The sequence below is a fragment of the Babylonia areolata genome, chromosome 20 (genome assembly GCF_041734735.1).
Source record: "Babylonia areolata isolate BAREFJ2019XMU chromosome 20, ASM4173473v1, whole genome shotgun sequence".
In the NCBI taxonomy this organism is placed as follows: domain Eukaryota; kingdom Metazoa; phylum Mollusca; class Gastropoda; order Neogastropoda; family Buccinidae; genus Babylonia; species Babylonia areolata.
The window spans coordinates 18,055,929-18,128,017 of NC_134895.1; the positions used below are offsets into that span (position 1 = coordinate 18,055,929).

Sequence of the window (72,089 nt, forward strand, 5' to 3'; positions counted from 1 at the left end):
GAGGCCGCCTCTAATTTACAGCCACTACTTCCTGGCTAAAGGGGTGGCCGCCCAAGAGAGGATTTACTGTATATTATTGTATTAAAAATCATTGTATTAAAATAGTGTACTCACATCAATGCACCTTCCTCGATCAGTCACAGAATTGTGAATGTCACAGAATGTAGAGTGGTTTTCTCAAGTTCTTTCATTAGAGTGTCACTGTCAATTCTGGGCTCTTTAGCAGGTGGTTCATCAAGTGGTGCCACATCACTGACATTACTGCTGTTGGTACAAGGGCTGGCTTCAGAATCTGAATCGGAATGTTGTCTTTTTCGTTTATCTATTGCCACAATGACGTCTCTCTTCTTTGGTTGAGGTCGTCGACAATCTAGAGAGGGAGGAGGATTTGAGCAGGTGACGAGGGTAGGGACTGCAGTTGGAAGGAGTCTAGATTCCTGAATGTTCGTCGGGCAGTTGAAAGCCTTCTCCTCGAAGTGCACTGAGCACACCTGTTTCCTCTTGATGTTGGAGATGTTGACGTCAGCTCGTCGGATGTTGATGACCCATTTCTGGCATCTTAAAAAAAAAAAAGAAGTATTTTTATTTACTCACACCGTGACAGTGCACTCATACATAAAACCTCTCACCAACTCTTATGGAAAAATGTGGTGCACAAAAAAAGACAGATCCATACTGAAATACACACACACACACACACACACTCTCTCTCTCTCTCTCTCTCACACACACACACACACACATTATTTTGTTCCAGTGTTTTCCGCAGAGCAGCAGACTCTTTACTCCGGCTAGTATAAACAATGCCCAGAATCAGCCAGAATTGCTTGTTTTCTACGACTCAATTTCTGTCTGTACTTTAAGACACTTTGAAAGCCACCCCCCCCCCCCCCACCCCCCTTCTCCGCACCATCAGCGGTTTCCTCACAGGCGATACATTTCTCCCGAAGCAACGCAGATGTCTTATCACAGGAAAATATAAACATCAACGTAGGCTGAGTCTGCGAAGCTTGGCCTCCCATGGAGAATGCCCAAACTGAAAAGAAACAGATGTGAACTTACCGTTCTCTTTCCGTCTCTGGGTTGGGAAAATTAAACATCCACACAGTTCTGCCCGTCCTTTCATCGATGCTGGTTTTGCAGTTATTACTGCAGTTAATTACACAGAAGTACTTCGCACCACGTGTTGATACTGTTGAAATAGCCGCCATCGCAAATCGTGTACAGGGATAACAAAATGGCGGCCCGAGTATGTACGGAAACTAACGGAACATACCGAAGGCGCGTATGTCCGTTCTGCCTCTTTAGTATTCTGTGGTCTGGACTTCGATCTCAGTTCCCCGCCGGCCTAACCCCGACCAGCCCTCTCACATCCCTTCTGCCACTTCAGTCTACCATATATGTGTCAGTGTGTGCAGTGTGTGTGTGTGTGTGTGTGTGTGTGTGTGTGTGGTGTTTCAATTGTGTGTGTGCGTGTGACGGTGTGTGTGTGTGTGTGTGTGTGTGTGTGTGTGTGTGTGTGTGTGTGCAGTGTGCCTACACTGGAGTGAAAAGCGGAAACAAAATGAATACAACTGATGAACACTAATAAAAAAAAAGAATCTTCAATAACTCAGTGAACTACATCAGTTAACACATAACCATAGATATAAAGCCGGGGATACATAAACGAGTTAATCAACCAGTATATCAATAAATGTAACTGATTACAGACAGAATAACCATTAAGACAAAATGTCATCATTTATAACTGTACGTCACACGCTGAAATAAGTTGAAAATAAAACTTGACAACGAATACTAGTAAGTATACAGATAATAAACTATGATTAAAAAAAAAGAAGAAAAAAAGAACTGATCAACCAGCGCATAGAGAATCAAGACTAGTCGCAGAGCTAAATCATGTGTCATTGTTAAATTGTGACACGGCGCGGTCACACTGTGACACTTGAACTTGAAAGGTACGGTTGTCGCGGCACAGCCTCACACAGCCGTTGGCAGGAAGAGGCACCGGAAACGGTCAATGCGTGCCGGTGAACGGTCTGCCGGATATGGCGGACATATGGCCGCTGGGCCACGGAAGGTATAGTGTACGTCCACGGTTGCCCAGGCTGAGCCAGCACTGAGCAACTGAATAACACATTGGATGGGTTGAGTCCACTGAGACTCAGTGATGTAGGTGTATATATCTATACATCTATCTAATACATATCTATGGTGGGGTCATGCTGGATGTCCCCCGGCCCGGCTATGCAGACGCCTGTCCGCCCGGTCCTCACCTTAAAGTGAGCATGGAGTCACTGACACCCATCACACAGATACCCACCATCCACATACACAATGCAACAGTATTGTTCTTCCACTGTGATCACAACGAATACCTCCATCCACCTCCTGCAGGCTAGGAGCGTAGCCAGCATATGTCTTCGGGGAACGTGGCTGCAGAACTGTACCAAAACAGTTTCCGTGAGGGTCCGATCGACGGATGAAGGTTCGAATCCCACTCTCGCCCTTTTTTTCAAGTTTGATTGGAAAATCAAACTCCGAGCGTCTAGTCTTTAGGATGAGACGAAAAACCGAGGTCCCGTGTGCAGCACGCACATGCCGCACTGAAAAAGAACCCACGGCAACAAAAGGCCGTGGTTGTCCTCTGGCAAACTTCTGTAAAAAGAATCCACTATGATAGGTACACAGATAGGTATACATAGGCATACACTCAAGGCCTGACAAAGCACGTATGGTTATGCTGCTGGTCAGGCATCTCAGTACCTATAGCAGATAACTGCTGTTTTGGAGGAAGGTCCAGAATCAGCACCCTTTCGAAAGTTGTCTGCACAGTGTTGTTTTGGAGATGATGGCAGTATTAGTTTGAGTAGCAATCAGTGCCTCTCGCTCTTCTTTTCAAACTAAAGTTTGCGACTGCTTCCTCTCTCCATCAACGCAATTGGTGGTCTGATCATGGTTTTTGTTTTTGGTTCTTGACTCTGAGGTACTCTGTTACATTTTTTGCGACTTGAGATCCCAGTTGTAGTCCGCCTGTTTTAGTTGCACACTGAACCACAAAGTATGTCAGCTTGCTCAGGCTCGTGTTCCCTCAGTGGTACCTGCATATGTATATCCAGGGCAGTATATCCCACAAACTTAAATCTATTTTCAGGTCTGTGAGTTCATCCACCCTTTTTTTTTCTAATTCATTTACCTATTTATTTATTTATTTTAATATTTGGATGAGACGCGTTGCCTGATGCCACTCTGGACTATCAATCTACTTTCACCTTTTTGTCAGCAGGAGGTTCAGTGAGTCAGTACATTGGCATATTCAGTGTTTGTATGCCGCATACTAATACAGTATACAGTGGTAATGTATACAGTCATACCACTACCTAGTATAGCAGTTAAAATCTAGGATAGTGCTGGTCCCACAAGTGAAAAGATAAGGGACATATGTTGTTTTGTTTGCTTTTTGTTTTTGTTTTTAACCGCTCAACATTTCTGTTATCGTATCTGCATTTCTGCGTGCCAGTGCGTTCAACTTATACCCAGATCAGTTTCAGTTTCAATTTCAAGGAGGCAACTGAAAAGGTATCCCATCACTGAGTGAATAAGTCACTCAGTGACAGAGGTCGGGTTCTATTGAAAATAAATTGACAAAATTGTCAACTTCTTGTTGAGCAGTTTGACCGAAATCTTCAGTTGAATTTTTCAATATTTCAATTTGTTACACTAGAGCCAGTTTCAATACAATCATTCGCGTAAGGAGGTATGGGAGGCATGATATCTTGGGTCATAGTCAGGCAAGGTCAGGTTTGTGCGTTTATTTTTTCTACTGACCTCTTTACACAGAATTCAAAGGGGGACCGGAGGGGTGGACAACGTCAAGCCAGCACAAAGACCAATGTCGACTGTTGCTTCATATATTGTTTTCCACTGGAATTATTATCATCGTTGAAGCGATTAGTAGGCTAGTATAGGCTACTTAAAAACGGAGAGAATTGTCCACTACAAAGAAGAGTTCAGGCAAATCATTCTTCTCTCTCTCTCTCTCTCTCTCTTTTTTCTCAGTTGTTTTTGTTTGTTTGCACGGTTTTCCGTTTTCTTTAAGTTAAAATGAAATCTGTATGTTAGTTTCTGTGGATTTTTTTCAAGCTCCACTGATAGCGGGCCTCTGACTCGCACTATATTTAACTGATTCAATTATTAGACCAGTTTTGTATAATGTTTTAAGTTGATGAACTGTCTGTGATTTGCTTTCGTCTCACACATGATAGCACATCAACTTCTTTATTCGATTTTTTTAGTCAACATATTATGTGGAAGACTCAGTGAAACATGTATGTCGACCATGTCAATGGATGCGTCACACTGGAAAAGAAACTGAGTAATTAAATCAGCAATAGATTGTGGTCACTCCATGCAGTGGAAGGAAGAAATGGCGAAAGAGGCGTCACGGGTGCCATAAAGAACAATTATTGAAACCTATTATTTCAGTGGGAGTGGGTTGCGTGCAGTGATTGTGGGAATGCAGTTCGCTCCACTACTCTAAAAACAGATCAGTGAGGTCGCCCTCGCGGCGGGTCTCCAAACCTTGACGGGGAACTTGCATTGAAATAATTTGTTCCTGATGACTCTGGGTCCCGTCACTAGTGTGTGTGTGTGTGTGTGTGTGTGTGTGTGTGTGTTGGGTAGCAGGAGGGGAGACTGATTGAAGCTGTTCATGGAACTGAAGAGTCACACCTCACTCAAGGGCCAGAGGCAACTATTGGCAACCGACATTGAGCCGGGAGAGGAGTTGCAGGCCTGTGGGGTGAAAGTTGTGTACACTTGAAATACGGAAGGCAAGACATCTGACAAACCCATTGCCGGCCTGGCAAGTGGACGTCTTGTTTTCCAGGGATGGTCGTCCCAGTTCAGCTCCGCAGTAGGGTGGCTCACTGATCTAAAAAATGTATTTTTAGAGCACTGAGGGTGGCCCCACAAACCGACCACTGAGCTCACCACTGAGAGTGAGACCACTATCATCGAGAGCACAAAGGCTATCTGAGCAAACTGACGCAGAGGGACAGAGTGCCCTCCAGACCTCGATCCCCGTTTCCTCATCAGTGAAGTAATTTGAAACCGGAAGGATGGTTGGACCTGACACACATTTCCTGGCCCTCCCCGGCGGCCAGACGGTGCGGCGAGAGATAAGATGGCTTTCCTTACCACTGTGTGAATAGCATCTTGTATCCCCGTGTCCCAGTTACGGCTTGGCTCGCCAGCTGTACTGTGGGACCACGCTGTAATGTGGTTCATGATCACACAAACGCATAGTAAGTAGCCTGTGCTCACTCTTTTCAACGTGCCAACACTGACCCACCAGCGGAACCGCCAGCACGAGTTCAGCAAACGTGCATGGAAAAAGAGGTGCAGAGAGACAGTCTGTTGGACAAACCTGGCTTTGTCATACAATATTACATTGTATGTCCTTTTCTTTTCTCAGTTTTCTTCTTCTTCTTCTTTAAATTTTTTTTCTCACACTCTCGAAGTCACAACAGATGACCCTGAAAGAACTTGACGAAGTGCTTCAATCTACTTGTTTGATCAGTATATTACGGATAAAAAGATATCATTCAGTAATATCAAAATGTTTCCGGCTGGGACGATACTCAAAATTGTCACTTGCCGCCAAGAGGGTTGTGTCACTCCTGTGCATGGTGCGCGGGATACCAGTATCTTCGTCAATCAGTCTGTCCGCGTCTCCGACTTCCACTTATCGGTTCACTCAGACGGTGGTCACTTTTCTCTGACATTCCTTCCGGGGCTCTTGTGCGCCGTTCCCAGCAGATTTCGTACACAAGGGCAGAGTCGGCCTTTAGTTCTTCACTGAGCAACACAAACCTGGCTGGTACTAGTCATTGCCTTTTTCAGCCGAGTAGGCTACTCCACTGATAATTTAAGGCACTCCATTCCATACCTGTATACTAAGACTGTGGATCCACATTTATTTCTTCCAAGCCGGCGTCCACAGAGTCCGTGTTTGCAGGGCCTCAATGTGTACTCCGGCGGCTCCGGCAACTGAGTTGTGTGCCGCCATTGCAATGCGTGCATGCACTGTCGTGTGCCGTGTGTGTGTGTGTGTGTGTGTGTGTGTGTGTGTGTGTGTGTGACCGGTGTGTGTGTGTGTGTGTGTGTGTGTGTGTGTGTGTGTGTGTGTGACCGGTGTGTGTGTGTGTGTGTGTGTGTGTGTGGTCTTGTGTGCTTTATTTGTGCCTGACGGTTAGTGCAACTGTCAGTGTTTATTGTTAAGCTGGGCCCGGCGGGCGCCGCTTTCATTGACAGGTACGAAATTAACATGTCAATTGTGCTTTTATTATTATTACTGCCAGTGATGACACTGAAATCAATATGATCATCAGTATCATTACTAATATAATCCAGACCACCGCTAAAGTTCTGTAGCTCAGTGACGGAGGGAAAGAAGACCGAATCTTTTCCCGTTTGACCGTGGCGGAGGTACTGACACCCGGCCGGGGCACACACACACACACACTGACGGACACACACACACACACACACACACACACACACACACACACACACTTCGTCTAATACTGATCACTTACAGTGAAAAGACGTTAAACTAAAGAACGAACGAACAACACACTTCACACACACACACACACACACACACACACACACACACACACACAATGACGAAGGGGACACAAATAACTACTCAGTCACACCGACACACACACACACACACACACACACACACACACACACACACACATACACTGACACACACACACACACACACACGACACACACACTGACACACACACACACACACACACACACACACACACACCAGAACCCGGGCTGACTTTCACACCGTCACACACAGTGCCACACACACACTCACTCACACACACCGTGACACACACACACACACACACACACGCGCGCACACTGTCACATGACACACACACACCGGGCACTGACACACACACACGCTCAGTACGGTGACACACGCATTGGCACTCAGTGACACTGACACACACACACATACACACACACACACCACACACTGACACACACACACACACACACACACACACACACACACACACACACACACACACACACACACACAGTGGCACTCAGTGACCGTCTGAGACTGGCACGGTCGTACAGGCACCGGGAGACCGCAGACACGACACGCACGCACGCCATGAGCACGCACACACACACATACAATACCACACACACACACACACACACACACACTTACACTGACGTGGTACACATTCACACGGATAACTTGCGTGTGGCACGTTACACGGAACATGAAGTCCCTTTCTGAATCAGTCGGACGCATCATATTCACATCCTCATTCACTCTCCTTGTTGGAGTTTAACGACCTAGTGGCGTCTACACCCTAAAGGTCAAGTTTGTTCGGTTGGAGTTGTTTAAGTCCTCATTCACCCAACCACACATAGTTACATGCACGCCCACCCATAATGATACAAGCCGGACAACCAGCGAATGGCAGGTTTCACAAAATATGAAGTCCCGCATTGAGTCAAGTGCAAAGGAAAAAGACGTATGACCTAAATAAAGCCCTAACCTCAGGCTCAAGCCAGTCCCACGTTCAGACATGCATAGATATGTCTGAGCATAATTATACTTTAAAAAAGAAAAAAACAGAAGAAAAAAAGGAACCGACGTCTCCAAGCTAAACTCTGGGTTTTATATTTCTTTTTCTTTTTATTTATTTAGTATTTATTTTTTACTTTCATGATGATATGCTGGTGATATTTGTTACCAAACATTCAAGTCAAATTATTTTTCACTGAGAAATCTTGTTTTGTGGTCAATTAGGTCCAGTTCATGTAAAAGGGGAAAAAAACCCCCAGTGTTTTTCGGGATTGTGTTGGCCCTGTTGTGAGAGAGAGTGAGAGCACGAACCAATCAGAACACTTGTTTCTGCAATTTGCGCGAAAACTTCGTCCCACAGTCCTTTGCGGAAGACTGAGTAACCACACGATCTGGCAGGAGGGGAAGAAGAAAAGTGCATCGAAGTTCACAGGAGCACGTTGCAGGGAAGAAACAATCGCAAGAACTTCGACATGGAAGAAGACTGGTTGGAAACTGAAAGTGGGGTAAGTGTTTACGCAATCCTTGATTAGCGAATAGATCTGTGATATTTTATGAATATTATCAAGAGACCACCTGAAAAAATCAACATCATGGTGGGCACATCGGCTTCGTCGTTGATTCGGTGATAGCTCGTCATATGTCACTGGTGTTGAATATTCGAGAACGAATATATTGTTTGGAAGAAGGCCTTTTTACCATGGTCTTTACTTTAAAATATTGCTCAAAGATTGCATGGCGGGTTGAACACTAGAGATTAAAAGCATTCTGTTGGCAAGTCACTGCATTTGTGAAATTTCCGCAATGACGAATCGGGTCTGTCGTTAAATACCTTGTCATTCAGACTCTACCAGTAAACATTGAACAGGACCACATTAGATTGACTTGAGATTGTTTAAAATGCTTGTGGACATTAAAATGCACTTAGACACCAATTTCTCGTTTTACCTTTTGTGCTAATTTTCTTAAACTCGTAGTCGGAACACTCAGAAGAGAGAACAGAATCCGAGAATGATAATTATTGATAGTCATCTGGCAAGAACGACTGTCATCAGCGAGTCACGCAAGGGATAGTTCTAGTTCCTCTCCTGTTCTATACCGACTAACTTCATATCAAAACTCGAAAACTCGCCTGTTTACTGTTGACTGTATTGTCTATCAAACCATCAAGACAAGGAACTACTCAGGAAGACAATAACACCATGACAGGCCACTGTTCTGGAAGACAATAACACCTTGACAGTCTGGGAGCAAAACTGGGGCATGGAATTTCACCTCCAAAACTTATGTTCAAGCATGCACAAGTTCAGTTCAGTTCATGGGACTGTTTTATTTTAAGGCTCATGGCTTTTCTTTTGTCCCTGTCTAACAGTAACAAAATATTGATTGGAGTTGTTGCCAGTACACTTGTTCAAGAGTAGTAGTAATTTTTTTTATTTTTATCATTCATTATAAATGAATTTCAACTTCTTGATACTTTTTACCAGTTCTAGATTTTTAAAAGTGTTAACATTGTTAGCTCTCTTAACATGCAAAGGTTGTGCATTCCAGTAAGGTGCAATTCTGTTACTATAACAATTTTTTCAAATGTATGTTCTTGAATACTTCATAAATAGTTTGTCAGAGGCATTCCTTGTTGTCAGTGAAAGTTTTTTTGAAAAAGGCTTTGTGTCAGTGAAAAGTTTTTTGAAAAAGGTCTCTGTCTAATTTATCAATTTCATTGAGTATTTTATATGTTTGTATTCATTCCCCACTAATTCTGTGAAATTTCAAAGATCGCAGATTAAGTAATTTCAATCTTTCTGCTTATGTTTTATCCTTCAATCCAATAACAAACCTTGTTGCCCTTCTTTGAACTTTTCAAACTGCAGCAGATTGCTTTTTGTATAGCAGGTACCAAATAACATTTCCGTAGTTGAGGTGTGGTCTTAATAGTCTTAGATCACCTAACACAAGTGTCACTGTATCAAACAAAAGTGTCACAAGATCCCTAAAGTCCATCAGTTTTAATTACATACCGATAGGACGCTATTGGAGCATTTGACCAATCCAAAATACCTAGGTGTGGACATAACATCAGATTTAGGATGGAACCACCAATTAGACACTAAGCCACAAAGAAAGCTAGTGCCATGCTGGGCTGTCTAGAGAAATCTGAAAGTGTTGAAAAAGTAAGGCTGATGTAGTCCAAGGCTGTGTCAGTCTGGGACCTAGCCCTGGGCACTGCTACCTCAGCTGGATTGGTCTGGAAGGAGGGGTGCATACGGGGTAAACTTCCAAAGGGACAGGCTATCATCATGTATCTAGGAACACCAAGAGAAGCGTTATATGCAGAAACAATGCTGTAATCTTTAATGTTCAGTGTGAATCAGAATGAATGATCATGAGCAGTAAATGAAGTCAACTGAACTAAATATAGATTTCTGGGAAGAAACCAAACTGAAAATAATACTTTTTAATTTTTTTAATAGCATGTCTGAAAACTTGGGCTGCTTTTAGGTTTCATTCTCACAACAGGACATTAAAAGTGCCTAATCAGTAAACCATACTGCAATATATACTTCATAGATATATATAAATCATTATTGTGTCTTCTGTTAGGTACCAGCAGTTTAATTTTTAATTAAAAATGGAGAACTTAAGATTGTAATTAATACTTAGACATTTATAATACAAACAAATAGAAAAATGAATTTTGCAGATATCTAATTAGTTTCAGAGATATGGTATTTGAAGTTAGTTATTATATTCATTTGTCCGTTTACTGAAAAAGATGCCATTTTAAAGTCCTAAACATAGCAGAAAATGAATTATGTAGGTTTGAAATTTCCAGAATGCAATCTACAGTATCCAGAAAGGTGGTAGTTCTAACGTGACATCTTTTGCTCTTTTCTCTCGCCAAAGTTATGATCCTCCAAAAATGTCAAATTTTACAAACTGAACTTTACACAGGTGGTTCACATGAGTTTCCATGGTGAGGGATGTATCGAAGTAAAAACCAAGATTGGGGACAGAACTAAAAAAAATAAATTTCTATGCCAGAACAAACGATAGACATTGTATATCTGCTTGAGCTTTTTTTTAAAAAATTTTTAAATTTTTTTTATTAACAGTCAACATTAGTTCTGTTTTGTCATCATTCATTTTTGGTTTGTTTTGTTTCATCCACTTTGCTACATTTTCTATACCAATTTTAAATTTAGAAGCTAAACATGAAAATTCAGAGGGAATAGAATCGTACAGTTGAGAATCGTCAGCAAACAGATAGTGAGGTACAGACTGTTGGATGATCAAACTTAGACGTTGTGTGTACATTGTAAAGAGTACAGGTCCCAGGGCGGAACCTTGTGGTACCCCATATCAGAGCACAGACGGAATAGACTGGTTTCCATTTACAAGGACAGAGTGTGTGCAACCTGATAAGTAGGAATGAAACCATTTAAGAACAGTACCATTGAGTCCGAACACAGCACACAACCTTCTGATCATAATGTCATGGTCTATTTTGTCAAATGCTGCAGAATGGTGCAGCAGTGACAGAATGGATACCTTGCCTGCATCAGATGCTAGCAACAGGTCATTGACCACACATAATAAGGCCGTCTCCATGCTCTGTCCCTTTCTGTATGCTGACTGAAATGGCTCCAGGAGACTGGATCTCAAGTTGTTTCATAAGCTGGCCAAGCACAATATATTCTAAAACATTGGACAGAAATGGGAGGTTTGATACTGGTCTATAGTTTTTCAGGTTTTCGGGATCAAGACTAGATTTCTTCAAAAGGGGACACACTAAGACATGCTTGAAGGACTGTGGGACAACACCTGAGGTCAAGGATAGATTCATGATATTGGTTATAATAGGTAGTAATCCTAAACATTGGTAAAATATCGAATGTGGGATGGGATTGAGACTGCATGATTTCTTTGGCATCCTGAGGATGATATCTTTTACCTGTTCCTTGGTAACTGTCTGGAATGTAGTGAACTGTGTTCCATTAAAAGTATCCGATTCACTAAAATCAGTAGGAGAATCGAAGCTACTTCTAATCATCTGTTTTAGTAGTGAAATAATCTATAAATTTATCAGCTAGATTTTCAGAACGTAAGTTATTAACACTCAATCAAAATCACCGAAATGCACAAAATGGCATGTGACTGACAAAGAAATCTGAAAAATCACTTATTCTGGGTGTCTTTATTCTTTCAAAAAAAAAAAAAAAAAAAAGGGCAAATTTAACATTTTCAAGTTTCAGCAAATTTATGGCACATAACAAAGCATGCTTTTATATACTATTTTTTTGTTGTTGTTTTTTTTGTTTTTTTATACTATCCAAGATGTTTTGCCACTATTTGACCACACTGTGTTATAAGCCATTTCAAATCAGAAAGGAGATTCTTAAGCAGATGACATTTTGGTAATATCTAATATACATAGACAAAAAGAAAGTGGGAGGGGAGGAGTTACAGAAAGACGTCAGTAAAGTGGGGAACAGGCAGGGTCTGAAGTTCCTGGAGTAATGAATGTAACAGCAGTGACTTACACAGACAGAATTTTACAGACAGAATAATCAGCTCTAAAATATTTCAGATTCTGCAGGATGCCTATTATTGAATCCTTCAGTTTCATTCCCCATGTAAATACCAGCAGGCACTTTACAACAATGACATCACAATAAAAAGTGCATGGATTTCAGTGATCTTTGTAAGTGACTTAGTTGTCTTGCACAGTTTCTGAAACCTGTAAGTCAAAATAAAGAAATGTCTCTTTCCATTGAGTGTTTTGTTTGTATTGAGCGTGCGTGAATGAACAAAGATAAAATACAAATTGTGTTATGACTGCTTGCCGAGTGCTCTTGATTCAATTTCTCAGCATGGTTGATACAAGCATATAACTTGCAATGCATTGTACTCATGCCACTTATCACTGACAATATTTCGTAACAAAATATTCATAAGAGAATTCTGAAAACAATCCAAAGGCCATTTTAATTTGAGTTAAGGTGCAAAAAGAGCAAACTTCTTTATGAGAATGACAAGCACAAGTGTATGGATTGCTTTATTTCATGTCGAAATATAGACGGACATTTCTTCAAGTTCAATTTAAATGATTTGGTATTATCTGTGCTTTGTTTGCAGGGGTTTTAAGACAAAAAACAACATATAATGGTAATTAGTTGTGCTGATGCTTTTTAATGACGTGGGGGAGGGGGGGGGGGGGGCATTAAAAATAAAAGTGCACCTTGAGATGGTAGGGTTTTTTCCCTGTTGAATCTGCGTGTCAGTCGTATGTGTTTGTGCATATGCAACTGTGAGATGGAGACAGATTTTAAGTAATTTAGCACTATCATGTAATTTGCAGATAAGACACATGTATACATATGCACATGCAAATATGGTATATGAACATGTAACCTGCACACACCTGGTGCACATCAGATATAATCTGCATGCACACATTTTTTTTTTTTATCAAGTCATGACTCACACATACATACACATTGATAAGTTGAACATAATTATTCAGTTATTGTATATGATTTTTAATTACACATACTTAACCGTGACCCAACTAGTGCAGACTCCGGCAGAAAACGAAACTACGGCTGGTAACCTCCCGGAAGTAGGTAACCTCCCCTTTGTCCCGCTGGCTGGTGCCCTCTTTTTCCGGCAGCCATTATGACTCCTGTTCCTGTGCTCTCCATACGGCTAAGTTTTTTTGTATTTTCTGTCTGTCGATTCTCTGGCGTTCCACTAGTTGGGTCACGGTAAATATGTTATTTAAACGTAATTTTAGATAGAAAATTTCCTATCATTATTACTATTGGGGATCACCAACACTGTCAACTGTGTTCTCAGCTGTTATGTTGTGGGGGTTTTTTTGGTTTTTTTTTGGTGCTGTTGATTAATTAAAAGAAAAGAAAAGATTATACTGTGTTAGAAAGTTGTTTACTAACTGAATGTCTCCAATGCATGATGAAATTAGAGAAATAAACATGTACTACAGAAAAGTAAAAAGAAAAAAAACAAAACAACTCAACCTATTGTTCATCTGTTCAACCAGTTACTTTCGTTTTGTTGCCTTCACATAATAATCTCCCCTGAAAATCAGTTTGGAAAAGTATCTGTCAGATTTTTCACTTTAACATCAACGTCTTGTTGAAATAAAAAATAGAACACTTCAAAATTACGTTACTTTCATGAATACCAATGTTCACTTGAGTCTATAGATTCACATTTATTGATAATGGCAATTTTTTTTTTTTTTTTTTTTGCCACTCACAATTCATCACAGTGAAACGTGCCGTGTTGTTAATGAAACGACCAATCAGATTTTAAACAGCTACAGCGAGAAATATTCAACCAAAATCCGTTGTAGCTTGAAACGTAGTCACAAACTGATGCATCTATGCTGTAGTTACCAAACTTTCCAATCTGTTCTCAAATATCAGCAACAACTGGCGCTGCTGCTTTGAATGCTGTGGTGGTGTCCATTTTGTTTCAAGTCAACCAGCAATAAATGTGTGGGCTCTTTCAGATTGGTTGACCACTTCCGTCCTAGTGCTCTGTTTTAGTAGTGTTTGTCGGAAAATCAAAGTGTATGGTTTCGTTTACATTTATTGTTGAAGATTACTGTATTTTAAGCCTCTTTTCCATTATAATCAATATTAAAAAATAAAAAGTTTTGATAAAATTTCTCAAATATCTTTTATATCTTTAATCAGATCAAAATATCCTCAGTAGATTTGCTTTCGTCTTTCTCTGACCGACATTTTGATACTGAATATAGATCCCAACAATGATTAGGGAATGTGACTCGAACGTTGAAACACACAAGGGTATTCACTTGTCAGCCAGGCCAGAAATGGGGTCAAAGCACTGGGCAAATGGTCAACATGGTTCAAATTTTATCTTTGTTCATTCTCTAGGCACGCTCAGTACAAACAAAAATAACATCCATTGGAAAGAAGAAAGATTCATCTTTATTTTGACATAAAGGGAAATAATGAAACATTGCAAGAGACCTGAGTAAATAACTAACAAAGATCACTAAAATCCATACATTTTTCACTGGGATGTCAGGGAAGTTAAGTGCCTGTTGGTACCTACTTCTATGCAACACAAAACGCTGCCGCCACCACCACCACCAGTTTTGTAAAAACATTCACAAACTGTGAAAGTACTGAAATGACAAATCTTAAGTCTAGATTTTGCAGAGCAAAAATTACTCAAATTAGTCATGATAAAACTGACACTGATAAATAACATATTTTCATTTTGTTTGATTTATATTTCATTTTGTGTGCAGTCTACGGCATCACAATCTTCTCGGATTGGAGCAGGGTATGTTACTGCTTTCAGATTTTGTATGTCAGACTGATGTTATTATTATTAATGTTGTATTTTAACTAGATATCAGATCATTCAGACTATAGTGAAACCATACTAAAGTATTCACAAATGCCTTTCAGGCTTTCTGTATATAGTGATGTCTTTGCAGCCATTGCTTTTTTTTTTTTTGCTTTTTTTTTTAATGCAAGATGCTATAGTCAACGACAAATGTCAGTTCATCTAGGGCCTCTGGATTTGTCATCGACAAATGTCAGTTCATCTAGGGCCTCTGGATTTGGGTTGGTCTCTTTGGTGATTTTGTTCATGTATGGAATGAACATTGGTGACAATACAACCTTGTCTCACCCCAAATTTCATTTGGAAGCAGTTGGGAAGTCCATTTGAGGTTCATTCCATACTTCAGCTGTTGGTGTAGATTCCCCTAATGTTGTTAAAGAGTTGCCCCTTCATGCCGTATAGTTCCAGCCTCTCTGAGAGCTTGTTTTGATTCTGAAGGCTTTTTCTTGAAGACAGGCTGGATCTGCTTTTGGTACTTTCATGCTTTCTGACAGTTGTCGGAGGGCGAAGATAGCATCCATGTAGCAGCATCATTTTTCTGAAGCAAAACTGGTTCATTCAGAAGTGCATCCAGTATTGCTTTGGTGTGCTGCACCATGATTTTGGCAAAGATCTTGCTAGTGCGACTGAGAAGGGAGGCACCTCTGTACTTGTACAGTCTTTCTAGCTTCCCTTTTTCTTTCATGTAGGCACTGCAACCGCACTCTGCCAGTTGTCCAGGACAAGTTATACTCCATGCCTTCTGGATTATGGTGGGAGCTTATTTGATGCTAGTTTTTCTGTATGCGATGGTTTCCTCTGGAATGCTGTCCACTCCTGCAGCCTTTTTTTTCAGGCTTGACTTTAGCGCATTCCTGGTGTCCTCAAGAATGGTTGGGTATTTGGGGTTGGAACAGAGAGTGGGTGTACACTGGCTGGGTTGAGGAGCTCCCTGAAGTAGTTGTCCCATCTGTGTTTTAACTTTGTCACCTTTGAAGAACAACTTGAAATTGTAATCATGCGTTAAATGTTAATTTTATTACCATTTTGTAGAACTTGTGACAAAATCAGTGAAATAGTTCAAACTTTGAATATTATTGTAAGTACAGACTAAGTTTGTTTTTAAGTGTTTGTATTGGGGTTATTGTTTCCAAAACTCAGCCATAGAAACCAGTTTTCAAAATCACAGGTATTGAAAAAAAATTCATTTGTTATGTATGGAATTTCAACTTACAATTTAACATTATACTGACATTTGGGAATGTTAATATGCTTTGTTTGGTAAGCATCAAAACTAAAAATCTTGTAGAATAGTGTTAGAATAACTGGATAATTATTTAATTTCATTCTGGATTGGTTATAACCACTTACATAATTGCCACACCTGCAGATCATGATTTTAACCACTTACATAGTTGCCACACCTGCAGATAATGGTTTTAACCACTTACATAATTGCCACATCAGCAGATCAGGTGATATATTTATTCTCAGACTGAAAGTGAAAATAAGTCTCCACTGACAATTATTTTTGTTTGTCTTTTTCCAACATCTGAATATGTTCAGGAATTCTGAATATGATAAACATGATAAAATGTCTAGTTAGTTGTTTTCATTGGTGTGGATGCATTGTCACATTGCCATGTGTAAATTAGTTGTAGGTTAGATTGAAGTACTTTGTAGATCATACACTGAACATTTTTAGCAGACTGCAGTGAGGGGTGAAACAGAGGAACATGAATTATTGGTAACAGTATTATTTATATTACTTTTATCTTTGAATGAATCCTACAGAACATCTGGTGTTCACAAATGGTATGCACATATTTACAGGAGCATGCAGAAACTGCGTGGGTTTGGTCGTGGAAGACCTGTTGTCAATACACGTGGCGTGCAGTCAAATGGCCCTGGCATGAGCAACAACAGTTTTGGTGGAGATGCATTTAGTAAACCTTCTGGAGGATTTGGAAGCTCGGATGACTGGGGTGCAAGCGGATCTCAAAATGGATTTGGAAAACCATCAGGAGGATTTGGACAGCCAGCAGGAGGATTTGGAAAGCCATCTGGAGGATTTGGAAAATCATCAGGAGGAAGTGGCTCAGCAAATGATGAATGGGATGACACGCCAAAAGTGAGCGGATTTGGAGGAAAACCAGGAACTTTCAGTCTTTCTTTTGGAAAAGATAACAGCTTTGGTGGAGGCAGGAAAGGTATATTGACATTTCTCGAACATGTTTTGTTTGCTGAACACAAAATGACAAATGAATATCAGTCTGTTGCATGCTAAAAGTCAGAACCAATAAATTTGTTGATTAGTGACTTATGATCAAGACAATGCACATACACACACAGAGAAACTGATTAAGTAAACAAGTCTTACATATATTTCAAAAGAATTGACAGTGCGGTTGATGTTTGTGGAGGTGAATGCTGGCAGAAAAATAAACCTTGTGACATCTAAGCATTTACTCAAGTTTTGATGAACCAGTGAGAAACTTGTATAAATTAATGAAATAACAATGATTTGAATGACATTGTGGAATGAGTAATTAGCTCCAGTCTTAAATGGCGTTTGATTGGCTCGCAGACGGCAGGCTAATGGCAAGGCATCACCCAGTTGCTGTGAATTTTGGCCAAACAGAGCAAACCAATAGGCCTGGTTTGCATCAGTTTGACATGGTCAGCATAGTAAACCAAATGGAAAACCTGGGAATGTTATGCAAACTCCCAATGGTTGTTTTGCAGAACAGCACTTCCTCATCCCCCACTTAACCACCTTTCCCTAAATGTTCAGGAAATGAGAAATTGATAGGAATACTAATCTTCAGGACTGCATGATGGTTGCCTTGGGAGTTAAGAAGCTGTTATTTTGGGTTAATCTTGCCTGTTCTTTTTCCGTGTATTTTTATCAATAAAATTGACATGGTTCAATTACTGGATTATTTATTAGTAATGTAATTGTTTTTCTGTGTGTTTGATAGGTGGAGATAATGGATGCCGAAAGTGTGGCGAAGACGGGCACTTTGCAAGAGAATGTCCAAATGGTGGGGGTGGCAGTCGTGGCAGGGGGTGTCACAAGTGTGGTGAGGAAGGTCACTTTGCCAGGGAATGCCCCAATGGAGGGGGTGGTGGCGGAGGTGGGCGTGGCGGTAGTAGAGCCTGCCACAAATGTGGTGAGGAGGGTCATTTTGCTAGGGAATGCCCCAACTCTGACGCAGATGGAGGGAGTAGCAATGGTTTTGGTGGAAATAACCGCGGCGGTGGGTTTGGATCTCGCGGGTTTGGATCTCGTGGGTTTGGTGACTCTGGAGATGGAAAAGACAGTGAAAGTGGTGGCTTTGGCAGACGCACAAATTCGTTTTGGGACAGAGGTGATGGTACTTCCTCAAACGGTGGTAGCTTTGGAGGTACAGCATGTCGGAGGTGTGGAGAAGAAGGACACTTTGCTCGAGAATGCCCGAATGGTGGAGGAGGTTAGTGTTTTGCTTGTGTCACTGTTTAATACTTCATTCAGTGTATTCTAATGGCATATGTGTTAAACTTTTTGAACGAAGTGAGTTGGGTTGTCTGTATATATATTGATGTCTTGAAAAAACAACAACTGTGCATGAAATATTGAACAGAATTTAATTCTTAGAATTTCATTTTCTTTTTATTTATGTTACACATTTTGAACAGTGTAGTAAAAGTTTGCAAGTCCAGTCTGTATGCCAGTAACTTCTTACTATAATAATTAATATAATAATATTTTATTTTTATATAGAGCTATAATACAAGCATAAGCAAGCTCTAAGCGCTTTACAACCCAGTACCTAAAGTGAAACAAGAAAGCATATAAAAAGTAGTAGAAACATAAAACAATCATTAATATAAAAAACAATGCATAAAACTCACAAAGTAGCATACTATCAATACTAAAACTGTTACACTCTAACACTGACACTAACACCCACGCAGACACACACATGATTAAACGGCTGAGATGACTGCAATTTTCACTTGAAATACATGTAAAAAGGGACATAATTATAATTTGTTAAAATTCTAAAATAAAATTTTGGATAGAACAGGTAAAAGGGGTAAAAATCAGGTCATTCTCCCTTTCGAACCACACCACCACCATTCATCTACCCACTCCCATTCTCTCTACTCACCTATCACACACACTCACATTGCCATGGGCCTGGGACATACAGCACTATTTGAGTTATGACAAGTATTTCTTAAAGAGATAAGCTTTAAGATTTACTTTAAAGGTAGATGAGTTGTTTGAGAGCAGTAGGCAGAGAATTCCATGTTGTTGGGCCTAAGACGGAGTTAAGGAAGTATCGGGGAACAGATAGCTGGGAGGAATCAAGAGATCTCAATGTTCTGTTTGGTAAGTACGGGTTGACAAGCTCGGAAAGATATGAGGGTGTGGTATCAATTCAGGCACTGAAAGCATAGGCAGGCAACCTCATATTCAATTCTGACTTGAACAGGCAACCAATGAAGTGTCCGCAGGAGAGCAGTAGCACTCTCTCTCCTCGACTTTTTAAGGACGAGTCGAGCTGCACTATTCTATATTTTCTGGAGCTTGTAGAGTTTATCATTGGGATTACTGGGTTTTTCTGTGTGATTGTGTTTTTGTCTCATAGAATGATAGATCAGTGAAAGTTGGTTTTGCGTCATATTTATTTTGTTAACCCATTTTTGATGTTTGGGCATAAAGATCTAGATTAAAAAAAAAAAAAAAAAAGAATTAAGATTTGAAATTAGCTGGCATGTGCCATTGATTGTATTGGATAAAAATTGTGATATAAATGTGTTAACAGGTGGCAGGGGTGGAGGATGTCATAAATGTGGAGAACAGGGACATTTTGCACGTGAATGTCCTAAGGCAGCTGCTGATGGTGGGTTTACATTTCATTTACTGTCATTTTATTTGGTTTGATAAATTGATTTATTGTAAATGTATGTAACTTTTATTATGTTGCGTCTCGCCACTTTGACCCTTTTGTGCATGCACCTATCAATATTGGCTTGTTTTTGACTGAGAAGAGAGTTAACTCCGTAATTTTAGTATGGTTATATATTTAAAATTGAATTTAAATTAGAGAAAAGCAAACTGTCAAATAGAAATATTATATATTACGTTCTATTCTGATTTTTCTATATAGCACAAGTTCGAAGGAGCTCCTGTTGACCATATTCTTACACACACACACAAACCAAAAGTATGATTTTACTCTTATGCTTCTTTTTGTATGTTTGCTTTTCTCAAACACATTTTCACAAAAATAACAATATGAATGGCAGTGTCCTGTATTGATGCACCAATGTCAGAACCAAACATTTACAAGTAATGTATGATATTAAGCAAATTATATGTAGCCAAAAGTAAAAAATGAAAAGAGGAAATGCAAGAGTAAGACAGTTCAAAATTTGCATCTTAGTTTAAAAAAAAGAAAAAAGAAGAAACAGAAAAAAAAGGAGAAAAAAATCGGCCTATGGTTCTCAGTGGTTGTGCATCACTTTGACGGTATTGGCTGCACATTCACTGTCTTGTACAGTGTATCCCTTGAATAGGATGCCAAAACTCGAGGCCAGTCATTTTTAGAAAGCTGGTTCACTTCAAAACTTAATATTTTCTGCATTGCGATTGCATGTATCAACACTTTTTTTTTTCAGACAGAAGTAGAAATGATAGAAAAAAATGAAAATCGCATTCCCATGAAATGTGAGCTTAGGCTCAACATGGTGGCCCCTACAGTTGCCTCACCAGTGGGCACTAGTCACAGCAGTTTTTATATGGCACTAGCGGGCATTCCATACTAAAGAGGGTTAAAAGAAAAAAATTTTCAGTGTTGACATTTTGTACAAAAATGTTAACATTGAGTTTTTGGTTTTGAGGAAGTATTGGCCAAAATAAAATGGAGCAACAGCTTTGAAAAGTAATGTGGAATAAATGATTAGTTGATGATTTCTGTGTTTTGATGCAAAATAGTGTGATGGAGATAATGTCATTGCAGTGTCAAGTAGACATGTTGCGAAGTACAAGATGCACTTCACTCAGAATGCTAGCATAACAGCTGTATATGCATCTATATATATGTATATATCTCTTTGTGTTTTAAAAAAAGAAACCACTTTTTCTGTCTTTACACAGGAGAAAAGCCTCGGGAGATTTATGTGCCACCATCAGTTGATGACGATGCATTATTCAAGGAAGGGATTCATCAGGGAATCAACTTTGACAAATATGACAACATTGAAGTGGAAGTCACTGGCAACAACACTGTGAGGCCCATCAAGGCCTTTGAAGATGCTGGTTTGCTGCCAACGTTTTTGAAGAATGTGCAGCGTGCAGGCTACACCAGACCAACCCCAATCCAGAAATACGCGATTCCTTCTATTATGGCTGGCAGGGACCTCATGGGCTGTGCTCAAACTGGATCTGGAAAAACGGTAGATAGCATTTGTTTGATGGCAGTGAATATACAATGTCTTTCTGTGTTTTCCTATGTTTGAATTAGGTTATGATTAATATTTTACTTCTATGAGCATAGACAGATTTGCAACCTCTTTTTTCAGTGCGTTTCAGTGTATGTTCTTCATTCTACAAAAAAATTTGTAGAAAAGAATGTTTCTTCTTCATACAACATAATGGTTAATATTTGGGACATTAAATGAATTGGTTGAATTTACCTAGATATGTTTAGATATCATCAGACTGCGTCATAAGATGTTCATAAGCTCTGGTTTTTGTGGGTTAAAAAATTTTCTTTTTTATTGCGATAGGGATGATTGTGTATATTTTCCCCTTAAAGGCTTAATTGAATGTTATTACAGTGCCATTTCCATTACAGTTTATCAGACAAGGTTTACGTGAACCTGCTCGATTATAACAAGTTCTTATAATTAGTGAACAGATAGTGCTGTTGCTTAAATATTCAATTAAACTGCCGATTTTCAGCAAAATAACTATCCCACATTTATTACGGGGGAAAGAAGTCCTCAAATCTTTTACACCATGCAGAAGACAGAAGTGAAGAATGATTTCATTTCTTTCTTAAGAGTTTTTTAAAATATATTTTGATCACAGGTCTTTGCTTATAATTAACAATTTGAAAAATGATTGATTAGTGTCCTAAGGGAAAAATGAGGGATTCATGGCCTCCTTGTTGCAGGCTGCCTTCATCCTGCCGGTGTTGACCTGTATGATCAATGAGGGCCTCACCTGCAGCCCTATGAGTGAATTGAAAGAGCCACAGACCATTGTTGTCGCCCCCACACGTGAATTGGTATGCCAGATCTACACGGAGGCACGGAAGTTTGCTCTGCACACTGATCTGCGCCCTGTGGTTGTGTACGGAGGTGTGTCAGTTGCTCATCAGGCAAGGCAGATAGAGATGGGAGCCAACCTGGTCGTGGGCACTCCTGGGCGTTTGCTGGACTTCATTGAGAAGGGAAAGGTGAGCTCTAGCAGTGGTTAGTCATGAAGGAAATTGGTGTTTGAGAAAGTGTATGAGAAAGTGTAATTTCCATTGTTTCTTATCAGTCATTTTTACTTTAGTATTTTTCCTCTTGACTTTTTCATGGTGTGGTATCACTTCTTGGTTCTTCGTCATTCTGAAAGGGGTTATAATGCAGTCCATTTGTCTTCGTGTTTATTTTGTATGTGTTTAATTCTGAAGATCGGTGCACATTGTATGTGTCAGTGTGTTTTTGTTTCCTTCTTGACTGATGTCTTGATTTTAAAACATGCTTGTAACCACATGTGTGTGTGTATACTTAGACATTTTATTAGAATATTGTAATTAAAGTATCAAGTATTGTTTGTGTTGTTCAAGTCAATGAAAAATGGAAGATTCCAGACATTTGTATACCATATTCATCTTGCAAAAAATTAGTGACCAGGAATAGTTGCCTGGTCATTGTGAGGAAGAATTACATTTTTGTGGATTTTTTAAATCACTTTAAATACATTCACTATTCTTTATCAGTACAAACAACATTCTGTCTATTGTCAACAGATAGGTCTGGGGAAAGTAAGGTATCTGATCCTGGACGAGGCTGACCGCATGCTGGACATGGGTTTTGAGCCCAGCATTCGGAGACTGGTGGACACCATGGGCATGCCTCCGAAGTCAGACAGACAGACCCTCATGTTCAGCGCCACATTCAAGCCTGACATCCAGAAGCTAGCGGCTGATTTCATGAACGACTACCTGTTCATCACAGTGGGCATCGTGGGTGGAGCTTGCACAGACGTGGAACAGACCTTCCTGGAGGTGGATCGCTTGCAGAAGAGAGAGTACCTGTGTGACATACTCAACACATCGGGTGAGTGTGTGGCTTTCTCAGCAGGGAGAATACATGTGTGATGTACTGAACACGTCTGGTAAGTATTTGTCTCCATGTGCTCAGTTGTATGTGGAGGATGGTATTGGGGAGGGTGGTCACTCCAACCCACTTCCCCAACCCTCCCAAATCCAAACTTAAATCTCGGTAGTCCTTGATAGCAACTCCTCCCCATTTATCATTGAACACGAAGGGAAGCTGCCCCATTGCTCTTTATCAGATAAATTTTAGTATTGACTTGGCTGTTTTTTGTCAACGAGTGAGAGAATGGATTACTTTATAAACAAGCAAACAGTAAGATTGTTAAACATTAACATGGTGATAAAGAGGAAAATGTTTAAAATAACAAGGTCATTAATGATGTAAGAAGTGCTTTCATTTGTGTTATAAAGTACTGTGTACTTTGTTGGCCTCTTGCACATTTTGAGTGTGGTATTTTTGTGGTTTGAGCTGCAGTTTTTCTCCTGGTATTGTGATTGCATTCAGCCGTAAATTATTTGACACACGTTTCTCTCCAGGCACCAACAGAGTGCTGGTGTTCGTGGGTCAGAAGAGAAATGCTGATTTCTTGGCATCCTATTTGTCTCAGTCTGGTTACCCAACCACAACCATACATGGGTAAGTACCTGAAATTAGTTTCTAGATTGACTGATCAACTTAGTAACTTAAAAGAAAAGTTAAGGAGGGGGTAAACATTCATGCTATTGGTTTGTATGGATAGCGCTTTAGAATAAGAAACTTTTGAAACTCCTATAAAAAAGAAAAGAAAAAAAAGAACATACCAGAGCCTTTTTTTTTCTAAATTTTTTCTTCATTTCAGCAGGTTGAATTTTTTTAGTATTTCATAGTATTCAGACACCAAATGCAGAACAGTTTCAGTAAGAATGTCCAACAGTTTTAATAGCTCTGGAAGCACAAGAGTTTGTGGTATCAGAATATTTATATACTGTCAGACATTTCCCATTGAAATAGAAAATGCAAATATCCATGTAACAAATATATACTATAATAGCAGGCACACCAAAACTGTCATGTGAAGATGGTTTCTATGGACCTCCTCCTGTCCCATTTGAAGATGGGGTATGGCTGCCTACATGACATAGGGGGATAAATTCAAACATGTAAAATCCAATTTGCAGATTTATACGCGAGTGTTGGGAGTTTCAGTCCACAAGCACAGAAGAGTGGAAAACGAAAAGAAAAGCAGTGTCTGCATATTGTGTGCATATAGGGATGCTCCAGCCTGCCTCGGTGTGAAAGAAGAAAATATCAGATGGATGACAAAATACTTTTGATTTATTGCAACTGCAAAGGTCATGACATTCGTGTCAGTTTATCCAGGAAAATTTTCTTTCTGTTGTCAAATGATTTGCTTTCATGTTCTCTCCTTTTCTGTTTCTTCTACTCTAATCTGTGCTCTTTTATGCTGCTCTTGACCTGTCTGTTTTCCCCCCTTCATTTGAATTAGTAATGCTTCCATGAATGTTTGGCAGTGATCGACTTCAGCGTGAGAGGGAAGAAGCTCTACGGGACTTCAAGAGAGGCAAATCTCCAGTGTTGATTGCTACCAACGTGGCTGCTCGTGGACTGGACATCCCTGATGTGACGCACGTTGTCAACTATGATCTGCCTAACGACATAGACGAGTATGTGCACCGCATTGGTCGGACAGGAAGGTGTGGAAATTTGGGCAAAGCCACCAGCTTCTACAGCAATGATACGGACTATGCTCTGGCTGGCAATCTGGTCAAGATTCTTTCAGAGGTTAGTGCTTGATTTGTTTGTCTTGGAAATAGATGAATTTTGTAAAGAGGTAAAAGGTTGAGATAGATGAATTGTGTCAAGAGGTAAAGGTGGAGATAGATGAATTGTGTCAAGAGGTAAAGGTGGGAAGAAGAAAACTAGATACAGCACAAATACAACTGTAAATTATGTGGTACAGCACAAATACAACTGTAAATTATGTTATATTTATGAGGTAGCATTGAGCATGTAGACACAGCTGTTGAATAACTCCAGAAGAATGCCAGAAGGGGAAAGAGGGGTGCAGCAATCAAAACAAGTCATCACTGTCCCAAAGGGAAGGAAGCAGTGAGCTTGAATTAAGAGCTTGAAAAGACGAATTTTACTATTTTGGGTATTATTGTTTTTGTGGTTAGGGTTTTTGAGCAAATGAGGTTTGGGAATTTGTCCCAATGTATTTCCTTCTCAGCTTATGAAGCTTTTCATTGCAGGCAAGACAAGAGGTCCCAGACTGGTTGGCTGAGTACGCTGCTTCTGGTGGGGCTGGTGGTGGTGACAGATTCAGTGGTCGCTTTGCCAGCAAAGACATTCGCCGCAAAAGGGTACAGTCGCTGAGGATTTTTATTTCTAAGTTTATCTACAGGGGTTTAACAAGATAATCATTGTTTGTTGATGATTCTGGGCAAAAATGATTGGAAACCGTCTGTACAAATCTCTCTTGCTGGAAACTTCATGATGTATGGATTCTTAAAAGCTTAGATTTGCATCTCAATGGAAAAACAAACAGGAAAAAAGAAGAAAAAAAAGTAAGTTCAGTTATACATATAAACTTTTATTGATGTGCTGATCTTTACAAGCATAGATTTCTATCTCCATGAAAACAGAAAAAAGGTAAGTTAGATTGTACATATGCAAAAAGAAAAACTAATTTCATGCTAATTTCATGTGAAGATTGTCTTAGAAATGTTTTTGTCTGCCCATCATACTTCTAGGCCAGATGGAATTAGAGAAAAATTAACTATATTTTTTATATTCTTTAAATATTTTAACATTTTGGTTGGATTTTTGGTGGGGGACTTAACCAAGACATGAAAGTGGAAAAGATATTGTTTGATTTTGAACTCTTCTGAATACTGAAAACAGGAAGACCTGAATACCCTTTGGGGTAATTATAGAATTGTTTTGACCTTTTCTGATGAATTTCTGTTTCAGGTAAATAGTTTGTATTAAAAGTTACCATTTTTCTTCTTTTCTTTCCAGTTTGACAATGGAGGCGATTTCCACAGCAGTGCTAATCAGGACTATGGTGGCCATGGAGCCGACTATGGTGGCAGCTACAACACTGCAGGCAATGATGATGATGAACAGTGGGACTAGAATGGAACTTCCAGCAAATATTGTGTGCCCCAGTGATGTATGATAGCCGGTAAAATGGACATGATGCAGGCTGCAAGTGAGAATACTGTCCATGTGCATCATGGCACAGATGATCTTTTTGTCTCAAGTTGAACCCCCCACCCCCACCCTTCTCTGCCCCTTTCGTAATTTTTAGGGCCAAGGAGGTTTGTAGTTTTCATTATTCCAGTTTTTAAACAAATGTTTTAATTCTACCTAAAGCTTAGCTCTAAGAGAGTATAATCAGCCCCCAGATTTGTTTGTATCATGCATGTTTGCAGCTTTCAGCTACACTAAGAAGCCTGTTGGAATGGCTGGACTGTGGGTTTACAAAACGAACATTAGCATATCTTTCTTAAAGCACACACACTATTGTACATGCTCACTCATTCACACACACACAGAGGATGTTTAGGTTGCCAGGCCCAAAGATTAAAGGTGACATTACTTGATTTGTGATTTTGATGCTCTCTCCAAAATGATGAGCATATTAAATTGGCTTTCATGGATGGGGCTTTAAAAAAAAAATTAGTTTCCAGAAATTTTGTGTATTTTTACTTAACTATGCCTCTACATTGTTCCTACTATTTTGGAGCAGGCTTTTTGATGTTTTCGTAAGTGAAGCTGCTGACACAGTTGCTTGGGGCTACAAGGGTGGTGTTGTCATTGCACAAATCGGATCACAAGATGAATAGGCATTTCTGATGTCCTTTGGTAGTGCAGTTACTGTCTGCAAGCGGACATGAATGTCCAGAATCTGAAACCAGCATGATTTGGTGCTTCCGAAAATGGTTGCTACATTGAGATTCTGACCCAAGTGGATATATCCATTTTGTGATGTTTTCAGCCAATGTACTGGACTGTGAAAGGTGACAGATTTGTCCAGTAACATCCTCAGTGCTGATGACCAAGTGTCAGTGATGTTTTCTGATGATAGTGATGGCTCGATGTGTCAGCGTTGTGAAGAAACAAGTCAGCACACCCTTACCATTGTGTGAAGTGCATAACTGACAGGACAGTTATGGAGGAAAAATGAGTGGACTCGAATATGTCAAACTTTTTGTTGTTTGTTTGGGGTTACCAGTAAACAGTGAAACTTGTATGTCCCACTCCTTTATAATTGTTTTTTTTCCAAAACCATATTGCAGAATGTGTCATAAAGGTATATTTACCTGCAAAATAGCTTAAGTGGTTATCCATCCAGATTCAAAGGATGATCACCTAAGCCCTGTCCACTATACTTGTATACATATATGGCATATGACAAAAGGTTAACCATCTTTACATTTCATCCTGTCCTTTAACTTGCCAAGTTGCCATAGGATTATGAGTTTCACTGTTTACGGTTTCTCACATTTTTACATAATACTATCCAGGCTGTGACAGAAGAAAATGAAGGAAGAGAAATGTGTAAAGTGGAGTTGAATGGATGTGATGGTAAACTTTACAAGCACTGAAAGTTTGCTGTGGTAAACTTAACCAGTACTGAATGGTACGTCCAAAGTTCTTTGCTATGGAATTGCCTTGGGTCAGGCAAAGGACTGAATTTTCTGATCAGATGCAACTGAATGGAAAACTGAATTATTTTGAAGCATAGTAGATGGATTTTTTTGTGGCAAAACTGAATTACCACAGAACGACAGCTGTCCAGACAAATCTTGGGCAGGCTGTGGCTTATTTAAAGATTTTTGTGTGTGTGTGTGTGTGTGTTAAGAAGTGCTTAGCAAAATGCACATTCCACACGTACTTAAAAATGGAATTATGCACCATGCTCAGAATTATTCTGAAGATAATGGCCAATGGTTTTTGATATTGATATGCTGCTGAAATTGCCAAAGAACCCTTTTAAGATATTCATATACTGCTGAAGTTGCAAAGGAACCATTTTATTAACTGAAAACACTTGTCTATGAGGTTTTATGTCTTGTCATACTTGACAGAATGTATAACAGAAAAGTAAAAGGTGATTGGTGTCTCATTTGACCCCAGTATAAAGGCGGCCTAGAGCAAAGACTGGCCTCGTGTAAAACAAGAAGTCACAGCTGGAATTTTCTCTTATATATTTGTATATATACAAACCTACATATAATAGCATATTACTAGTACTGCTCATGACAAAGTAACAGATGTGCTGAAATTTGAACGTTGAAATATCTGAATTTAACTCTGGTTTTAAATTTCAAAAGGTTAAGTCTTTCATTTTTTCCCACTTAAATCTCAGGAACTGAAAAGGTGCGATTTATACACCACCGATGTGTTTCCTGAAGGCCCATATTGGCAAAGGATATTAATCAGATGCTCCGTACGTTTGTGTTGGTGGGAGTCTTGGTGTTGTATTCCAAGAGGCTTTTGTACTTTGGGTCCAAACTTCTCGACGTCCATTTTTGTTGATCGGTGCTCCACATTCATTACACATTGATCATCCTTCACTTTTCATCAAGAGCAATGCCTGTGATAACAGATTATGTTTTCAAGCTGTTTAGCTATATTGTTGAGTTTTACATGGAAAAATAAACATTTTTGACGAAAAAAAAGCCTTTGGGTGAGGGACGTCCCTAAAGAGAGAAGTGAGGAATGTTGGTGATGATGACAGCACTTTACCATCTCTACCAGATGCGCAAACACTCACACATTTCTGACATAGAATGTTTGAACACAGACATGCCAACTGCTACACTTGAGCAGTTTTACCTGCTGTTGATTGCATTTTGTTACAATGTTTTTACGTGTTCAGTGCTGGAAAATTTTGTGTTAAAAGAAAAATTACTCTCCCTTTGCCAGGGAATTCTGATGATGCAGGGGTAATAAAAAAACCATAAAAATATAAAAAGAAAAAAGTACTCTCCCTTTGCCAGGGAATTTCAGTGATGCAGGGGTGATTTTTTTTTTTTTTTTTTTTTTTTTAATCATGTACAAAGTACAGGAGACACAGAAAGTAAGTGTTTTTGTGAAGGAAAATGATTATCAACTCTGAATCTGGGCCTCATTCACTATTATTTTTATTGTTGATTGCTATTCCAGCATTTCAAAGCGAAGAAAATAATTTTTGTACATCAAATTTGATTACCATCTCCACAAGATGTCCTACAAGAAGAAAAACAAAATACAGCTGAAAATGGTCAGATTATACCTGTTGAAGAAAATAAAATGGGTTATGTTTATGATTACAATTTCATCTCTTGTAGACCTGTAACTCCCATCACTGACAAATGTGCGTTCAGTCAGGATAAAAAGTCAATCGTGTTGACAAAAACTGAGCAGTCGGCTTTTAGAAAAAACGTTCATACCTAGAGCATCCCACTTCAGAGGGGTAAGTGCTTTGATAATACTCCGTCTTGGTTGCCAGTGAGCTGATTGTCTGCTGTGCATCTGGTTTGCTTTCTCTACTAAGTCTTGTCAACTGATCAGTGACAAAAAATATGAAATAAAGCATGCGATTCCTGCCCATTGTCTGTCAACCCTTGGTTTCATGAAAATATAGAATTATTTTGGCTGTTACACATTCAGACCAGGTGAACACTGTAAAAAGTTCACCGACATTCAAGGCCACACACCCTTACATGCCCTCTGTGTGGCACCACTAGAATGGAAAGATCTTTTATGTTTTTTCGAACGCCTTCAGGATTTCTAAGTTTGATTGACTTTGACCCCCCTAGTCTGGTCCTGATCCCTCCCAGCTCCTCAAAGAAACATGAACTTCATGAACATAAATTTGAGTGATGGGGAAAACAAAATTAAATCAATTTTCTTCTTACAATTGTAAACAGTGATAGAGATTTTCAAGCAAAGAAGGCTAAAAGCTAAAATTTTAAAACTCGTGTACACACAAAATGAAATGGATTCCTTTTACACATGTAAACAGAATTTAAAGCAGACAAGGCCAAAAGTAAAAAACACATTTAATCCAAAACGGAGAATGTTTTATTGATAGAGATATATGTATATAAATAAAAGACTTCAAACACTATAGTACATTTTTGAGAGAGAGATATATATAAATAAACACTGCACCACAACACAGCCAATATCTAATGTTCTATATACTATCTGTATACTGCATTACACTGTCACTATATGATATACATATATATATATATAAATATAAAAAATAAAATCACAGTGCCAATAACAATTCTTGAAAGTGTTTGCGTTTTACACAAAGGAGAGAAGACAGGCTGGAGCAGACTCTTCTGGTTTGCTTACTTCACCTGATCATTACATTCAGCATAGTTTAAAAGTTGTTGCCTTGATCTTTTAGCTTGGTGCGGTTCAAGATTAAATATACCAATACCCCATACTGCAACAGAGGTGTGTATGAAACAATTTCTGACATCAGGCTGAAGCATCAGTGAGGGTTTTTTAAATCAACATTTTGAGCAAAACACTGCAAGTAAAATGTGATGCTACTGTACAAATATGCATATAAATGCAGGTTGAAAACTCACTGCCAGCCATTTGATTGAAAGAGACCTTACAGTAAGTTTTCTTGACCACTAAATTATGTTAAAAAATCTTTGAAGGATCAAGATTGTTAAGAAAATGCATTTTTTTTTCCAAGTCCTATCTTTTTTCCAAGGTCATCAGATGAAGGCAAAAGAAAATAAATATTTCCACATGAGTATCAGTTTAAGTTAGTTAAGCACTACAAGTTGTATATGTAAAGATGTGAATATGTACATTGTTAAGCACTGATCTGTTGACGGAAAGAATACATATGTTGTGGTGTTTCTTCAGCGGGCAGTCCATGGCAAGGTAGAGTTATGTTTCTCTCTGCTACTGGCACGTTCTTGCCACGTATTCGCTCCCTGATGCAAACAAAAACCATTCAGTTTGCTGAAGTCATACAACTCTTTCACATGTACAGTACATATGTCTTTGCCACATACAAAGTGCTGTAATGGAAACAAAAATTTAAGAGTTGTGACTCTTACATACACACAAAGAGTAAGTCCATGCCACATATTTGTTCTGTAAAGAGGAATGCTAACAACAAATATACTAACAGTCATATTGCTCTTTCACATACAGTATGTATGCCCTTGCAATACAGTGGTTCTAAAAGGCAAACAAAATACACATCTACTAATTCATATTAATGCTCTTCCACATACATTATCACTGGAACAATTCTACTATCAATCCTGAAACAGACGAATTGTTTTCCTTGAAAATTATTCCATTTTAGAATGCCCTTTTTGTGGGGCTATGATCTGGTGTTTGTATAGGTATTACCAATCTAGGCCATCCAATGAACATAAATTTTAAAGGTCAATTTACATTCAATCCTGCAGAAATCTGTACTATGTTGTTCGTCCTTCGGAGTTGAATATAACCACAACTTCAGTGTCAGATGGAAGATCTGTGACTGTGGGTCTGGAGGTGACTTGAGGTCAATGCAGACTCAGAAAGCTCATCCACATGTGGGTAGGTGCTGCAGTGGAAGTGGAGGTAGTTTGTGCCTTGCGTGAGGCGTACTCCCCTTGAGCATCCTGACTGTGTCCTGTGCAAGGCTGGGCGGTCAAGAACTCCTGGCCACTGAAACTGATGTTAAAGTCGCCTAGGACACTCGAGGCTGTGTCCAAAATGTCTCCTTCCCTCAACTGTCAGATATACTGACAACATGGCCAGCCCATCTGGCCCAGGCTTTCCATAGGAGGGTGCAGATAGTGGGTACCAACCTGCACCAGGACCCCAGCGCCTGGGACCCTGTCCTGCCATCACATGTGGAGAAGTCTGCAGAAGCATCCCAGGTCAAAACAGCTGAAGTGCTCAGCGTGTCCATCACAGTCCTGGTCTCAATGGCACAGAGGATGGTGAGTACCACTGCTTTGCAGACCTCCAGCCTTGTGACAAGGCTGAGTCCTCTCGGCTCCCATGCATTCCAGTGGAGTCTCACAAAGGCAGCACTGACCTTGTCAACCTCTCTGCCAATCTCTGCATCAATGCCCACTGCCCACAACAAAGCACTGCTCAAACAAGCAAAACTGAACTGCATGTACCTCCTGTCCCCCTACTTCAATGCGTGACTCCCAGTAGTGTCGTCTGGGTGTGGGCTGGTTCATAACTTTGGTCTTTTTGCTGTTGATTGTGAGACCAAAGTTGTCATAGGCTTGTGAGAAGCAGTCCGTTTTCTAGCTGCATCATCTGTTCTGTGCTTGCATTTAGGGCACAATCAGCAGCAAATAAAAAGTCCCTGATGATGGTCTCTTTTTACCTTTGTAATGGTTTTCAGGTTCAGGAGGTTGAAAAGCCCCCTCTCAGTCCTGAATCTGATGTGGATACCATTGGAAAGCATCATTCAGCATAGCAGAAAAGACCATCCTGAAGACTGCAGTATAGGGGCAAGATACCCATTTCTGTACAATACATATCATTTCCTTCTGAAAGGCTGTTTTTGTATTATATGCAAACATGAGACAAGAGAGACAACGTCATCAAGACTAGCATGTAGTGCTGTAATTTTTGGTTTGTAAGGTGCTCCTTTATATTAAGTGCACCCCTGAATTTTTTTTCTCCTCAATAATACTATAAGCGGTTACTCAAAAAAGCGAAACCAATGAGCCAGGACGAATCACATCCAGCTTTTGTGATTTTTTAGATGCTCCCCTCTGGTCATTGGTACAAAAGTATAAGGATGAAAACCAATCGCTTCGCCAACAGCTTTTCCCCCAAAGCAGTCAATGCCCTGTCTCTCGAACAAATCCAGTATGATTAAAGAGATTTGTACAATCAACAATGACTTACCTGAAGATCTACCGTAGTCATCAGCCCCATCCACATGTGATATGCAGCTTATGTTTAAGTGTGTGTGTGTGTGTGTGTGTGTGTGTGAGTGTGCACAAGTTCTTATATTGATATGCACATGTATGTGTCCTAAATTCTACTGTATCTGTGTATTGATATGCACATATATGTGTCCTAAATTCTACTGTATCTGTGTTTGTGTATGATTTATGTTTGTACCTTTTATATACTATCCCCCCAATATTCCTTGTGACCCCGGTACACTTGGTAATAAAGACATTCTATTCTATTCTATATATCTATGGTTATGAAAAGTCCCAAGGTGCATGCATGTATAAAGCACAGTCAAATGATTGTCCTAGCAAAAGTCTAAAGTAACTTTGGAGCATGCATGTCATGGCTGAATAAAGTAATGGTTTATCAAATCCATAATGTTTCCAAGTTATTGGATTCATTGTTATTTTCTCGAATGAAGCCCAAGAAATATAAACACCGATTCCACATGAAAAGTTAACAAGCCTCTTCTGATCTGCTGGCATTCAAGGTGAAGGTTGTGGCACTACTTTCTGGTTGTGCTGAAGGCCAAAGTATGTCACATGTGCTTTGTTGTTTGCACATACCTGGAAAATACCTGTCTTTTGGAAACTTTCAACATTAGCGCTCAGCTGAACTGCATTATCAACTATCTTCAATCATAGTATTGTAGAATGTTCACGATTTGTTTTTGTCATTATGCTCAATGGTCACGAGTATCTCTGCTCACTAATACATGAAAGAATCAACTGTAGGCTCTGTGAATGACTGACTGTTCAAGTACAGGAAAGCTTTTGCTTGGCATTACTGGATCACTTTTCAAATAATCTCTGACAACGCCAAATCATCCAATTTTTTTCTTCATTAGTTTTGTTTTTCAAATATCTGCTATTCTATGATATTTGCAAGAAAATCCCCATTAACTGTGTTACTCATTTTATCCACCAGTTAGGCGCACTTGTGTGTAAGTTTTTTTTGTGTGAATACAGAGCCCCAAACTCAACTTGTCCAACATTTTTTAAACCCTTATTCCAGCAGAATTGAATAAAAACTCTTGATCAAATATATAACTTGCCATACAACCCATATGATAATGCTGCATAGATTTAAGTTAGAGGCCCCTTATTCCAACTAGACTAACAAGTTCAGCAAACGAAAGAATCCCCAATACTGCTTTAAACAAGTATCGCTATGGGAATCACAACATCTGATGACAGAGGATCACAGATGCACACAAACCACGAGAAAAGTGAAAAGACTGGTTCTCACTTTATATATTTCTGTGTGGGGTAGGCACTCCACACACCCTTGGATAAGAAGATGTTCTCATGGCAATTACGATGCTGCGCGTTTTCAAACTTTGTGATATCATAGCGACCAACACCTACTGGATTCTGTTACAAAGAAAACAGACAATACATGGTCAGATAAGAAAAATAACATCATAAACATTTAAAGACAAAAATGGCCAGGCTTTCAAAACTTGTATGATGCATTATTTCATCGAACAGCAACAGCAAAAAGTTGGCAAAAGCAGAAACCGGTTTCAACATTTACAAGATGATCACATGTGGTTGTAGTGATAACCAGTTTTCTCATTGAGGAAGGGGGCAGAATGGTTAAGACAATCATCTGCCATTACAGAGTCCATGAGGGTCTGGGTTTGCATTCGTCTGAACGCAGAGATGCCTCCTTGCTAAACTGAAACTTTCTCTGAGTGTTTGCATTTGATGGGCACACTTCAGCAAGTGCATATATGAATACAATAAGTGCATATATGAATACAGTGCATATATAAATACATGCCTGTATATGTATGCATATATATATATATATATATATATATATATATTTGTGTGTGCCTGCATGTCTGAATGTGAGAAGAATTTTTTTTCCAGGATCAGTTAAATCTCGATTAATTGTAACTTGTCAGAAAAAAAAAAAAATCAGTGACATTTTCACAAATGAAACAAACAAGAGACAGAACCACAGAGACAAATTAGTGGCAGCTTGTGAAAACTAACTGTCTGCAGACTACAAACAAAACAACTGCAAAGAAAGAAACAACCCACATGTGGAAATGAAGCCACTTACAAAATTGCCAGTGAAATTTTTCAGAGCTCTTCTGTCCACTCTTTCGGCTGTGGAGAGAAAGGCAGGTTGCTTGTAGTTCCGCACTTTGGGCCAGTCTCCAGGGCAAGATGGGCTGTGGGCACCTGGCCCAGGGAAATACTGGAACCAATTATTTCATACATGTAGCTCATCAATAAGACCCAGGGATAAATGGAGCAGAACAGTGAAAAGATTTACCTGGGGGAAGGTAGCTAAGGCAGCACCAGACAGGAAATAGTGGAGGTCTCGGGTGGTGGCCTTATGTGCCAGAAGGGCACGAAGAGGATTAAGTACAGATAATCGATTTGTCATAAAAAAAAATCTGTTATCTTTTACCAGAAGAGTGTTAAACTAGTCAAAGAGGCAGACACCCATCTTACCCACAACCAATGTACCTTAGCATCAATGAGACCAAAGGGACAGACACACCCTGAGTAATCTTGTTAACATGTCCAACACAAATTCATAATTAGTGTGAAAATAGGTCCCATGTATGGCTGCTGCTCCTTTATCTGTTACCTTTTTTTAATTACACATACTTAACCGTGACCCAACTAGTGCAGACTCCGGCAGGGGTCTGACATTTCTGTCCTGTGCAAACTACTATCCACCTATGCGGAGAAAACGAAAGCAACTACGGCTGATAACCTCCCGGAAGTAGGTAACTGACCCTGTCCATTTCTTCAATTTTCTGGGACAAATACGGGCCTTCAAGAATGGTAGGCATGCCTGATATATGTACACAAATACACATACATGTGCTCACAAGTGCATTCACACACAGACACACCCAGAAGATCCAAGAGTAGAATTATGAGCTGATATCAGAACAGAGCTCCAACCTGTTCCTTCGGACACTGTGCCACAACAGTGTTGTAATTGCGTTCAGGAGGAGGACGAGGGTACTGAGCCACCTTGCCAAATCTGCCCTTGAACTTTTTGTGGCTCTGTTTCCACTCATCAAGTGAAGACTTCATTTCATAATGCCCTGGTCCCAGTTTATTATATTTCTGCACAAAGAAATATTTTCATCAACTGTCATGTGTTTGATCGAGCGGTGTGTATTTGTCAGTGTGTGTGTTCATGCTTATGTACATGTTCACCAAATGCTAAGATATACTTTCATTTATACTTGTCTAGCCTGAGTATTAATACATCACGATGTGCATGTTCAACAATGCATGCATTTGATTGTGCATGTGGAAGGCATAACAACCTCCGGGTCAGTGTTTGTTAACGATGGTTGTGGTGGCTGAGCCTGGGACTGAGAAGATAGGTAGAAGCAATTACAATAATCTGGAAAAAGGTATTGGTTCTCAAGTCACTTTGGAAAGAGGGATCACTAGGATATAAAATATCCATACATGTAAAAAGTGCAAAAATCAATATCATAATGACAAGCATTTTGCTTTGATTAAATCAACAAACAATGTAAGTAATCTTCTTTCAGCAGAAACACAAAATAATGCAATAAAGGACATGTACAAGCAAGACACAGATCATAAAGAGATTACTCAGAAACACCAGTGAATGCATAAGGCAAACATGCAAGAACATATGCAAACAGCTGTTACAGAGACACACTGACTGGCTCGGCGAAGTGACCAGTGCTGATGGGCTTGGAACGGTCTGCCGTGAACAGGTCATAGGGACCACGGAGACTGACCACCTTGCTCAGAAACTTGTCGATGGAGTCCACAAAGCTGTAGGTACAGGGTGCCAGACTACTTCCCTGTTTTAACGAACAAAATTTTACTCACACAAACACATATACCTGGTACATGTATGTGTGCTCACATGCACACCTACACACACACGCATGCCCACATTTCTGTACACAAAATTTTGCTGACATGTGCTTGTACAACACATGCAGGCACATATTTGTGTACACAAGATTTCGTTGAAACCTCCACAGTAAAGTTCATGTGTTCAAATGCAATCTTGAGTTTTTATAAATGGTGGGCTATGCGTCTATATGTATGTGTCTAAACACACTCAGACACACACCCATATATACAAATGGATAATCTATTAGAAAAGGCTAAACTTAGGAGATTCACTAAAAACTAATTGTACAATTTGTGTGCATTAAGTTCAGTGAGGATATAATACTTTTCTGGTTGCTGTACTCATGAAATTGCAGACCCAGTTCTTGATTTGCTAATCCTCCTGGGGAAGATATAAAACTATAAATGTAAATTACCTAAATGCCCCCCAAATATTCACTCATTTCAAAATTATATTATCTCAAGATACAAAATCCAAGAACATAACGGAATGGTCACATGTGAAACATACAGTTTCAAGGTAAAATGGTTACCATACTTATCTTGGATTGAAAAAAAACACCAAAAAAACCATATAAAACAAGTTCATTAGCAGCAAAAGATACTCAAATTGTAAAGTATAAATCTTCAAACTCAAGATGATTTTGTGTAAATTAATAATTCAAATGGTTTATTGTTGGGTAAAGAAAGTATATAATTTCATGTTATGATATCTGGAAATTATTCATTTTGGGTGGAATGAATATTTTCTCTTGTATTTGAAGATATATTCAACTTATTCACTTACTGAAGTACTTATTCTCACTATATTTGGATGTCATCATGTGTTTCTCTGTCTATATATCCCTCTCATGTTTTCTTTATTATATACCTTATTGCTTTTCCTATACATGTATTTACGTCAATTATATATGTGTAATAAATATTGGAAATTTTTTTTAAAAAGTTAAAAAAAAATCTGTTTGAAAAGGCAAAAACCTATTGTTTAAACATACAAAGACACACATACAAAAAGATAGTATTTTTGAAAAGGCAAAATGTACATGTAATGTGTGTAATTGTACAACGACACACTTGCTTGTCCTTGAACTGAAAATCTACTTATGTTTGTCATCAATGGAAAACCTATTTGAAAAGGAAAAAAGGTACCGTGTGTTAACAAAGGAGGACACACATTCATGTGTACAACCAGATAATCCATTTGAATAGGCAACAAAATTAATACATGAAATATGTGTAAACAACTAAGACATATATTACATACACAAAAGGATAACCTATTTCAAAATGCAAAGATGGGAAAGTGGCCAAACTATTAGAGCTCTGTATTCCTACTAGAGTTCAATCCCTGCTTTCGGTGCACCTGGTGGGTTAAGAGCGGAGATTTTTGCAATCTCCCAGGTCAACAGATGTGCAAGCCTGCTAATGCCTGAACCTCTTTTGTGTGTATATGATAGGGCAATAAATTGGCCTTTCATATGCAGCAGGAATCTCTTACCCACTGTGTTGAACTGAGTGGAAGGGCTAGGTTATCTCCCTTCGACCACCTGGCTTATACCTCTGAGCTAATGGGGTCCCAAGTTGACTATGTCTTGGAATGTCTAGAACTAATTATTGAGGGGTTGTAAGCGTCCTTTGTTAATTTTCCCGCCATTATAAGTGTAGGAATATATTTCTTTATTCTTGTATACCAACCTAACTTGGCCTAGTTGGTATGAATTTTTAAAATGTTTTGCTTTAGGTTAGAGTTCCAGAAAATTTTATGTTTATTATTTTGTGAATAATAGTATTGTTGGGACTGAATCTGAGGGTACTATAGTGTGTTGAGGAAGGATAAAAATAGTACCTTGGACATCTTAGAACTCTGGGTCACTTTGGTTCCTATCACTGGAGAGACAACATCACAGAGCAAGCAGGTGCTTTGTGGAAGGGGAGAGACTGGGTGACTTAGGTTCACCGGCAGAATGTGTGTGTGAGGCTGACACTGTGATAGGCAGCGGCACAAGCGCCTGTGGGAACATCTTAGTCCTGAGTTGTTTTTTTGTGTGTGTTTTCTTTTGCTACGTTTTGGTATAAAACTGAATAAAGAATTGAATGGAGAATTGGATGTGAGTGTGGTACGAGTCTACATGGGTGCATGACACAACAACCCTTCACCACCTCATCCCCCTACATGTATATGCATGCAGAAGGTCAAATACACATGTTCAAGATCCCTATAATTCATGTCAGCATTTGGTGGGTTATAAAAACAGCAACATCACCAGCATGCATACCCCCAAAATGGAGCACGGCTGCCTACACGGTGGGAAAAATACAGTCATACAAATAAAAGCTGACTTGTACATACAAGTGAACACTGGAGTTGCAGCCTACGAATGCACAAAAGGAAGAAAAGGCAAAAAGTACAAATAATGTGCATACTCATATTAAGACATACATGCATGTACGCAAATGGGTCATTCATCTGGAAAGGAACCCATTCATTTGGGACATCCTCAAAGAATAAAACCCCACAGCCTGCATCTGCATGTAGTCCTCGTCATTAAAATAAGGACTAAAGTACACTTACTCTTAAATCTAATAAAAATATAATACTGATGTAATGACAGCATCCTTGATGACAAGAAACTAACATACAACAAATAGATTACTAAACAACCAGCTGCTGTGGCGAAGTGGTTAGCGTCATTGACTGATGATTGTGAGGACACAGGTCTGAGCCCCATCAGAGGTAGGGTTTTTAGGCCTGTGGCTGGCTCTTACCCAGAGCCGTGTGTGATAGGAGCTCAAATGTGAAGACTTCAACCACACAGTTGAGGGTCATACACATCACAGATGCATTTTTTGGGTGTGTTGCTCAAATTTCCTGACCAACTCTGCAGGTGCCTGAATCTCTCAGCTTGGTTAATGTTGGGCTAAATATCATGAGAGCAGAGCCTTGTCAAGTGATGCTAAACCTAAATGGACCCCATAGTAGCATCTTCATCACCCTATCATCATTTATCAAAATACAAAAAACAAAATTCCCATGTTCTGAGGCACAAAAAAAAAAAGAAGAAAAAAACAACTTCGAGACACTGACGGGAGCGTACTGCAAGCGTGAGCCAGAACCAGTATCTAGCATGCCCTTTGTGCTGGTTGACTTTCGGTTCTTTTCCTCCATGGCACTTGCTGGAATGCCATTCTTACCATATGTGCCAGGTCCTGGGGTTATACTCTGGAAGCACACAAATTCTTGTTTCAGCACATGTATGTGCACAAACACAAACACACAAATAATAAGGGAGGAAAAGAGAGAGAAAGGATAAGGATTAATTAACTGAAGAGACTATAGAAGTCTTGTGAGAGATTTTGTATTAAAATCGTATTACTCGTATTAGTACATTCATACCAGATTTCTCTACAAGTGACTACATGATAGGTGAAGGAAGCTTGGATAGAAGGATTAGGTGCACAACACAGTAAAAGACTACAGATGAATGGACAGTGCAAGTGTCAATTAATGGTATAAAGGAACAAGTGGCGGAATAGAGGTGGTGGTTGGGGCTTTCAGAATTGAGGCACCTCATTCTACAGACTACACGGTGCTTCATATTATAAGGTTCATCACCCGCATTAAAAAAAAAGATTTTAAAAATCTAAATTTAACAAATAATAAGGCACAGTACATCGAAGGTGAATGAAAAAATGTGAAGCAAACAGCAAAAAAGAATCAAAAGCGAAAAAGATCAACATTCAAACAATCAAAACAAACTTGGTTCCTAGAAACAAGATCCAGAGAGATCAGATGGACATCATCCATGACTGGGCTCTCGGTATGCATGCAAGCTTCACACACACACACAATTTCATGTGACACTAAAATACTAACATATCAAAAAAAGAAAAGATTACATCTACTGACTTTGTTTATGTGAGAAAATAGGTAAGAAAAATAAAGAGACAAAAGAAGAGAGAGATATCATGTTCATATTGAACAAAATTTTTAAAATATAAAAAAACAGAAAAATGAAAAATAATATCCCCTCTCCTTAACACTCACATATTTGGTTTTGCCAAAGCGATCTGCCCGTTGGTCACAAATACCCAGGGTGCTCCCTGGCTTCTCACTCAGAAGCTGGAGGGAATCCTTGAAGTTGTATGACCCTGGGCCTACTTTTCCTTTCTGAAACAGTCATTGTTGTAACCATTCATACCACATGATTAACAGATGGCATGGTGGACATTAATACAGGCTTAATTTCAGGTCTACCGCAAACCATATGAATTTTGGTTGCAACATCATCATGCAGAACATCCCAAAGTCTCGTATGATAACACACATTGATTAACGATGATACATAACAGTCATACGATTCTAATCCTAGAACTTTAGTTAACTTTAAACTTAATCTACTACAATTGTGTGTACACAATGACAGCTGTTGCCATCTTTTGTTTGTTCAATGTGTATTGTGCATTACACATTCTGTCACCAAGGCAGATTCTGAGTGTGACAAGAAAGATGTGGGCATGGAATAAAAATGCTTTCAATACACTTTATACAGCATATAAATATGAAAACTGTAACAATAAAGATATCTTGGAACTTTTGATTGAATGCAGCTGACTTTGGGGAATTTTGTATGTATAAAGTTTAAGCTCAACACACACACACACACACACACAAGGCAGAAATCTTTGTTGAAATGTTTGCGCAAAATAGTAAAAACGAAGGTTTATCACAGGAGTGTAAGACACACACAGACACAGAAGAAAACAGTCCATTATACAGTGATCCGACTCCGCAAAATGACTTGTGGTTTAATTCTCCTATTACATATGAAGAGCTACAAACCGCAATAGCTTCCCTTAGCAATAAAAAAAAGTTCCGTTGGCTTCGATGCAATATCAAATGAGATGATAAAAAACATTCCAGAAAAATGTATCATTTTCCTTCACAAAATATATCAGAAATGCTGGATATCTGGAAGTGTACCACAGATATGGAAAAGATCGATAGTGGTACAGTTCTAAAAGCAGGAAAACCTAAACGTAATAAAAATAGCTATAGGCCTATTGCTTTGACCTCGCATGTCAGTAAACGAATGGAAAAAATAGTCCTGCCGAGAATAATAACTTACTGTGAAAAATACAATATCATTCCAGTGAATCAGGCAGGCTTTAGAAAAGGACGATCAACAGTTGAAGACCTAGTAAAAATTACAACTCAAATAAAATGTCAGTTTGCCCGCAGAAAAAGTGTCTTGGCAACGTTTTTTGATGTTAAAAAAGCCTACGATCAAGTTTGGCACAAACGTCTGCTATATAAACTGAAATCAGTTGGAATGTCTGGTAATCTCTATGAGTATATAAAAAGCTTTTTATCTAATAGAACTATCCAAGCGAGGGTGGGAACACATTATTCTTTACCACATAAACTTGACATGGGAATTCCTCAGGGCTCAGTTATAGCCCCTATGCTTTTTAATATTCTTATTCGGGATCTCCCAAAGGTATTGTCAAATCATGCAGTTATAGTACAGTATGCTGATGACATCTGTATGTGGATGGGTGTCACTCTAAAAAAGTCAACCCCACAAAGAGCACAGAATTACATATGGCGTTTGTATCAATCTGATCTTGACAACCTTGGTAACTATATGTTTGAAAATGGTCTAGCCTTGTTGACAGAAAAAACATGTATGATGTTGTTTAATTCAGGTGGTAACCCATCTAGCATGCCAGTTTTTAAATTACTTGGTGATGTCATTGATTATAAACAGGTGGTGAAGTTTTTAGGTGTTTATCTTACTTCAAAACTGACATGGAACATTCATTTTGATTACATCTTAACAAAGGCAAGGAAAAGTATCAATCTAATGAAAATTCTAAGCCACTTACCTTGGGGAATGGATACAAAAACATTGATCCATCTTTCCATGGCTCTTGTAAGATCTAAGTTAACGTATGCACAAGAAATACTTTTCAGTGCACCTAAATATCTATTACAAAAGATTCAAAGTGTAGACTGTAAGGCTATCAAAATTGCCCTCGGAGTGCCTTTTCATGCATCCAACCAGGAAACATACAAAACAGCCAGAACTCTTCCTTTAAATGAGCATCGTGAGTTAGCAACAGCAAAATTTGCTGTAAGACACACTTCTATGACAGAAAATTTCATTGCTGATGAACTGACAGTAAGATCTGACACTGATTTTCCAAAATGAGCTAAAGCTATTTCATCACAAGAAACAGTTGCAACTTACGTTTCAAATCTGTTAAAAGAATCTGGTGTTAACATGAACAAGTTAGCTATAAAACCATCTTATACGCCTATTCCTTTTTGGGAAATGTTAAAAGCAGATTTTGATACCAACTATTCTGAAACAAAAAAGGAAGAAAACATAAATATCACGACGAGTACTGCCAGAATACACATAGCAGAAAAATACCAGAATCATCTCCATATATTTACAGATGGATCTGTTCTTGATGACAAAAATGCTGGCGCAGCTTTTACTATTCCCGCTTTTAAAGTTGAAAATCTTACTTTATTGGAAAGAATTTTTCCATTTTTACAGCTGAACTTGTTGCTATTATACAAGCATTGAGCTACTTGGTAAGCCATCAAATAGTTTTCTTGAAAATAGCATTCTTTCTTAATTCCAAATCAGTACTTTATGCTCTAGAATCATTTAGCCTTGAAACAAGACCTGACTTAGTTATTGAGGCAAATCATTTGGTACATTGTTTGAGGATTAAAGGTACTGATGTCAGTTTCTGTTGGGTGCCTTCTCATGTGGGCATTTATGGCAATGAAACTGCTGATAAAGCAGCTAAAAGAGGAGCACAAGATTCAGAAACATCGACAAAAATACTTGTCCGACTTTCCGTGAAAGAAACATACACTATGTTAGAAAAAACAGCATGGGGTTGATTTCATAAACGATGGAAGACAGAGTCTTCAAAACAGAAAGGGACATTATTCCCCGAATAAAAAAAGAAAATTAAAGAAAAAATACCAAATTCTTCAGCTTGCTATACAAGATAAATAACCTCTACTTTCTTCCGTATAAAACTTGACACGCTGAAGACAAAATATAGTAAAAATGTTATATGCATTTGTGGTAAGCAGTTTGGCTTGCATCATAGTTTGTTTCAATGTCAGCAGTTACTTATCTTCTTGCCCAAGTATTTCACAGAGAGTAACTATTCTGCAGATGATTTTTGGGAAGTTATTTCTAACGAGGTTCATTTAGTAGAACTTTCAAAGGCATTAGTTCATAGCCCTATTTCTACATTCCTTTAATGTACTTCATAATCATGTTAATGGTGTTAGTTATTATCATCATTATTGAATTGTTACTGTTAAAGCTAATTTCATGTTAGTTATGCATTTCTTAGTAGTTATCTACCTTTTCTGTTTTATTCTGACTTCTCTATCCCCTCTCACTACCTTCCCCCCCCCCCCCCCCCCCCCCCCCCCCCCCCCACTTTTTTTTGGGTCTAATATCACTAATAGTAATAGTGAAAAGACGCTAAACTAAAGAACGAACACACACACACACACACACACTTTAACACATTGATGCACATGCAAACATTTGCACACACACACACATACACACACACACACATGATGCTTCAATCAGAGAAAGCCAAGAAAGACACTACACAGAGAGAACAAGCAGCCCCACAGATGAGCTATCTAAGTAGTTCTCACCAGTGCCTGTCTCTGTTCATACAGCTCCCTGTTCAGCAGGTGAGGCATTAAAGCTATTGTCTCCACTTCTTGCTGTCGGGCCCAGCCTGGCCCAGCAGCTCTCCTCTCTACTGCCCAGCGGTCAAATCCCTTGCGGTCAGGGTGGTACATGCCTGGCCCCCGTCGACATGTCTGTACACACACAAACGTTTCCACGCCATGGAAGATTCGAGCCATCACCAAACAGAACCAACAGTTTTGTTTAAATCTTACATTTGTAAACATCACTGGAGTGAAAGAAAACAAGTTCAGGTGAAAAAATAGCTTTGCTGAAGCATTATGTTCATTTATGTATCTGTTGGAAAAAAATAATGAAAGAACACAAGTTTGGGTGAACATCTTTTCTGTCAATATGAAAATGGTTTTGCAGTGGTGCTCAAATGAAAGAGTCGTGGTTGGAGAAAGGGACCAAGAGAGTATAACTAAATCATCACTAAGATTGCACATAGGGCAGGAAGGGGCAAGGAATTGTAACTGTTGAAGATCCTACAGCTAACAGCAGTGGTAATTTTCTCTGAACACCAGTCTACTTACATTCACTATGCAGAGTAAACTGATCAATAATTATAACTTTTCACCAAATAGTATCAATACAATATGAAACAGTGAAGCCCCCTCACCCTGCCCCTTCAGTTGTAAATCATTGGCAAATGAGGACTGACACCCCCACCTTGCGGCCCTGCTTCTTTTCAGGGTCTCAGTGTTTGGAGGACTGAATTGCCATATACCTAGGATATATCTGAAGCAATGCAAAGAGTTCTGATCCTGTTGTCTGGTGTAGGGTGACCATGTCTTGCATGGGCACTGAGCATACATTCTTGACATACCTTTAGTTTTATATTTTCTTCTTCTACGCTTTCACATGATGGTGGAATTTATGGCATTTATCTTGGCATCAAAAGACATTTTGCTGGACAGAACAGGGTATTGTATCTGAAGCTGTACATAATCCATGAGTAGAGCTGACAGTGGAAAGTGTCTCAACCATGACATCTGTCTACTTTGCATAGATAATCAGGACACCACAGGTCTTGGTAATTCTCTCCATCAAGATTGGAGATGAGGAGCCTGAAGATGTTAGCCACTATACTCAGGAGAGATGCCATGTTAGAAACTGCAATAGCTGTGATCATCTTTGTTTATTAGCAAGGTTTCCATTTGGCATATCTTGAGGGACCGCAACTTCTCTCTAACAAATACAGAAGAGGTTATGCTGATGGAGTAATAGAGGCGCTTTATTACCCTGATGATTTCTGGAGGTACAGAATCATGTCCACTCAGTAAGTTAACTTATTGATGTATGGTCTAGTTTTAAAATGAGTTCAATCCCTCATGCCACAGCATACTGACCTTCACATCTGTCCAGTTTCGGTCATAGGAAACCTCTGTGAATGTCCCTGGGTTCTTGCTTTTGGGGTGTACCCCAGACACATCAAACCTGAACAATACCCAAACCTCAGTCATCCCACAACAGTGATATCTGTAAGGAAATGGATCTCATATGTTTATATTAATGTATAATGTATGTGTACACACACACACACACACACACACACAACACACACACGTGTGCATGTGTGTGCCTGTGTGTGTGTGTGAAAGAGCACATACACGCATGTGTGACTTTCATGTACACACACATTTGACAAAAATGAATATTTCCCAAAATCTCAATGTTTGAAAGTGTACTTCACAACATCTCTTATCTTCCTTTCCACTCCTCACATGCACCACACATACATAATCCATTCCATCTACCATGGTATTTACACTCATATGTCTGCATACAATGATGATTTTGGAGAACATGCAAAGCATGGGAGTGAAACCACAGGTCTTGCAAAGGCACACACTGTAGGTGTGAAAATGTACGACTAGGACGGTCCAAGTTATAAATCCAAGGAGGATTTGTTAAAAAGAAATGTATGGAAGGAAGTTATTCTAAATATATAACTCATCATCACTATCCACGTAACCTTTCCTCCATGTATTGCTGCTACATTGCTGATTCTTTGTCTCTTTTGAGGAGCAAATGTTACTGTAAGGTCCGCTGCCCATGGGGCATCAGCATCGGCAGCTAATCATTTTTTGAAGCCTCCCAATATTGTAGCACGAACGCCTGAAACCTGCAGCGAGGTGTGGAGCTCGCACAAGGACAACAAACCTCCCCAAGCATCAGGCATCACACTCCATATTTGGAAAGTCACATGCTGTCAGTGTCACCCTGATGATACTGAAGAGGAAATTATGGTTGACTGTAGCCATGAAAATAGCCCCCACTTTTCTGAGGAAGAAAATAAAAACTTTTGTTTCTGTTTTCGCTTTGTCCTTCTGGTGTTTTGTTTTGTTTTGTTTACATTTTAAATGGGGCAACAGATAAGATATGCTTTTGTTGTTTTATATACTGTTTATTTCTTAATTTTCTTCTGACATTTTTTTCAAACACACCACCTCGTTTCCTAGTACTAACTCATCACACCCCTTATCCAGTTCATCTGTTTATTAGTTATCATTCAGTCACTTTTCCACACATAATATTGATATTCATTGCAAAATCATCGGATCCTCACTGAAATAAACTGTCCATGATCCGGAAATACTGCTTAGTGGGGAAGACTTACAACCTATTATTGATTACAACTGTGCAGATTTTTTTCCCACTATGTTGATCCAAATTTGATATTGGCCGACAGTGAGATAATGACATTGTTAAAGTTTAGCATGGACAGACATACACAACTTAACACCTGGTAATTATTATATTGACTCACATTGTTTAGACATGTGAGCTTAAAAAAGGTGCGAAAAAAGGTTTTAAATTTGATGTTGGCCGAGTCTTTTTTTTTTTTTAGCAAATGGTGCACCATGGGGACCGTTGGAAAGGTTTCCTCCCCATTGGAAAGGTTTCATCAACTGATGCCAATCATTCTCGCAAGTTCAGTTACCAGTATCTACTAGTATAGCGGTAGACTACACGCCCGGACAGGGGGATGCCGCGGATCACATAAAGTTATCTGCATCAAGTTCTAGATCTACACACACAAACTGGCACACACACACACACACACACACCAAAAACGGTCACATGATGTGACGTATACACAACTGAACACCTGGTAATTATTATATTGACTCACATTGTTTAGACATGTGAGCTTAAAAAAGGTGCGAAAAAAGGTTTTAAATTTGATGTTGGCCGAGTCTTTTTTTTTTTTTTTAGCAAATGGTGCACGATGGGGACTGTTGGAAAGGTTTCATCAACTGATGCCAATCATTCTCGCAAGTTCAGTTACCAGTATCTACTAGTATAGCGGTAGACTACACGCCCGGACAGGGGGATGCCGCGGATCACATCCAGTTATCTGCATCAAGTTCTAGATCTACACACACAAACTGGCACACACACACACACCAAAAATGGTCACATGATGTGACGTATACACAACTGAACACCTGGTAATTATTATATTGACTCACATTGTTTACACATGTGAGCTTAAAAAAGGTGCGAAAAAAGGTTTTAAATTTGATGTTGGCCGAGTCTTTTTTTTTTTTTTTTTTTTTTAGCAAATGGTGCACGATGGGGACCGTTGGAAAGGTTTCATCAACTGATGCCAATCATTCTCGCAAGTTCAGTTACCAGTATCTACTAGTATAGCGGTAGACTACACGCCCGGACAGCGGGATGCCGCGGATCACATCCAGTTATCTGCATCAAGTTCTAGATCTACACACACAAACTGGCACACACACACACACACACACCAAAAACGGTCACATGATGTGACGTCCGTCAAACTCTTCATCCGCTCTATTTTCGAAAAACTCACCTTGCCGTTTGTACGCCAAAAGGAGCTCCTTGGAACTCTTTGAAGCCCATTTTCCTGTAACAACAAATAATTATACTACGCCAATTTAGTGTTCTTGATACTTGATAGTCTTGTTCTGATCCAGTCTAAACGTCAGCATTCAAGCAAAACTGTGGACAGAATCCATGCAGCCGGCTTTGGCCCAGTACACAGCAACACAGGCCAAGCAAACTGATCCGATCTTCAGTTATCATTCAAGACATCAGTGGCTAACTCTTTGAAACTGAAGAACAGCAGCGGCCAGTTATGCCTGCTTAATAAGCCCTGGGGCGTGTCATTCAAAACTGTCAATCATTTGCAACATAGTTATGCATGCCTCGATGACGTTACTGGAAAATAATAATTGTTGATATCAGTAGCCTAGTTCGACTGGTCAAGTTTCCGAAGGCTGGGCTGAAGGAAGGGAGGTAATCAACAGCAAATTTATTGGCCAGTGTTGCTCTTCATAAAAGTTTGCGTCTCATTTCGTTTTTTTCAGCCAACAATTTCTCGTCAGTGAAAGGTGTCACCCGGCGCCGCCGCCATCACCGCCGGTTGCCCTGACCGATACCGTAAACGGACAAAAGCACAACGACGGACAAATGGAGCCCCAGTGGTCAAAATCCCACTGTACAGAACCCCACTGAACCACGATGAAAACAAATCCCAAGTGTACTAGCCGGCAAAACCGGCCCCACTGAGTCACGTATATAAAATAGGCCCATAAAAGACACTGACACAATTAACATGCCTTTTTTTAAGTGGGCAAAATTCCAAACGCATATGTAAAATACCTAATAGTATAAAAGAAACTATAAAATCAATATCATGGAATCACTGAGTTATTTTAATCGACTGAATGGCATAACCGGCATTAGAACCAATATATTTAGCGACCTGCAGGAACCCCGGCGGTCCTCCGAACACTACTTAAATGTCCTGACTGACAGTCTGAATACAGTTTCACAATTTCTAACTGAAGCTGCTATTCGAAGGTGCGGTTCATGTCGCGTGAACTCTCAGCCGTTTCATTCATTTCACTGTTCCCTATATATATTGGCGTAAGACGGCTGAGTAGCACTCTGGCCAGAGTCTTGCCTGCAACGGACAGCAGGGATATTCCACAATGGTTGTCACAGGCCTGACGATTTCCTTTGCGCTTGTACAGGTGTATGATGGAAGCGTCTTTGAAGTCCTGTGGAACTACCTCATGCTGCCAGATGAGCTGAAACAGCTGATGAAGCTTCTCAGTCAGCGCCATACCACCTTCTTTGTAGACCTCAGTTGGAATGGAGTCTGAGCCAGGGGCTTTGCCATTGGATAGCAGACCGATAGCTTTCTGGGTCTCCTCCAAAGTTGGAATGGCATCCAATGATTCACTGACTGGCACCTGGGGGAGTCGGTTGATGGCTTCATCATTGATGGTGGAAGGGCGGTTCAGTACGCTGTCAAAAGTGTTCAGCCCATCTCTCAAGGATCCCGTCCTTGTCGGTGATTTGGGTAGAACCATCAGCACTGAGGAGTGGAGCAGATCCGGAGGTGGTGGGACCATAGACTTCTTTCAGGCCGTTATAGAAGTTCTTCATGTCGTTCCTGTCTGCAAAGCCCTGGATCTCATCAGCTTTGTTGCTCAACCAGGAATCATGCATCTGCCGCAGCTTCAGCTGGATGGTGCTGCATGCGCTCTTCAGTATGTCCTTCTTTGACTGTGACTTGGGATCTTCAATGTGGGCTCTGTAGGCTTGGCGTTTGTCTTCCAGCAGCTGCTTGATCTCAGTGCAGTTCTCATCAAACCAGTCTTTGTACTTCCTGGCAGAAGGCCCCAGGCACTCCATGGCAGTGTTGTACACCGTCTCATGCAGTGCGCCCCATGCTGTCTCCACATTCTGGTTGTCCAGCACGGTGGACTCAAGGCGTTCCTCCAGGGTGTCAGCAAAGCTCTGCTTGATGTTGCCTAGCTCCAGCTTGTTGACATTCAGGCGTTTGGGTGCTTTCATGCCCTGAGGCCGTCTCTTGGGCTGGATGCGGAGGTTGAGTTTGGAGACGATAAGGCGGTGGTCTGTCCAGAACTCGGCGCCGCACACTAGTGGCCCTCGTGACTCGTACGTCCTGCCTGTCCCTCTTCAAAGTCGATGAGATGCCAATGCCCAGAGCGAGGATGCATCCATGACGTCCTGTTACGGGTAGGGAGGCAGAAGATGGTGTTTGTGATAAGAAGGTCGTGCTCGGCACATGTCTGGAGAAGTAGTTGACCATTGCTGTTACAGTTGCCAACTCCATGCTTCCTAATCACGCCTTCCCAGGAGGTGCTGTCACAGCCAACTCTTGCGTTAAAGTCACCAAGAATGATGAGCTTGTCTGCGTTGGGAACTGTGGTGATGACAGCGTTCAGGTCCTCGTAGAACTTGTCCTTGATCTCATGGTCATGGTGGGCGCGTAGGCGCTGACAATGGTGGTAAACTTCTTCCCGTTGCATAAAGGGAGTTTCATCGTCATCAGGCGATCGTTCACTCCTTTCGGGGGGCCAGCCAGCTTGCCAACGAGGGTTGTCTTCACTGCAAAGCCAACTCCAGCCTCACGTCTCTCTTCAGGTCCGCGACCACTCCAAAAGAAGGTGTAGCCTGCGCCTCGCTCACAGAGTTCGCCTTCTTCTGCCAGTCTGGTCTCACTTAAGGCAGCGATGTCGATGTTATACCTGGCTAGTTCACTCGCAATGAGTGCTGTGCGTCTCTGTGGTCTGCCGTTTGAGTCGCCTCTGTCCAGAAGCGTACGCACGTTCCATGTGGCAATGGTCAATGGGGTGCTCCTTGTTTTCTTCTTTGTTTCCTTTGTGTGTCGACCGCTTGAGTAGGGTCCCCGTCAGCCGCGGTATGCTGACTAGGGTGGTGTGGAGCAGGCAATGTTTAGGGCACCTTTTCTAGCCCCTTCCTCATGCCATGGAGGTAAGCTGTGCTGTCCTGAAGAGGGCTGCTCAGTCGCTCAGGGGGCTGCCGATCTCCACCGCTGCTCCAGTCGGTAAAAAACGACCCTATGGCCTGAGCTGCCTGTGTGCAGGTCCGCGGCTACGGCGTGAACTACCTGTCGCTTCGTCGCTCGCCTGTCGCCACAGGGCTTGGGGAAAATAATGGTATGGGATGAAGGGTGACTGATGACTTGCGCGATGACTTTGTTTATAGTGAGGAGTTGCGCACCGTCGACCTCACTCTCTTGTCCGAGACCGTCTGTATCCAGTGGCAAGACGAGGTCAAGACGACTGGAGATGGATACGGATGCAGTGGATGACCAGGATGTCCTATGTGCCTCATCCTGCCCTCAGTACTCCACAGTGCTCTGCTGCAACCGCCTTCCTCTCCGTTGAACCATGAAGGTTTCTTCCACAGAGTCCGCCGGATCCAGTCTTCACATGCTTGGGTGGATTACTATGGAAACAAGAACACTGACACATCCCACGGAGTACAACTGCCTACATGGCGGGCCCGGTCGGGTAAATCATAATAAATAAAATAACAACAAACAAAAAAACACCCCAGTCATTACACGTAAAATGTCACAAGTTACATGTCTCTGTGAGTGAGTGTATGTGTGTGCGCGTGCGCGTAACTGAAACTGATTTGAGCGAATGACACAGGACTAAACAAATGCTGAGCGGCGCCCAAGGCAGCTATCACGGCTGTATCAGTCGGCTCTAGGCACTGCAGCCTGTCTCAGTTGTGCAAAATTAATGACTTCGCCGTGTTTATAAATTGCATTGAGCTTGGGCACTGACCGAAGATAGGCGCTTTCTAAAGATCCATAAGTATCAAATAAGCACTTTTTTTAAAAGTTGTGTTGGCACAGTGACATTATTATTAACATTATCATAAGCATTTACGCCTACTCTTGAAAATAAACCCTAGGCGTTTACAAATAGAACACGGCATACATAAATGTATGATACTGTCAGTCGTTTTCGACAATGACCATCAGAACGGGTAACTGCTGTCCTGGTTATTTCAGTGGGCTATGATTTGATTATAGTGGAGAGTCTTGCCGCCCAAGTTGCGTCCCCACTTTTCGGCCAAGAGGGTTTTAGGACAGTCTGCGTTGGGATGGTTCCCAAACAGTACGGGCCAACTAGCCCCCGGCAAGGCTGCAGCACTAAGAACCAGTGCAATTTTGCCTCCTAGTTTGGGAGTCATAGTCCTTCACAAAAGACTAAGCTGCAAGTGATTTCCCAATGCATGAATGGAGAAACCACTGATAATACAGCTCTCACTTTGCTGTTGGCCCAACTGTAAACTTATGTCAATCTGCATACATGAATATCAAAAAAGAAAAAGAACACCAGATACCAACCATTATAAAAAATTTAAAAAAAACATACCCCCCGCCCCAACACACACACACACAACACACAAGTCATAGAACACAATCATAAATAGTACACAATCAAAAATTCCGGCTCAGTGAAACTATCAAAACTCACTCACAAATAGTCATTTTAGTTCAAGGGATGCGCTGTTGAGAATTATTCAGGAGGGGGAAAGGTGGGTCTATAGACTGGATTTGAAAGATTGCAGCGAAGATAAATGACAGAGAGGCTGAGGAAGTTGATTCCAAAGAATGCCGGGGGGCTTGGTATAAAAAAACTGCGTTGGCCATACCGTAGTTTTGTTTCGAGCAGGGGGGATCCTGAGCATGCGCGTGTCAGAAGAAGAGCGGAGTCAGAGTGAGGGTATGTGAGGGTGAATGAGATCAGAAAGATACTGTGGACCAGTAGCCTCAATGGACTTGAAACAAAGAGAGACGACTTTGTAAATAATTCTTTGTTGTACTGGGAGCCAGTGTAAAGTATGAAGGAGAAGAGAGACTGATGTGGTCAAATTTAGAAGAACAAAAGACAATGACAAGCAGTCCTGAAAAATAAGAGCTGAGGTCAGTCGAGATGGTTACAATCAAACAGTATAAAAACTGATCCTAGTGTTGGTCAGGTGATGGACTGACGGCTATTTGAAATGACTGCTTCTCTCTCATTGACTCGATGTATATAATTATGTGATGTACATGCTTACCCCCTTTTTTTCTTATTAAAAAAAAAAATTCATAAGAATGTGCTTTTGTGCTTCAGTGTATTTCTTCTCCCCCCCCCCCCCCCCTCCTGTTTTTTTTTTTTTTTTTTTTTTTTTTTGTCAACTTAATTTGCCCAGAGGACCGAATGTAAAAAAAACAACAAAAAAACAAAACAAAACAAAACAAAAAAACAAAACAATAAAAATTATGGTTATTCCCTGACCCTCGTGAAATAACAATTTGTTCGTTCTCCTCCGTGCATTTAGAATCAGATCCTGGGACAGGGCAAAGAAAGTAACTTGTCCAAAGTCTCTGAGCAGATAATGGTCAAACTGAGACGGTTAGAAATTCATTGACGAAAGATGCAGCGCCGTAGCAAAATATATATAAAACAGTTTCGCAGCACGCACAGACAACTGGTGACGGTGTCATGTGCGGTAAATATCAATGAGAGAAACGGTTAACAAAGGAGGAAACGGAACGAAAGGGGGAAGGAAAGGGGCAGGGGAATGTATCGGGAAAGAAATTAAACATTAATTTGTGGCCTGACGCAGAAGATGAATGGTTGCGGTCCGAGGAGATATCCGCATCTTTAATTACATAGTATTTCATGATAACTCAGTTGCTCCCTCTGCACTCGGCCAAGGGAAGTGGGGAAGGGAGAGAGGGTATGGGGAGGGGTGTTGGTGGGGATATGATGCCATGGAAGGGGGAGGGAGGAGAGTAGGGAGGTAGGAAGGAGGGGCCATCAGTAAGCAGTGTGTCCTGGGAAAATCCCACGCCGCTTCCACCACAGGCACCTGACACACTATAACGTAATGTCAGGAACAGTTCAGTCACAACACACTGGAAAGGGGAAAGTTCCCGTCATACTGTAGCAAACAGTTCGTCTGTTTCGTCAAGTTGTGCATGGGTGGCGGTGCAATTCGCCGTCTTTTTATTTTCTTATTTTTACAGGCTTTATAATCTTTTATAGTTTTATGTTTTATTTTCCATCGTCTTTTCCATACAAATTTTCTCCTCTCGCGATCACACTAGAACGGGAAGTTCCCGTCATTCCGTAGCAGAGCAAACAGTTCGTTTTCGGTTGTGCTGTGCGTGGATCGCGCATTCAGCAAGGAAATGGTGGGCAGGGGGTGACAGTACCCTCGCTTTTTCTCAAGTTATTTATCTGTTTATAATCTTTTCCATATACATGATCTCAGCTCGATCCTCTTTTCTCAGTTTCGTTCACCTTCATGCAATGTCCAAAGAGGCCGCACCGGCGATAATAAAAACTGACGGCCTGCAGAGGTCAGGATCATCGAGGAGGAAACGAAATCTTGTCGACCTAAACTCGTAAAATCTCAAGACTATACAGTGGGCTATACTTGTAATGGTTCGTCGCCGACACCGGTAACATGGTGGATGAGTGAACCGCTTCACACCGGCTGAATAAACCTGACGGACTGAATGTATTTGACTAAAACATTGAATAGGGTGCCTTGTTGATGTCTTTTCTACACTTTCCTGGCTGAGTGTGTGGAGCTCGTGACACTGGTGCCGGTGCGCAACAACTGATCGACCGTTTCAAAATTTACTTTTTCAGCGGCGTGCAACAGACAGACATACGAACAAAAACATACGGTCACGGAAGAACTGAGGGAGGGAAAAGGAGAGAACTGGTAGTAGTACACGTCACGTACGGTACACGTCACGTACACGTACACGTCCATTTCATACGTCAATTTTTACAGTTACGTCATGCCTCCCTGAAGCGAAAATATTTTTATTATCAGTCCCGGGTTTTGTGTGAGTTTCTTACTCAAACCATGTTCAAACCGGCCCGGGATAGTATCCCAGCGAGTGCATGTTTTTACCTCAGTTAAAAACAAAACAAAACACACACACACAAAACAAAACCAAACCAAAACAAAACAAAAAAAACCAAACCACACACACACAGAAATACAGCCAAGGCTGGCGAAATTTGTTCATGAATGTTTCTCTTCTTAATATGCTCATGTTTATGTTCCATTTTGTCTTATAAACTTTAAGGTTTTATGACAATAAAAAGTATTCTATTCTATTCTATTCTATTCACACACACACAAAAAAAAAGGGTCACGGGGTGATCTTCTGTAATCTAAATCTGCATCTGCCGGTCAAATTTGTATCACCACCCCACCTGCCTGTCTTTCTCTGTCTTATTCATATTCATCATCAAGATCAAAATGTAATCTGCTGTCTTTAGGATATCGTATTATCATGCACGGAATTGAACATATCTCATCATCAGTGGCTTAAAAAGACGCACACACATAAACAAATTAATATAAATCAATCTCCATGACTCACTCACCCCTCTCTTGGTGTGTGTGTGTGTGTGTGTGTGTGTGTGTTTTCTTCAGTTTAACGTCTATTCACTATTAGTGTTATTAGACGTTTTTTTCTGTTTTATGTGTGTGTGTGTGTGTGTGTGTGTGTGTGTGTCCACCGTGTGTTCAGTGTGTGTATTGTCGGAAGGAGCATGATGGAGAGAGATATATACTAGTGTATTTATTTGGTGTGTGTGTGTGTGTGCGGAGAGAGAGGGAGGAATGGAGAGAGATATCTTTGTATTTATTTGGTGCGTCAGTGCGCGCATGTATGTGTGTGTGTGTGTGTGTGTGTGTGTGTGTATTGAAGTCACTTATTATTCAATCCCGTGCATGATAGGACGTTAGCCTTCAGACTGAACAGATTACACTTTGATCATGACGAAGAATGAGACAGAGACAGGAGGGTGGTGTGGAGAGGGACGGATATTACTAGTCAGTCAGTTGTCGAATATTGGCAGTAAGGGGAGTGAAGGTGGATGTTCCCTCTGTAAGGCAAAAGGCAGTAATTTCCGACCAAATATTAGCTGTTTTTTTGTTTGTTGTTGTTTTTTTTTTTTTCCAGAACGATATAATCCTTTGATTTCTCCGCTTGACGTTCAGTTTAACACGAAATTCAAAAGCATTGTTTGCTAATCAGTATACACCTGAGAACAATTGAGTAACTTTACTAATGCATCACACCTTACCTTTTTTGTCATGATAAAATTTTGTAAGTATGGTAATTATGCAAGATTTGTTTTTTTGTTGTTGCTGTTTTTGTTGTTGTGGTTTTGATTTTTTCTGTGAAATGGTGAAAAACCAACAAAATATGGTAATTTGTTGCATTTGTATTTCATTTTACTTTTTTTTTTTTTTTTTTTTTTTTTTTTTTTGGTTGTAAAATGGTGAAAAACCAACAAAATATGGTAATTTGTTGTATTTGTATTTCATTTTATCACAAAAGATTTCTCTGTGTGAAATTCGGGCTGCTCTCCCCATGAAGAGCGCTTCGTTACACTACAGCGCCACCCTTTTTTTTTTCTTTTTTTTTTTCACTGCGTGCAGTTTTTTCTTTTTTATTTTGTTTTGGTTTTTTTTTGTTTTTGTTTTTTTCCTGTCGAAGTGGATTTTTCTACAGAATTTTGCCAGGAACAACCCTTTTGTTGCCGTGGGTTCTTTTACGTGCGCTAAGCGCATGCTGCACACGGGACCTCGGTTTATCGTCTCATCCGAATGACTAGCGTCCAGACCACCACTCAAGGTCTAGTGGAGGGGGAGAAAATATCGGCGGCTGAGCCGTGATTCAAACCAGCGCGCTCCGATTCTCTCGCTTCCTAGGCGGACGCGTTACCTCTAGGCCATCACTCCACAATAATCACGCCAAAGAACATTATATGAAATGAATATGGGGATTTAGTATCATTGATAAAGCAGTAAAGTTGGGGAAGTTAAAAGAAATCCTCAAAGGAAATATGCTAAAATTTGATTTTAGTGGATACACCAGGACATTATGAGTATTTTTGGTTGGGAGGCATTGTAGCAGGGAAAATGTCAAAATTTAGTTCTGGGTCAGGGTGATCTCACCCTATAATTCTACTCCTCCGTTCTTTGGAGGAAAAAGTGTGGTCTTTCTTCCTTTTCTTGTTTTTTGTGTCTGCGAGTGAATATGTCAGATGGAAGGTATGCCAGGGGAGGGAGAGCAGGACAGGGCCTAGGGAAGATATAGTGGTGGAGACATGTGGGGAGTAGGACTGGGGTGGGGGAATTAGGACAGGGGGGACATGGGGAGGGGGTTAGGATGAGTGGGACAGGGGGTACATTAGGGGGTGGGTGGGAGGGGCATGTTTAGGGAGAAGGGGGTCATTATGTCAAATGGAGGCTTGCTGCAAGGGGTAGGGGGTTGGGCAGTGGAGGGAAAGTCGGGCTCAGGGTAATGGGAGTACGAGGGTGTGCCAGTGGGGGGAGTGGAGGGGATGGGACAGTAGGACAGGGGGATATGGGAGAGGGAGAGTAGGACTGGGGAGATGGGGGAGGGAGGGTAGGACGGGGGGGTGGTGAGAGTAGGACGAGGAAAGAGATGGGGGAGGGAGAGTAGTCCAGGATGGGTGGGGGTGGGGGGGGGGGGGATAGGGAGATTGGTTGAACGAGGACAGGAGGAAATGGGGCATTTGGAGAGTAGGACAGGGGGGAGAGGGTGGGATGGGAAAATAGAAGAGGTGGGGAGATGGAGGAGGGAGAGTGGGACCACGTGGGAGATGGGGGAAAGGGTAGGACAGGGGGATGGGAAAGTAGGATAAGGTTGAGAGGAAAAGTGGGACAGAGGGGATGGAGGCATTGAGGGAAAGTAGGACGGGGGAGTAGGACAGGGTGGAGGTGGGGGGGATGAGAGAGTAGGACAGGGTGGAGGTGAGGGGGGTGGGGGTGGTGATGGGAGAGTAGGACAGGGGCGGAGATGGGATGGGTAAGGGAGAGTAGGACGGGAGAGATTGGGGGATGGGAGGAGGATTAGTAGGACAAGGGTGAGATGGGGGGGGGGGGGGCGAGGGGGGGAGGGAAAGTCGGACTGGGGAGGAGATGGAGGTGGCAGGGAGAGTAGGATGGGAGGGAGATGGGGGTGGGACAGTAGGACGGGGTGGATGGGAGGGGTGGGGGGGGGTTAAATGGGTGGGACGGGATCACACCCAGTACTTCTACTCTCCCATTCTTGGAAGGAAAATGTGTGCTCTTTATTCTTTCTGTTTTTTGTGAAGCATCTGCAGGTGATTAGGGTTACTGCAGGGGGGTAGGAGGTAGGGCAGTGGAGGGGGAAGTCAGATTGGGAGTAATGGGAGTAGGAGGGTGTGCGAGGGGGATAGTAGGGCGGGGGAGGAAGAAGAGGGGGGGGGAGTAGCACTGGGCAGGAATGGGGGTGGGAAAGTAAGACAGGGGGGTATGAGGGGTAGCCGGGACAGGGGGGAAGGGGGTGGGCCGGGGGAGTAGGATGGGGAGATGGGGGGAGGGAGAGTAGAACAGGGGGAGATGGTAGGGACAGGAGGGGTGGAGGAGGGAAGATGGGAGACTGGTGGGCAAGGGGGGAGATGGGAGGAAGGGAGACTGAGAGGGAAGAGGGCGGAAGGGAGAGTGGTAGAGGGGAGACATGGGGAGGGAGAGAAGGAGAGGGGTGAGGGAGAGTGGAGCATGGGGAAGGGAGAGTTGGATGGGGGGGGGGGTGTTAGTGGGAAGGGAGAGTGGGACCGGATGGGGGTGGGGGGTGGGAGGGGGAGTGTAGGACGCGGAAAGAGATGGGGGGAGGGAGAGTAGGACAGGGGGGATGATGGGGGAGATGGGTTGAGGGAGAGTGGGACAGGAGGACTGAGATGGGGCAGTTAGTAGGACAGGGGAGAGAATGTGGGATGGGAGAGTAGGAGACAAAAAACACACATGTACGGGGAGAATATCGACACGATCCACTGAAGGGAGCGTGTCGACACTCCCCCGTGTCGATTGTGCCGGTGCCATACTGTGTGCGGTGTGTCACGGTGTATGTGTGTATGTTTGTCTGTCTGTGTCTGCCGTAGGCTATGGATCAGTTGTGCGCGTGTGACGTGTAAGATCTACTGTGTGCCTGCATCGTGCGCCGGTGGATACACACGGCAGACATACTGCATGGACAAAATAAAGCTCTTGAACTTGAACTGGAATCAGACGTTTGAGGCCTGTGAAGGCCTGTTAGTCGTTCAATTACTGAGATACAGTATATCAGCATGCGTGGCCTAATGATAGCCGATACTGGATCATAATTACTTGGAGAGTTGGCCCAATGAGTTCGACCCGAACGACAGAAGCCAGTGCACCCAGCCCATTCTTTCAAACTGAAAACCTCAGTCACACGCCGGTGTACCATGCAAACAGCGATCGCATTTATATCTTCCAGTCAAAGATCGCACGTCCTTTTCAAGCCAACTACACTGATCAATTCGAACAGCTCGAGAAGAGATATTAACTTTAACGATGACATTCGGACATCAGTATCAGTTCAAGGCCGAGGATGATTTCTCACGAATAACTATACAAGGACTGATATCAATCAACCTTCGTGCGGGATAATACTTAGTCGGTTCAACTCGAAGTCCGTGTAACGCGACCTGTTATCTCGGGAGATCACTCCCAGCTCAACTTTGAGTCAGGTGGCAGCCGAAATAGACCTATAGGGTTGGTCATTGCCTCACCAGCGTCAGCGGAAAACGGTCGTATTTGCACGGGCAGGTTTAGCGGCATTTTATTTGCTTTTCGTTGTTTTGGTCCGTGTGTGTGTGTGTGTGTGTGTGTGTTCTTTTGTTTAGCGTCTTTTCACACGTGTGTGTGTGTGTGTGTGTGAAGGGGGGGGGGGGGGGGGGGGGCTGAGGCGTCTTGTAAGGTGAGCTAAGGTTTCCGTCAGAATAGAGGTGTGTAAGGAATGTACACATGTACACTTACACTTTTTCAGTATTTTCAGATAGTTGTGTGTGTGTGTGTGTGTGTGTGTGTGATGTTTTGCCATGCACATGTGCGAGAGATAGAGAGAGCCAGTATGAATAGGACAAAATGTGCCTGATGGACATTATTTAAGTGAATAACAGAGTTTTAATCCATTTTCTTTTAATCCCTTTTACAGATTACTTGGTGGTCAATCAAGAGAAGACACAGAATGGCACAGTGCAAAGTTATCACCCCTCAGTTCCAGAAGTAAGTGTGAATATCTATCTATCTATATCTATAATATGTGTGTGTGTGTGTGTGTGTGTAAATAAAAAATCTTTCCTCCTTATGTACACATTATTCATTGTCCCTTACACTTTGTCCCTTACACTGAATACAAGATCAACGTCACTCTTCCAAGAATTGATCCTTACAAGTCTAGCCCTATTTACTCATGTGTTTGTTTATGGAAAGGCATATTGTCTTCATTTAATGTGCACACAAGCTCAAATGTTTTAAAGAAAAAATGCTGTGCATATCTCATGGACAGGTTTGCAGACAGCACCACGTTATAGTGTTTCTTGCCATTCATGTTTGTATGTATTTGCTTATGTATGTCTGTGTGTGTATGTTTTTCATTTATTTATTGCGCATGCAGTGTATGTGTACATTTTGAATGTCAAGTTTGTTTTATATTTGTGTGAGTATACTTGCTTTTTTCTTATTCAGAAATAATCTTTTATTATTTTGAATTGTACATATCTTGTCTTTTATTACCTGAGGGCTGATGAAAAGAAGTATGCATGTTTATTCCACTTCCTCATTAAACAAATTTCTTATAATTATTATCATTCTCTCTCTCTCTCTCTCTCTCTTCTATGTAGTGTACCCAAATGTCATATATGTACTTCAGCAACCTTTTGTTATTTCAGTGAATATTTTCATTTCTTTTTCTTTTTTCCCCCTGAGGGCTGGATGTAAAAAAACTTATGTTATGCATGCTTATTCCACTTTCCTCATTAAAAGACAGAATCTGCTGATTCCATTTATATGAGAATAGAAAAAACTGAACGTACACAGAGACAGAAAGATTATTTCCCCCTGCATTCCAGACACTGCACACATCAGCTGACTCAAGTATATACTGGAGAGCAGCTGTCACTATTGCTGACATGAGTTTATCTTGACTACTGGCATCTTTTTTAGTGTGATCCTTTCATGTTGAACATGTATTTTAGTTAGATCATGTCAGAAACAGAAAATACGTTGTTGGTTTTATTGGCTTTCAGTACTGATTAATATGCCAAAAATTATTTTCAGTATAGGATATTAAAAGAGCTGATTGATAAATGAATAAGTGCATTTCTGAATGAAACATATATATCAATGAACAAAACTGTATATTGCTGCATCTCAGTCCACATGCTTTGATATAGATCTCCTCAAAACTGAAACTGTATGAAGCATACACAAATGCAGCCTTTGATTTACAGACCCCAGATTCAGACTGCAGCCTGTGCAAGCGAAGAAGACTTCAAGTCAGCTGTAATCTTCAAAGAAATTGCCAAACGTCTGGAAGAGGTTTGATACATACAGACACACACACACACACATATATATATACATATATATGTGTGTGTGTGTGTGTGTGTGAAATTTTTACGTGCAAAGGCCTTGGCTTTAGCTGTGGCAGTCTTTCAGTCTTACGTTCAGATTTTCATTCAACCACTTTCTTTTGAAGGGGACTGAATCTTACTACGTACAGCTAACATCAGTGATGCTGCAAATCAGATTATTATTTTATATTTGATAATGACAGTTTCAGGAAATAACTCTCATGCATTGTTTTGGATATGAAGTATTGGAAGAGAAGACATAGTTTTGATCATTTGTATTTGGAGCACATAATACTGCCATTTGATCATTTTTATTTGGAGCACATAGTACTGCCATTTGGACAGACATGAAGCTTCATGGGAACATACAGTTATACTGTGATGCAACAGACACAAGGCAATCTGGCCAAAAACGCGAAATGTTAGCATTTCTTGATGTACATATGCACTGAGATACATTGCCAAAATAACATAAACATGCAGAACAATTAGAGTCAGTGGCTGTGGCTGAACAAATGAACAAACCATTTTGTTCTCCGGCAGGATGGCAGAAACATTGTGCAGAAGATAAAGGGCGTATTTGCCTTCAAGGTCAAGGGTGCAGGGGGCAAAGAGGCTGTGTGGATTGTGAACACCAAAACTGACAAAGGTTCTGTCACGTTTGGAGGCAAAGGTGAGAGTTCTATCCTGAATATGCATGAAACTGTATTGTGTTGTGCTGAACCACTTTGTCCTTTATTCATATCATGGTAATTTTCTTCATCACTATCAGCTACTGCCCCTTCAGCCCCATTGTTTTGCCTTCATTTCTGTGTGTGTGTGTGTGTGTGTGTGTGTGCGTGCGGGCATGCGTGTGCGTGTGTGTGTGTTTGTTGCGTGGATGCAAATTTGAGTGTGTGAATAATTATGAAAGAAAATTTTTGAATACATGTTGAATATATGATCTTTGTATTAATCTTCTAAAAAGAACTTTTAAAAATTCTGAGAAGAATTGCACACTAACACCACCAGTGGCATTTTGTTTTTAAAATATTTATTTATATATATTAATTGATCAACTGAACAAATATGTTTACAAACATGCCTCAAGCAAATTAAAGGCATTCTCATGTCCATTAACATTTTTATGACAGTATTTAGGTTTCATAATCCATTCCTGCCTCTCCATCTACACGAAGAATCACCTGAAGTGTCCAGTTGATTTATTCATGATTTTTTTTTCCCCCCAGATAAGGCAGACACTACCATCACAATGAGCGATGGAGATTTGGTGAACTTGATGACTGGAAAGCTTAACCCACAAACCGTAAGTGGTATGCTTGTGTTGTTCTTGCCATGGTCAGTTTTTGGTACATTTTACTCTTTTGATTATTACTTTCTTCAGAGGAGGCTACAGTGGTAGAAACGGATGGATGAAAGTATGGGAAAGAAAAGACCAGTAGTGGTTAATCAAAGATTCGTGATTTCCAAAAACAGAAGTTATAAAAAGTCTCCTAATTTGTTTAGGGAAATATATATATGGGCGTGAGAACTGGCAGGATATGAAGAAAGAATCTGCTTTGCTTTTTCTGCCTTTATTTTTCTTAAGTACAAGTAAAAGAGGTTTGAAAAGTGATTAAATATTCACTGTAGAATAATACCTTGCACATGTAGAGTTAATACAAAAAATTATTTGAGAATCATTAATTCTTTTTTTTTTAGGGGCTGTGATACTGGGGGAGAGATGGGGATGTGGGTGTATCATTAATGTAACCACTAGAAGATGGAAGGGAAGAGAAGACAAAGAAAAAGAAAAAAAAGGCAGGAGAAACAAGAGAGCTACAGAGGAGACAAAACTTTCTGGATAAAATTTCTAAAAGGGTGGATTCACTGAAGTGAAAAAGAAAAGAAAAAGAAAAGAAAAGAAACGTAATTGCTTAATAATGTATAATGTCCATGATTCTGATTCAGAAAATTGATTGTGACTTCCTAAATGTTGCTTAATAATGTATGATGTCCATGATTCTGATTCAGAAAATTGATTGTGACTGCCTAAATGTTGCTTAATAATGTATGATGTCCATGATTCTGATTCAGAAAATTGATTGTGACTGCCTAAATGTTGCTTAATAATGTATGATGTCCATGATTCTGATTCAGAAAATTGATTGTGATTGCCTAAATGGCAAGTTAAAAACAGTTGATCATTTACACCACCACTGCAGATCAATACTAGGGAAGGTTGGAGCTGAAACCCATGAAGGCAGAAAAACAAAAAATCATAATGCATAAGTTTTCACTGCAGATGTTTTAAGCTAAAAAAAAAATGTCTTGAAACAATTCATGCTTAAAATATCACAGAACACTTCACTGGATGATAATTCAGTTTTTACATTTGTATTGCAGGCTTTCTTCCAAGGGAAGCTGAAGATTGGGGGAAACATGGGACTTGCAATGAAACTGAAGGAACTCCAGCCTTCCACTGGATCCAAACTGTAAAGTGGAGTCATCTTTCAGAGCCAGTCCCTGTTTTTGCCAGTGTAAATGTGTTATGTGTGTTCATTATCAAAGAACTATGCAGAATATGAGCTGCCAACCTGTTGATGAATAAAGTCAGTGGCTGGGTAAATGCTTTGAGCTCTGTGTGTGTGTGTGTAGTCTGTGTGTGTGTGTGTGTGGTCTTGGGGTGTGTGTGTAAGAAAGAGAGAGAGAGAAGAGATGTGATGAGAAGCTAAAGTGATCCTGCATCTATCACCGAGAACCATGAGAACAAAAAGTTTTTCATGTGCAGGTCACAAGCTTTCAGTTCTGTCACAGAAGTGTCACTTGAGCAAATTATGGGAAGGTCAAATAAATTTTTTTTATTTAGTTACTTGTTTGTATCTTTCCTTCTTCACAAGCGTTTAGCTTTTTTTTTTCTCAAACTGTTTTCAAAAAATGGTTAATGGAATCTTTGATGTTACAAACATTTGGCTCTGGCATAGAAGCATGACAAGAAAATATTTGTGTGTGTGTGTGTGTGTGTGTGTGCGCACATGCATGTTAGTTCATACATGCACGTCTGCCACGACATTAGATCTTTGAAGAAGTGTGTTGTACATGCTGGTCACAGCATTTATCCAGAGGAACTTCATCCTAGTTTGGTACTTTAATATTTCATTTTACCTCGAGGTCCAGATTTAACATTTACAAAAAAATGTTTGGAATGTTTATTAATAATACAATGTGATTAGTTGGCAGAATCTGTTATCAATAGTGTTATGTCTGAGGTATTCAGTGAATTTTAAATCAAGAGCATCAAAATAAAAGAACAATTTTCCTGATAAACAACACACACACACACACACGCACGCGCACACACAAACGCACAAGAAAATTGAAAAAAAAACCCAACAATTTATAACAGACAGGCACCATAACCAAATAATTAGTGTCAAATTTAAATCCAAGAGACTGGAGTTTGATACCAGCAACCTAGTGAGTAACAGATGGCTATTTTTTTTATATTCTCTCGGGTCAACTTAGTGTGTAGACCAGCTATTTCCTTTGTGTGTATCTTATAATATACACATGCAAAGATCAAACATGTATGTTAAAGATCCCACAATCCATGTCAGTGTTTGATGAGTTCTGAAAACATGAACATACCCAGCATGCACACACCGGAAACTGATGTATTCAAGTAGGGTTTCTTACATGGCGAGGTAAAAATATCCTTGTACAAAAAGAGCCAGTCTATATAAATAAACTGGAACTGCAGCCCATAACACATAAGATGGAAAACAGCATCAAGTAAATTATTTATTGAATACTTTTTTACTAACACCTGGAATGGTACTGTAAACTAAGTACTGGTAAAACATAATGAAAAATGTAACAGAATGAAATTGGAGAACATTAAAATCTTCATTGTCAACATGAATCTGGCATGTGAATGTTTGACAAAGAATGCAAAATTAAAGAACTATGTAAACTCAAATAACTTTTCAAAAGATGCAAAATAAAATACAATTTACTACAATCAGCTGTTACATGTATTTTAAAACTATACAAATGATAACAATAACAATGAAACATTTCTATAACACTAAACTGAAACAAAATACAAAACCTTTTATTTCAGGAGGGTAGTGAACCGAACACAAATGCTGTTTTACATCCAGCCATGGAGGGCAAAAAATAAAACTAATGAACAAACAAAAGAAACATGACATGGCCAATTCACACACACACACACACACACACACACACACACACATTCCTGACGCAAAACACTGTTCTTGATCTATCTGAAGCTGACACATTACCCATCTCACAAAAAGTTATCAAAACATAAATTTGTGAAGATATAAAAACTTAAATGAAATAATGTCAATGACAGATACCAAAGTACCTTTATTATATACATATCATGCTGTTTTAGTCCTACATTAAACACAAAAATTAAAAGCAAAATAAATACTGCTGAGCTACAGCAATATGCTGTGACAAGTGCACTTTTCTATATCTTTTCGTGTTACTGCATGTGTGATATATTTTTTTTCCAAACAAGCTATTTCTGTTAAAACAATACAAATATATAAATCACAGCAACAAGAAAAAACTGCATACTATGTGCAAAAAAGCAAGACTCTGGACACATTTTATCGCACTTAAAGTACATAAACCACACACACACACACACAAACACTTACACACAATTTGATTGACACTGACAAACATGTCATACATACACACATATGCGCGCAAATACACACATTTTCTTATTTTCAAAGCACACAACTGTGATTTAACAGTCACCAAATTCAAATTACTGAAACAAATGGAATGGCACTGTCTTTGGTGGAAGGTTACCATACTGAGTTTACAATGTTTAATCTGTTCAGTGTTTTGCTGTCTGTCTGTTCTGTGTGTGGCACATTCTTGGCTCCGGGACCTTTTCCAGCATGGAATAAATTATCTTTGTGTTTCACATTCCTTCCACCACTGTTGTGATGTGTGCATGTTATGTATGTTAAATGAAAGGTCTATATGGACTTGGAGCTTCCTTTTGGGGGGGAAGTCCTCTACATGTGTGCGTATATGGTGTGTGTGTGTGTGTGTGTGTGTGTGTATGTGTATGTGTGTGTGTGTGTGTGTGTATGAACAAGCGTGTGCATACATTTGAGTATGTGTACATATCCTTTATCTGCAACTGCATTTTTGGGGAAACATACATGTAAGATAATCCAAAATTACTCTGATGAAAAAAAACACCCCCCCCCCAAAAAAAAAAAAAAACTGGCTCAACTTAACATAAATTTTCTTAGTACATCAAGACTTCTGACAACAGTCTCAACACATCTGACATTGCATATTATTGATAATGCTCTCACAGTAACTGTGCTCTTGTGAAAAAATCAGCTCTCATATATTTTCAGTCCCACTCCCTCCTGCCCCACCCCAAGTTCCCTATAGCCCTCCCTTTCTCCCGACCATTTCCGATTCCCACTCTTCTTTTTCTTCTTTCTTATTTTTAAACCCTTTACTGCTGCTGCCTAGTATGCTTTCTGTGCAGGGCAGTCATCTCATTGAAAGAAGACTGAATGTACAGGTCAGGGGGTCTGTCATCAATCTGTGTTTGGACTTCTTCTTCGGATTGCATTACTTTTTAACGAAATCAGTTTAACATTAATGAATACGCAAAAAGTAAATAAATAACTGCATTTCAAACTCATGCCACATTGATATCATTTCACAAAGATTCAGCAGTCAAGGGGTTAATAAGAACATTATTTCCTGTAGTTAAGAGATGTTGTTTCTCTCCTTTGTAAACACCAAATCTCAGGATATGCAGTCTGAACCTTTTGCAATTTGATTTAGAGCAGATTAATATAACACTGGAGAAAAAACAAAACAAGTTTCTAATCAGTAAAAAAAACAACCTTCAATCAATGGTTGCAGTTACATCATATGTTCGACACTGTAATCAGTAAAAAAAACAACAACACCTTCAATCAATGGTTGCAGTTACATCATATGTTTGACACTTAGCTCATCAATCACAGCCTGTCTCATACCATCTTCCATTCTTAAAATAAAAGGGCTTTGCTCATGGGTCAGTCTATGAGGAAGGTCAATAGTGAGAGTCTGGTAGTTCTCTTTGAGTGAAGAACTATCCAACTCCTTTTTCGGTGAGTCAGTATCATTCAGCTCTGGCACAACACTTTCCAGCTTTTGACAATTGCTCACTGTGGACACCTTAAAAATCAGTTGATCTCCTGTGTCTGTAATGTGAAATCGAAAACAGTGGCTTGTGGTTGGAGTGATCCTAGCCGTCTTTCTGAAATCGGGAATTTCTCGGGGCAGATTGCTACCTTTTACCTCAATGTCACCATCCACTCCTAAAAAACATTTAATTCCAATAATGTGATCAAATTCAGCATAAGCCACACTTCGCAAGTAGATGTTGAGCCCAGTGGCAAAAGATTCTGACAAGTTCTTCTTTCTGTTCAGAAACTGCACACGACCTTGAATGTAGATTTGTGAAGTTGGTTTGTACCTGCTTTTGGTGACAACATAAACATATGGACTTGTGAGAACCAAAGCTTCAGTGCTGGGGAGGACAGAGTCTTCTTCAGTATAGAGCCCCATCTTTACCCAGGCTTTGGGTTTGAAGATCACCTCATCCCTTTTGCCCACATAAAAGCCTGTCTTCTGTCTGGAGAAATGACGGTACTGTGTCAACATTGTCTCATACTTCTCGTGATTCAGATCAAAGAAAGCTTCATCAGGGGGAAAGCGGTAGGCTATGTACATCAGATCTTCACTTTGAACTTCGTCACCTTCCACGTGCAAGACATTGAGCGCTGAGTGCGCTATGTTATCACACAGCCATTTCAGCTGAGGAACGGAATTGCGAATCAGGGACAGGCGTGCCTGAAAGACCACTGGCTGATCTTCAATCCTCCACTTCCTCACCAGTTCATACATGTCCAGCACCATGTCCCAGGTGTATCCGCTCTGACTGAGGTCTGTGTGAGGTGCTGTTGTCCACCCTAGAGACACAGTACACCTGGGAAACACACGTTTCAAAGTCTGGAAGAAACGACTGGGATCCACCTTCACCTTGCCACCGTGAGGGCCTTGAAGAACGTCTGCATGAATCCACACTGGAAAGTGAATTGGGAACTGGAATGAAAAGAACATGCATGTTACTATAAGTGAATAACAAAGCCTGCATCAACTTATTTTTCATCAGTTACATGTATCACAGTATTTGGAACAACATGCACATTCCAAGAAGTCAATAACAAAGCATGCATCACATTATTTTGATCAATCACATGTATCACATTCTTTAGGTCGATCATTTTTACACAGTAAATATATAGAATTGGGAAGTGGGAGCTGCACAAGGAGAGTGAACGGAAGTAGGAAGGTGTGCTGGAAAGGGATGAGTGTCTGGGGGAGAGCTGTTCCATATTTCAGCCACAGATCAAATGTTTTCCAGTTTGTTGTTCAACAACAGAATCTCAGTTCACTTTACTTATTTGAGAGGAATGTTTTTCTGTATGGGGCTGGAAAAGCATGATTTACAGTATATGCTCAGATCAAATGCTTCATTTGCAACACAAGCGACACACACACGTGTAGCCATGCAGACAATGACAAACAACTATTACCATTTTCTGTCTTGCAGTGCTCAGCCACCACTGCACTAATTTTTCTGTGCATGCATGTACAGTGTTTGGGTATCTGTCAGTATTGTTATTGTGTACTAAAATAGTGTCAAGACTTCAAGATGTCCAACAACTTACAGATATATCAAACTCCTGCAGACGCTGCAGAGAAATTTCTAAAGAATCAATGACAGAGAAATCCAGTTTGATGCCCTTGTTGAGAAGCTTGATGCGATCCAACCAGTCGACAAGGAGAAGGTCACTCTCAGACTGAGGTGGTTGAGCCATGACAGGAATCAATTTCTGGTGTGTGGTTCCCTGACCTTGAAGAATGACATCACCTTCTATCATGTGTACATTTGCTGAAATGAAAAAGAGGGAAGGAGTAATGATAAATGTTGCAAAAAATAGAAAATGTTTTCACAAAACTCATTTTTGCTGCATACAAAGAATTGTTCTGGAAGATATTACTGTGTACACTTGTATATGCACACACACATACATACATAATATATAATATATATATATATATGTGTGTGTGTGTGTGTGTGTGTATCTCTCTCTCTCTCTCTCTCTCTCTCTCTCTATATATATATATATATATATATAATATATATATATATTACAATTCACATATCTTTGATTCTGTTTTGTATTTTTTTGCACAAACTGCATGGAACAAAGCCAGTAAGGTAAGATAAGATGGATCTTTACCAGTTTATTTATAACAAATTTTCATTTTCTTTATTTCTACCCAGATAATAATGATGCTGCTGACAATGTTCCCAGCTGACCTATCAAGAATAGCACATGCAAATATGTATTTTCAAAATATGAAAAAAACGCACAACAAACCAGCGTGTCAACAATGAGTATGGTCTGAAAAATACATAGGCTTTCTTCTGGTGTGTGGGCTCCTGGTAAATTTAACATCTATAGTTCCTTGAGGACTGCCAAGACTGGGACCACAACAATGAACTCGGGTGTGGCTATGTATTAGATACTCAGAATGAGTGGCATGGGAGTAATGCCACTGAAATGGTGCAGATGATGGTGCAATAGAAATAAAAAATAAATAAATAAACCTAGGTCTGATCCTGAAATGTCTGTGATTTTGGTTTTTCAACTCTGAAAATGGTGTTTACTGAAGTGCTAATGAAAACATCCTCTGGGCAATCAGTAGCTGTATCGTTCTGAAAATTCTGTTCACTGTACTGAACGGTAGCAGAATGGTTAGGACGGTTATCTGCCAATACAGCATCTCTGGGGGTCTAGATTCAAATCCTGTTCTCGTCCTTTCTTCCAAGTTTGACTGGAAAATCAAACTGAGCATCTAGTCATTTTTATTATTCTTATTGCTTATAGTCCAACCTATCGCACAGGGCCATATCAGGCCTGTCAAACCATACAAATGCTTAACCGCATCAACACAAAACTGTCGCATTTACAAAATATACAGCCCTTATCCTCAGTCGGAGACCAAGCTCTAAGCACTTTACAATCTCAGGGTCATTTGCACAACAGACTGCCAACCTGGGTAGAACTGATTGACAGCTGCCATTGGGTGCTCATCATTCATTCCTGTGTCATTCAATCAGATTTCAGGTACACACACATACACACTCAGGCAGACATGTAACATTTTACATGTTTGACCATTTTATTTACCCCGCCATGTATGCAGCTATACTCTGTTTTCGGGGGTGTGCATGCTAGGTATGTACTTGTTTCCACAACCCACCAAATGCTGACATGGACTACAGGATCTTTAATGTGCATATTTGATCTTCTGTGTGCGTATACACATGAGGGTGGTACAGGCATTAGCATGTCTACACACATGTTGACCTCCACCCTTTACCCATCGGGCACCGTCACTGAGATTCGAACCCGGGACCCTCACATTGAAAAGTCCAACGCTTTAATCACTCAGCTATTGCACCTGTCTATGCGACGATAAATCGAGGTCCTGTGTGCACCATTGCAATAGAAGTGTTGTCCTCTGGCATAAGTACACTGTCAGGCATCTGTCCAGCAGATGCAGTGAAGCGTATGAGTTTGTCCGAACGCAGTGGCGCCTCCTTGAGAAACTGGAATTGTTATGGATCAACTAAAAATTTGCCTCACTCCAAGAAGACAACAGAACTGATCATGTGCAAAAATTCTGATTTGTTAAGAATTAAGGTTAAGCATAGTGCTTGAGTAAAGACAAGCACACAGGCAAATCA

General features: G+C 40.3%; 4 protein-coding genes across 9 annotated transcripts in view; 2 read left to right on the forward strand and 2 right to left on the reverse strand.

Annotated features, from left to right (window-relative positions):
• The first annotated feature begins 7,987 nt into the window (after positions 1-7,987).
• Positions 7,988-29,035, forward strand: LOC143295281 (ATP-dependent RNA helicase DDX4-like). Its single transcript, XM_076606900.1, has 12 exons — positions 7,988-8,145; positions 14,946-14,980; positions 16,859-17,235; positions 18,007-18,498; positions 19,840-19,917; positions 21,174-21,472; positions 22,195-22,479; positions 23,041-23,350; positions 23,887-23,986; positions 24,862-25,132; positions 25,603-25,713; positions 26,372-29,035. Exons 1-12 carry the CDS (start codon positions 8,113-8,115, stop codon positions 26,486-26,488), a joined length of 2,508 nt encoding a protein of 835 aa, XP_076463015.1. The 5' UTR covers positions 7,988-8,112; the 3' UTR covers positions 26,489-29,035.
• Positions 29,036-30,759: 1,724 nt separating this feature from the next.
• LOC143294550 (ciliary microtubule-associated protein 2-like) lies at positions 30,760-48,812 on the reverse strand. The gene is made up of 10 exons (XM_076605927.1): positions 48,763-48,812; positions 46,283-46,370; positions 44,894-45,064; positions 41,231-41,353; positions 40,265-40,405; positions 36,984-37,127; positions 36,238-36,405; positions 35,378-35,515; positions 34,553-34,677; positions 30,760-31,311 (listed from the first exon to the last, which is right to left on the reverse strand). Exons 1-10 carry the CDS (start codon positions 48,810-48,812, stop codon positions 31,188-31,190), a joined length of 1,272 nt encoding a protein of 423 aa, XP_076462042.1. The 3' UTR covers positions 30,760-31,187.
• A 10,795-nt stretch (positions 48,813-59,607) lies between these two features.
• Positions 59,608-64,829, forward strand: LOC143294794 (sterol carrier protein 2-like). Of its 5 annotated transcripts, none has more exons than XM_076606272.1 (6): positions 59,608-59,676; positions 60,802-60,872; positions 62,099-62,186; positions 62,765-62,894; positions 63,451-63,527; positions 64,607-64,829. In XM_076606272.1, the coding sequence occupies exons 2-6, from the start codon at positions 60,835-60,837 to the stop codon at positions 64,697-64,699; spliced, it is 426 nt and encodes a 141-aa protein (XP_076462387.1). In that variant the 5' UTR covers positions 59,608-59,676; positions 60,802-60,834; the 3' UTR covers positions 64,700-64,829. The 5 variants fall into 5 exon arrangements, with proteins under 5 accessions (XP_076462387.1, XP_076462386.1, XP_076462390.1 ...); XM_076606271.1 differs by having other exon boundaries at positions 59,631-59,688; XM_076606275.1 differs by lacking the exon at positions 59,608-59,676 and adding an exon at positions 59,781-60,394.
• A 399-nt stretch (positions 64,830-65,228) lies between these two features.
• Positions 65,229-72,089, reverse strand: part of LOC143295283 (menorin-like) — a 9,175-nt gene continuing 2,314 nt past the window's right edge. The window contains exons 3-5 of one of the 2 annotated variants that reach the window (XM_076606903.1): positions 70,000-70,223; positions 68,191-69,370; positions 65,229-68,124 (exon numbers count right to left, since the gene is read on the reverse strand). In XM_076606903.1, the coding sequence (XP_076463018.1) occupies positions 68,210-69,370; positions 70,000-70,223 (1,385 nt within the window). In that variant the 3' untranslated portion in view covers positions 65,229-68,124; positions 68,191-68,209. Of the gene's footprint in view, positions 69,371-69,999; positions 70,224-72,089 lie in introns of both variants that reach the window. The other variant, XM_076606902.1, reaches the window with a different exon arrangement.

What these genes read in the sequence shown, in the direction of transcription:
- LOC143295281 (XM_076606900.1), top strand. Translation starts at nt 8,113, where the DNA reads ATGGAAGAAGACTGGTTGGAAACTGAAAGTGGG. An exon ending in CTTTGGTGGAGGCAGGAAAG is followed by an intron (nt 17,236 to 18,006) that starts GTATATTGACAT and finishes TGTGTTTGATAG; the next exon opens with GTGGAGATAATGGATGCCGA. An exon ending in AAACTGGATCTGGAAAAACG is followed by an intron (nt 21,473 to 22,194) that starts GTAGATAGCATT and finishes TCCTTGTTGCAG; the next exon opens with GCTGCCTTCATCCTGCCGGT.
- LOC143294550 (XM_076605927.1), bottom strand. Translation starts at nt 48,812, where the DNA reads ATGGGCTTCAAAGAGTTCCAAGGAGCTCCTTTTGGCGTACAAACGGCA. An exon ending in GAAACTGGACAGATGTGAAG is followed by an intron (nt 45,065 to 46,282) that starts GTCAGTATGCTG and finishes GTGTGTGTACAG; the next exon opens with ACATGTCGACGGGGGCCAGG. An exon ending in TGCAGTACGCTCCCGTCAGT is followed by an intron (nt 37,128 to 40,264) that starts GTCTCGAAGTTG and finishes TCGTTAAAACAG; the next exon opens with GGAAGTAGTCTGGCACCCTG.
- LOC143294794 (XM_076606272.1), top strand. Translation starts at nt 60,835, where the DNA reads ATGGCACAGTGCAAAGTTATCACCCCTCAGTTCCAGAA. An exon ending in TTGCCAAACGTCTGGAAGAG is followed by an intron (nt 62,187 to 62,764) that starts GTTTGATACATA and finishes GTTCTCCGGCAG; the next exon opens with GATGGCAGAAACATTGTGCA. An exon ending in TGTCACGTTTGGAGGCAAAG is followed by an intron (nt 62,895 to 63,450) that starts GTGAGAGTTCTA and finishes TTTTCCCCCCAG; the next exon opens with ATAAGGCAGACACTACCATC.